Raw genomic sequence first — 72,089 nt, 5'->3', positions numbered from 1 at the left:
TATCATCCGGAAACCATCTGGTGGCCAGACCGACTGACGGACTGACCAACATGTGCTAAACAATATACCCCGAACAAGCCACATAAGAAATGCAGCATAACACTCTAAAAGTAAAAGACATCTGTGCAATGATATCTTTTCTTCAAATGGTAAGATGAACAAACAAGAGGGCCTGAAAGGCCCAAAGTCGTTCACCTGAGATAACAAGATATTATTTGGACAAATATTGTTACCAAAATTTATGAAGATCGGAAAATAAATGTGACCTCTCGAGTGTTAACAATGATTTATTATAGCAATATAAGGAAAAATGCCCCACCCCCTGGCAGCCATGTTTTTCAACCAATTGTAACCATTTTGGAAATGATCCAAGATATCATTGAGACTTATAGTCTGGCCAAATTTTGTGAAGATTGGAATATAGACATGGCATCCACAGAGTTAACAAGGCAATTGTTGACGGCTCACGAGGGCCATAAAGCGATTACAAAAGCTCACCATGAGCATGTTGTGCGCTTACACTCAATGCATTTTTCTCACAAGCTTTGCCATTGACCTTTATAGTATGCATGGCTTTGTTATTATTTATTGCTATCATGTACCTGCAATATTGTGTGTATGTTTACAATACACAAAGCATATGACATAAATAGACTAATTGAGCTTGTAATAATCTGATTACTATAGCCAGGTCAATATAGGACTTAAAAAACATTAAACATTGTTATCCTGATTTCATGAAGACTTGAGATATTTATGCACATAGAGTTTCAAGATATTATTGCTGCAAATTTGTTAAGCTTTATAACATCTAACTGGCCACAACTCATAAACAGAGGGTCTAATATACAAAAATGTTCGTCAGGGTCTGTAGATTTCAGAACAAGATGTCGTTTTTCTGGAAAGTGCTGGAGGGCTTAGAAATCCAAGATGGCGTCCAAGATGGCCGCCGTTTTATGATTCAATTACTAATAAAGATGAATTGAATTCGTCTATTGAACACCTATATGTACTGACTTTAATATATGTTAGAAGTAATCCATTGATATAGGGCTTCTACCAAACAGATCACCAAGATCACCAAAGGTCATGGTCAAGGTCATTTCATGGTCAAAATGGAAAAATAAACGAAAATTTGAGTATTGACATATCATTTTCTTTTTTAAATTGAATGCTTTACATTTGCTGTTATAACTAACGTCTTTATTATATAGCCACATTTACAAGCTTCATTCTTAACAAAAGTAAATGCCTAAAATTGTGTTGGTAACCATGGTAACCAAGACTACATACGCTATGTGGCCATTTTCCTGGTTTGTGGAAAGTCATTTGGCACAACATATCACTATAGCCTTGAACAACAGCCTCACCACCTTGTTTCACTATTATTAAGTCACATAAAACTGCCCTACCCAACAGCGGCCATGTTTTTAAAAGGACAAGGGTTATTTTCAAACAATGCTGATATATCATTTGAAAAAAAGGTTCTATGCAAGTCTCATAATGAATGTGCAAAACATCAGACTTCTAGAGTGTCACAAGGTTTGACTATACCCATGTTATAACAGCTGCTACCCCCCTCCCGCAGACAGCCATGTTTTTAACGAACAAAAGTCGTTTCCAAACACTCTGCTGATATATCATCAAAACACATGTTCTGGGTACGCTTCATGAAGAGTGTGTAACACATGTTTCTTCTAGAGTTTTCACAAGCCCTTTTTTTTTAATTCTGACGTAGTGACGTTGTCCGAAATATCATTGCGACAAATGTGCTGTAAAAGTTTCGTGAAAGTTGAGCAATCCATGTGTGCTCTGAAGTGTTAATATGGTACATGATAACGAACAGACAAGGCACACAATATTGTCACAAAAGGTCTTCGTGAGCAATGTGTACTCAGATAAGATAAAATCATTGTGCACACATCAGCAGTGAAAACAAACAGCTTGGCGAAGAAATCAGAACATGCTATCAGTAGAAATCACTTGATGGGGATAATTGTCTTTACATTTGTGCAGAGTTAAGATTTCCCACACTTAATGATAATACCCTTGTTTTTGGAGAGCTTTTCAAACAAACTTCTCACAGGCGGCCAAATTGTTTTACCGCCGAGGATAAGTTTTATGACTTTTATCACATTTTTTTTGTCTGACTCAGGAATTAATTTCAAGCGAGGATGTATTTGGACACAACTTAAAATATAATTCGGGTGAAATAACAGCAAAATTTGCCGAACAGCGCCAACAAGCAGAAGCACACTTTTGGATCTACCTTTAATCCAATTCCAAACACACTTGGAAAAAAATGATTTAGATGAACATGTTACTGAAAAAAAAAAGCATTGTAATCGGTAGAATAACGAACAATTTGCTATAATTAATTGCATAGATAGAATTATACAAGCGATTGCGCTAGAAGCCTTAAGAGTTAATCGATTAAGTACACACGCAAAAATAAGTAAACATATATATCGAACCAAGCGCTTTTGAACAGACACATTTTTTTTTCTTCAAACCAAATTCGTTTCAATGAAATAAAATACACTTTGTTTTATAAGTACTAATTATAATTTAGCTAAACTCTTTTTTCAAACGTACTACGTATATTTAAGCATGCATTCTGTACTGTGACACGCGTATCATCGAAGTTGCAAACTGTTACCTATTTCGGCTTGAATCAGCATGCAAGCTACGACTTATTTTAGCTTGGGTTATCAAGCAGTAGAGGGCTATAAGTAAGCTATCTTCACCCTCGAATATAAACGAGTTCACTCGCATAAAGCTTTACTATTCGAATACAGTATTACTATGGGGAAAGAAACACACACGACAGAATTGCAGATTATTATGTTCATGTATATATGGCTTTTTCAGATTGAAGTCGAAGATCTGGACAAAATTTTGCAACAATTTAATTTGTCAACCAAGTTTTACAAGCAATGCAGTTAACCGCCCTATAATAATTTTTAAACTGAGCACTTTTAGATTACAAGATAAACGCGTCCACTCGAACAAATGTAGCTGATAATTTGCTCCGATTAGTGCAGATTAACTGAGGACTCTCCATATCACGTATGATAAATAGCTTCTCATCTTTGTTTACTTGTCAGGATTACGGTATCCACCGATGGTTTTGATCTTAAAGTGAGTAAGAATTATCTGTAAGTATCGACTGTTTGGGAACAATATCTTGTTGAGAACATGGATGTGTTGAATCTTGCAGAAGTGAAACACTTTGTAGCATCTATTGACATCAATGTCAAGCATCTTTATACTTGGAGATTAATCTCCCAATATTAGAATTGTGCCTTATTCATGATTTAATTACATGTGCTGATATATATGTATGCAGTGTCTCATTTAAAACAAATATGCACAGTTTTTGCAAGCATAATATTAGAAGTACACAGGTTATCAGATAATTTGCAAGTAGAATTTTACAAGGTTTATTAAAAAACATGTTAAGGTTAAAAGTGGCAATATGCATTATTTCATTTATGTTAAATTAAAGTCAATATATCTGCCCATTAAACTCTTAACAATTGTTCCATGATTTGGAATTATAGGTTAAAACTAATTAAGTGTAAACTTCATGATCGTTATACGTGATGCATTTTACGTACATAAACTACAGCTTTGTCACAAACATGACTTAACATACCCACTCACCACTTTGAAACAGCAAACAAAATTGTGTCTTCAACATCATACACTTCATGTAAATGCCATATTTCAAGTTTCAATTCTATCTTTCTTGAGAAATATGGAAAAAGATCACATTACAAACGGAGAAAATTGTATACGTTTGCCATAATAGGCTTACTATCAAGGCTAAATAACTCAAGAACGTGTGGATCACTGCTCATGAAAACATGTCTTGCACATCTTCACTTTATAGGGGAATAAATATTCCAAGTTTCGATTCAATAGCTTGACAAATGAAGTCGCTCAACAAACTTTAAACATTTGCTTTGGACAAACAACCAAACCAATCAACCGACCAACCAATTGACCGACCGCCCAACAGCGTGACTCCTACATAACTCCCTGTCAAACTTCGGTGTATAATTATGTCAATCTGTTTTTTTTATATATAATTAGCAATTAAAAGCCCACATACAGATCTATGAAATTGACACAAGATATGTTCAACGTACCGCTTATAACACTTTTTAATAGTGTTATTTGTGTTTTTGTTGTTATACATCAACCACTATTTTTTTCATAATTTTGTTGTTCTAAATGCTTTTCAGTAGATAAAAGTGGCCTGGTATACGTAAACAATTAAAACATGAAACCCGGTTGACGACGACCCCTATTGGTTCATACGAGCTTGACACAAGATTGTCACTGCACAGTTTATATTTTGTCTCTGATATATATAATGTAGTGATACTAATGTGAGCATGTAATATACAAAATGTGTATTATTGCTTTAAACAGGAAAATTGTGAATCGAATTACGTGTCAATGTTTTCGAACAGTTTGAATAACAGGCATGAAGGGGGTTAATATCGCCTGTCTGAAAAATGGAAGAGGGTTTGTTTCGCTATGAAAGGGTGTTTCTTCCGTTTATGCAAATTGTGAAAGGGGGTTTCTTCCGCTTTACTATTTTTAGGGAAGGGTGTTTATTCCGAAGGGGGTTTATTCCGGGATTCGTTTTGACAACACCCAACACTTAATCCAGTTTTGTCTGGATTTTCTGTTGCACCAGTATATAGTACAATAACTGTTTATATAGTGACTTATGTATACGTCCGTAACGATAAATATACAGTGTGTGTTTGATTTGCGATTAATTTTGAGGAAATGTCGAATTCCAAATCATTCGCTATATCATTCTGTCTAAATTTTACCACGGAACATTAAACGGAAATTTAATGCACGCAGGCTTTCCATGCGTTTGACGTGACGTTGCTCATGTAGGGAATAATTTGCGCGCGCTTTTCTCGAGAGAAAAGATTAAAACACACTGTACATTTACAGTTTGTTTCAAGAATGTGATAACGTCGAGTAAAAATTAAATAGGGAAGAGTGTTTCGGGTAACAAATTTAACAAGGGCTGTTTGTAAAACATGCATTCCCCCCATATGGGCTCTTCGTTGTAGTGACAGCCATTGTGTGAGTATGTTTTTGTCACTGTGACCTTGACCTCTGACCTAGTGACCTGAAAATCAATAGGGGTCATCTGCCAGTCATGATCAATGTACCTATGAAGTTTCATGATCCTAGTCATAAGCGTTCTTGACTTATCATCCAGAAACCATTTTACTATTTCGGGTCACTGTGACCTTGACCTTTGACCTAGTGATCTGAAAATCAATAGAGGTCATCTGCGAGTCATGATCAATCTACCTATCAAGTTTCATGATCCTAGGCCTAAGCGTTCCTTAGTTATCATCCGGATACCATTTTACTATTACGGGTCACCGTGACCTTGACCTTTGACCTAGTGACCTCAAAATCGTTAGGGGTCATCTGCAAGTCATGATCAATGTACCTATGAAGTTTCATGATCCTAGGCATAAGCGTTCTTGAGTTATCATCCGTAAACCATTTTTACTCTTTCGGGTCACCATGCCCTTGAACTTTTACCTAGTGACCTCAAAATCAATAGGGGTCATCTGCCAGTCATGAATAATGTACCTATGAAGTTTCATGATCGTAGCCATTAGCGTTCTTGAGTTATCATCCGGAAACCATTTTACTATTTCGGGTCACTGTTACCTTGACCTTTGACCTAGTGACCTGAAAATAATTAGGGGTCAAATGCGAGTCATGATCAATCTACCTATCAAGTTTCATGATCCTAGGCATAAGCGTATTGAGTTATCATCCGAAAACCATTTTACTATTTTGGGCCACTGTGACCTTGACCTTTGACCTAGTGACCTGAAAATCTATAGCGGTCATTTTCGAGTCATGATCAATCTACCTATAAGTTTCATGATCCTAGGCCTAAGCGTTCTTGAGTTATCATCCGGAAACCATTTTACTATTTTGGGTCACCGTGACCTTGACCTTTGACCTAGTGACCTCAAAATCAATAGGGATCATCTGCGAGTCATGCTCAATGTACCTATAAAGTTTCATGATCCTAGGCCCAAGCGTTCTTGAGTTATCATCTGGAAACCACCTGGTGGACGGACCGAACGACAGACCGACATGTGCAAAGCAATATACCCCCTCTTCTTCGAAGGGGGGCATGAAAAACAATTGACACCACTACCATCATTCTTTGTATTTGAGAGCTGGTCTTGCACGTTTGAGACTTGCCTTGATCAGGACAACAACATCATGATCAAAATCACTACCATCAAAATCATTAATGCCAGCAGTGAGTGGGTCTTGGAAATATTACTGCTACACTTAACAAGAGTTGGCAGAAGACAGTGCTTGACAGTATAACCTAAGCAATCATGGGGAAATAGTTCACATTCAATAAGGTCAAGTAGTGTTTTTCCCAGGAGGGCAAAGGGGCATGTCGCATTACTTCCAAAAAAGGCATTTTAGCGCACAGTTTAGGCAAAAAAGGGCAAAAACGTTCCCTGAATACCTGAATTATGGGGAAACATGTAATCGCATCTGAAGCAGTTGTGGAAAATATAACATATAAACAAGCACATTAAATGGTAATTGATGCATTTAACTTACTATGATTTATATTAATATATTGACCTTGCAATGTACAATTAAGTTCCATGCTTCTCGAAATAAAATACGCTTTTTAACAAAATACACTTTAAGAAGTGCATTTATTCTGCGCTTTCTCCAAAAAAGTGTATTTTTTCTGCGTCTTTCGTTTTAAAAGTACACTTAAGTGCATTAAAGTGTATTTTTCGAAATTAGAGCGCGTTTTTTCATAATCTTTTGAATTGCCAAGTGTATTTTTTCTGTACTTTTATATGATTGAGTGCGTCTTTTCAATGGAAGTGTATTTTTAACTATATCTTTTCCAAGACAGTGTGTCTTTTCAATTTAAGCGTATTTAAGTGTATTAATAAGTGTATCTTTTCTGGGTCTGAACATATTTTATACTTTTCATACATTATATATTAGTAGTAAAAATTTTGTAGTATTTACAAAAACAACACAAATACAAGTGTTATGTATGACATTATAAAATGTTTATTGATTATTTGAAAACATCAAGAAAATAATACTATTCATAATAAATTTTTTAACAACAATGCTTAACAGCTTTAAAAAGCACAAGTTCAACTAAATCAGGCTGTGGGTCACTTATTAAAAATATTGAACATGTCAAAAATATTATGTGGGCTTCTGGCAAGCCCACATAATATTTTTGACACTTTCAATATTTTTAATATTTAAATTATATTTTCTCAAATTTCTTATACTGATATTTAACCCAAATAAAATTAATATCTACCACATTGTCTACTAAACACATTTTTTAAAGGCAATTAAAATAATATTTATAATAGAATTATAATTTTCTAACACCTTTCAGTATGTCAAATTGAAATATTCACAAATAAATATAATATGCTAAGGGTTATGTGCATGTATTGTAATTTGTGATTTCATAAACAATAAACAGATTGTCATTTCTCAGTAATGATATTCAATTTAAGGTCACAAAGAGAAGAATTGTTATCAGTGATGTGTATTATTCCATAAATATTTTGGTGTTGAAATTTGCCTTTATCAGTAGATATATCTCAAGCTGACACAACAGATAAAAGATCAGCTCTCCCCCAATTAAATCAACAAGAGTTCCGCGGTCGGAGATGACCGCATTGAAGCCGGATTTTTGATTTAAATGACAGGAAAGTACCTTTCGTGTTTTTGTCAATGCAATACTTAAATTACTGAAATATTGTTCAAAGGTCAAAATGAAATGTAAGTACTTTTCAAGGCATGAGCAAACCTTGTGTTATGTTTTGAATGCATGCATATACAGTGGTGATCTTCTAGTACTGGCCAACCTGTATGTCAAGTTTGAAGACTCTAGGTACAAGCATACCAAAGTTATAACATGGAATAAGAACTTTAACATTTTAACCTACCAAAGTTATAAGAACTTTAACATTTTTACATTCAAGGTCACAGTGACCTTGACCTTAGAATGAATGACCTTGAAATGACCAGTGGTCATCTAAGTGTGCTTGCAAACCTTCATGTCAAGTTTGAAGACTCTATGTCCAAGCATACCAAAGTTATAACAATTTTAACATTTTAACATTTAAGGTCACAGTGACCTTGACCTTCAAATGAATGACATTGAAATGACCAGTGGTCATCTTCTAGTACTGGCCAATCTTTATTTCAAGTTTGAAGACTCTAGGTACAAGCATACCAAAGTTATAACATGAAATAAGAACTTTAACATTTTTACATTCAAGGTCACAGTGACCTTGACCTTCAAATGAATGACCTTGAAATGTCCAGTGGTTACTTACTAGTTCTGGCCAACCTTCATGTCAAGTTTCAAGACTCTAGGTCCAAGCATACCAAAGTTATAACAACTTTAACATTTTTACATTCAAGGTCACAGTGACCTTGACCTTCAAATGAATGACCTTGAAATGTCCAGTGGTTACTTACTAGTTCTGGCCAACCTTCATGTCAAGTTTCAAGACTCTAGGTCCAAGCATACCAAAGTTATAACAACTTTAACATTTTTATATTGAAGGTCACAGTGACCTTCACCTTCAAATGAATGACCTTGAAATGACCAGTGGTCATCTGTTAATCCTGGCCAACCTTCATGTCAAGTTTGAAGACTCTAGGTCCAAGCATACCAAAGTTATACCATGAAATAAGAACTTTAACATTTTTACATTCAAGGTCACAGTGACCTTGACCTTCAAATAAATGACCTTGAAATGACCAGTGGTTACTAACTAGTTATGGCCAACCTTCATGTCAAGTTTCAAGACTCTAGGTCCAAGCATACCAAAGTTATAACAACTTTAACATTTTTTATATTGAAGGTCACAGTGACCTTGACCTTCAAATGAATGACCTTGAAATGACCAGTGGTCATCTGTTAATCCTGGCCAACCTTCATGTCAAGTTTGAAGACTCTAGGTCCAAGCATACCAAAGTTATACCATAAAATAAGAACTTTATCATTTTCGAGCACGCCGCCACCCCGCCCGCCCGCCCGCCCCCCCCGCCCGCCCGACAACATCAATCTATAAGCCGAGATTTTTTCGAAAAAAATCCGGCTAAATATGCATCATAAACACTAATCTCTTATCAGTGATGCAGCAATGCCTAACAAAGGGGTGCATATCATCTGCATACTTTTGATTGGTTGATAGTTTTTGTTTTGAAAACAACCCTTGTCAAAAAATAACCCACTTTCATACCAAAACACACTTAAACCAACATAAAACTGTGTTTTTTCTGAGTTTTTCTTAGCGGAAGTTGGTTTTTGCTAATAAAAGTGAGTTTTATGTGCGCTAAACTGTGCTTAACTGAGTTTAAATTTGGTTATTTTAAGAAGATGTGTGTTTAAGCGAGTTTTTTTCTGTAAGAAGTCGGTTTTTTGTGTGTCAAAAGTGAGCCTTTTTATTTATGAGTTGGTTTATGTGTGTTTAAGTGTGTCTTTTTGTTTTATAAGCGAGTCTTTTACAACAGAAGTTGGTCTTTTTTTTAAACAGAAGTGGGTTTAAGCGAGTTTAACTTGGTCTTTTTGTAAATAAGTTGAGAGCTGCAACGAGGCTTAAAGACTCACTTTAACACACTTTTCAACAAGTTGGTCTTTTGTTTATTAATATAACTCATCAATTAAACAATAATTCTTCAACTGGGTCTTTGTTTAATGTTTATAGCCATAAATAAAACAAGTCAATTGTAAAGGGGCTTTTTTTACAGCTTGTTTGCCATTGTCCCTATTGTACATTTGTGTGCTCCCCAATATTTTAGGGAATATTGGATGAAAATGGCTCTTTCAGAACATGACAGGTTCACAGATGGACAACAAGTATCACTGACAAAAACTATAACAATGGTCAAGCTTAGTTTTATACATGAAAATGAAAAAGTTTGTGTTTCACTTTGATTTTTTTCTTTATGTTTGTTTTTATTATAAACAATATCTTATGATTGTTTTATGTCTTAATTTTTTTTTTTTTTTAAACAATCTCATATGATTGTTTATATTTGTTTAAAACAGTATTTACTTGTTAAATCTGCATATTTAAATAATTATGGTATTGGAAACATTATTTTGGAAATAATCTATTTATTTGTGTACATAAGTTATGCAAGATTTTGATATTTGCATATGATACCATCATATCCATTTTCTTAATTTGCAATAAAATAATAAAATGCCAAACATGACCTGTGTTACATATACTGTCAACAAAATAACAAGACAATACCTAAAAACACCCTTATTTCACACCACTAACAATAAACAGATAACAATCTGTCAGGCATTCAGAGCTAAACAGGGTACTGATTATCTAGGGGTAGATAAGGCTACTGATGGGGTTTGCCTAGAGATAAGGCTGTGTGGAATAAGATATAAGGCTTTTGATTGGCTATTGCACTGAGGAAGTTACCTTTTTGAAAACAACAACTTTTGAAAAATAAGCTGGTGTCAGCAATTGAATATTGAGCTAAATTTAATTCAGCAACATTAATATAAAGAAGTGAAAGACTTATAATGGTAGTGTAAAATGTCTTGAAATTCTGTCAGCATGAAGTATTGTGTGATGAAAACAATGTGTTTTTTACTGCAATGTGGAAATCAATAATAAGCTGGTTGGAAAGGAGGTTGAACTGCCTGTTGTTGTTTTTGGAATACTGAAGAACAGTTTTAACAGGTTTGTATTGTCATTTCTTTACCCCTTTTTTTATTTAGTTTATTAAATTAATTATGATCATAATCATATTTATGTATTGTCTCTGGGAAATGTAAATGAATAAGTTATTGTATTGCAATTTAAAGGATAAACAACACATTTTGAAGCAAAAATAGATAAACTTACACATGAAAAAGTGTAAATGTTGTGTACAGTGAATAATTATGGTTGTGTTTCATGGTTATTGTCATCTAAAATTTTATTTATATCTATTTCTGGTTATTACTGAACGGATTTCTTTCCCTCATACCAGTGCCTTCCCCAGGATTTTTTTTAGGCGCCCCGGGGCCGATCGGGGGTGGAATCGTTAGGGGTATCCCCTCCCGGCGTTGATTTTTTTTAAATTTAACGTGTCAATTCACGTTCTGTGGTGCGTTATAACTTAAAGAAAAACAGCGTCAAAAGACGTCATTTGGTGCGCTATGACTCTTCAAAAAAATCCCCCAGTCATTTAAAAATATATTTTTTTTATATTGTTTAATTGCTTTAAAACTTTTCCGCACAGATAGTAAAATCCCGACTCGAACGATTCCCCAATACATCCGTTTCAACCCGACTCTATTACTGTATACTTACTATTTTTCAAGTTTCTATTTATTACCCGATAATCCCATTTATTCCGTTTTTATCAATCTCTTTCTGGTAAATATTTACGATAAAAGCTTTAAGTTATTTCTTTAACACAAACCTTGCCATTTTTTAAGTGACTATTTATAGATTTGATGAAATATTGCCTCTGAATATGCGTCAATCCCCTGACCTGTTGTGTGCTTGTTAAAACGCTCAATACACGCCATTTGTATGCAATAGACGCGACGTTGTACATGCTGCATAATTTTCGCGCTCTTTTTAATTGAGAAAAAGATTCGACACAAAATAAATTTGCACTGCTAATTTGAAGCAAAAATATTTAACGTTGCGGTTACATTTACATTTGGAAGTGTGTTTCGGATTAAAAACGTGTTAACATCGACTTACGGGAATGGGTTTTGGATTACAAATTAAATTATTCCCATTTGAGATTTCAACAAATATTAACCGTTGCGTTACAAATTCAACGATAATTTGTTTAAACACTTTACGAGTCGAAAAAATGTTTTGACGGAATTATGCATGAAATTCACGTTGTCCACGAGGATCACGGCCGGTTGCCATCATCAGTCTTCTAACTATCGATTATCGGACGAAACATTTACAAGTGTGCGTAATTAATTCAACGAAAATTTGTTAAAGCACATTACGTGTCGAATAAATGTCAGAAAAACGAGGTTAATCAGTTCTATAAATGGACATGTTGAAATATACATGTACTGGAGTTAAATAAATTGTTATCACATAATTGTAACCGGGAGTCATTTGCACAACTTACTCGCTATAATAATTAATTGTTTACCACTTGCAATTAATTTCTCGCATTAATTATGAGTCATAGGTAACACTTGTTTACAGTAAAAAGGTGTGATGATGATGCCCTAAACCGTATTTAATGTTTTGTACTGTACTAATTACCGGTTTATATTACTCAAATGGTACAACTTCTTACTAATCAAGCTGCGATAAACTCTTACTTCATGCCCGACGTCAATCAAAAATAATGGTCGATAGTTAACCCCGCCCTCATAAGCATTCGCGTAACCGATTGGACGATGAACTTCACAGTTTGACGACTGGAAAGTTACCAGATACATTAATGACCGTGTAATGTGGCTAGAATAATCGATACGCGCGTCATGCTATTCTCTTATCAGTGGATTATCCATTACCCCATGTGGTGTTTATGGCGATTACTTGTGAAAGTAGGTACCGTGTGCTCTTTTAAAACAGGGAATATTGATACACTGATAGGGAAACCTTGATTTTTTTGGACAATCTCCACTTTCTTTTACTGAAGAATACACTGATCGGAAAATTTCAAGCGCCCCGGGGACTCTGATTTCGAAATTCAAGCGCCCCGGCAAGGGGCGCTTAAATGGCCTGGGGAAGACCCTGCCTCATACTTAATTAGAACTTATATACAGTACAGGCAACGTGTACTTTGACAAAAACGCGTGTCCGCGGTGTTCAATTTACCCGATGGGTGACATTTCGCGGGGGGGCGGACACGCTACTGACCGCGGTGTTCGGTGAACACCTGAAATCGCCGCAATTGCACGCTATCATTAACTGGAACACCCGTGATCACCGCAATGCCGCGCGGCCATTGATACATGTATTACCTGTCTGCGATGGTCATTCAAGAGTTTTAAATTTACATGTACATGTACAATGTACAAATGAACATAATAAACTTCATGTATGTGCAAATTTATGCGTACTTAAAGTGATATTATGGGCAACTAACAGTATTTGCAATATACAATGTAGGTGTGTATCGTAACCGTTGTTTATTTTTTGTGTTTTCGCTCGATATACACTTGTATTTGTTAATGCAGCATCAACATAATTAAACAATATCCCGAAAAGAAAAATAATCCATTTGAATATCAACCGTACTTTCGTTTTGACAACTTACGACAGAAATGAATCGATGTACGATGCGAGTCTAAATGTAGTTTTCTAGCAGATTCTTTCATACGACACAATGACACTCTTTGGTTTTACGGATCATTTCAGCGTAGAAGGATGGGTGAGTCATGTAACATATCGAAAATAATATATATTTTTTATAAACAACCGGTAACAAGATGAGTTGTAGATAATTTCAGATACCACATTCATTATAACTTATTGTTTTCACCCGTTTCTTTTCAGCTCAATTCAACAGTAACAAAATGCCCATCACTTTAAATTCGGACAGCACGTAAAGTCGGAAACGTAAATAAAGCGCTTAGATCATCAAGTCTATTAACTGGTATGGTGTTAAGCAATTCAATCGCCGTTTTTTAACAACACATATCGAGTTATAAAGAAAGTGAGTATTAAATAATGTATTTATTTGCATCTGCCTGTACTGTCTGAAATAACGTACTGCATCAGTATGCTACGAAATTTAGAAATTGTCAACTGTCGATTGCAACGACTGCAATCGTAAACTGTTGGTTTTTTCTATTCATATTATACACATGTATTTTAACAGATTATATTTTGTGTCTTTCAGGTTTCTTCCATTTCAGCACTGGACTCGTTTGTTGAAATAACATTCTTTAAGATCTTTGAAAGAAGTTCAAAATTAGTAAATATATCGCACAAATTAGCGCCCCGAGTCGATTGTGACGTACATATTTTCCTACAATAACCGAAGCATTCGTCTTTGCATTAGGATCGAAGTTAGTGTTCGTGTGTCGTATGAATAGATATCGTTGCAGGAATTCAAATAAACCGTTAAACTAAGTTTAGATTCACATCGTACATGTATGGTTTACATGCTAGCGAATTCGGCTGTACAGCCGTTTTAAAATTCAGAATTAAATATCTGGCTTATTTCGCATTTTTCGACACTTTCTTCCTAACTTTTATTTTAATTTATATTTAAATATATATATAATAAGTTTATTACACATTTTATATAAATTCATAAATATTTGACAACAACGTATATACCCGCTTTAAATGAAAGGGATCAATAATTTACGTTTATATTTAATTATTTTATTTTTAGCGAACACGATGAACACCGCGGTAGATATAATGGGTCCGCGGTGATTCGCGGTGTCCACCTTATTGAAAACGGCCCCCGCGAATATTTGATCTGAACACCCATCGCGGGGGTCGTTTGGTAAGCGAACACCGTAAAATGAACACCGCGACGAGTGGCGTTTGTCAAAGTACAAGTTGCCTGTACTGTATTTTAATTTTGAAGGTTAAACTCTTGCCACAAGGCAAAATTGACATCGATGGGAAGATCCTTTGGAAAGAATGTGCATCAACCTGCCTGATGTATGGACTTTTAAACCTGGTTTTTACCCTGCACAAGCTGGCAAACTTGAGGGGAACAAGAGTGGGAAAACCTCGCCCTATCCTTGACCAAGAAAGCTCGATTTGTTGAGAGGTAAACTATACAGGTTATTGCATTTACAATGCCACCAGACCACACAGCCAAATGAGACCACGCATCTTGGTACATTTTCAAACTGCATTTTCTACCAAACGCAATTTCTTTTAATAATTGCATGATGAAAAGTCACATGTGATCACGGGATTAAAATTTCAAAAATAAACAAACAAAAACAACAAGCAAATAACTTAAATTTATTTTTATTAAAGCAACAAGATTACCATAACAGCAATATTTCATAGTTAAGTGGAACGAAAACATAACCAATCAACATGTTTGAAGAATGCCTTGCCCTTTTGAAAGTGATATGGTATTAATCCTTTGCAGATCAACTGGCATAAGAGATGCTCAAGAGGAGAAGGACACAAGCAGCATCAATGGTACAACTACGTGTCGCTCCAGCGCCCGCTTTCCAGGTCTCTACCAGCTGCTTTCCAGGTCCCTCCACCCGCCAAGATCAGGTCTAATTCCCTGCACTGGCTGCTTTCCAGGTCCCCTAGCAGTCAAGGTCTCTCCAGTAGCTGCTGTGCAGGTCCCAACACCGTATGCCGTCAAGGTCCCTCCATAAGCTGAAATCCAGGTTCCTCATTCCACTGCGGTGCAGGTACCTCCAACAGCTGAGATCCAGGTCTCTGCAGCAGCTGCGGTCTAAATACTCCACCCGCAGTGGTCCATTGCGATCAACCTTTTGCTTTAAAATCTTCCATAAATGTCTATTATTTTATAATGTATTGTAAACATAATCTGTTTGTATAAATTTGCGGTGTACTATTTTTGTCATATAAACATAATTTTCGTACACATTGTGTTTTTTTCCTTTTTAACCACATGGGGCTTATAATGAACTGTTGTAATTGCTTCACAAAAACCATTTTTTCTAGAACATATCAGTCCAAAATTATTTTTTTTCACACTGCAAAATCCCACAAAAGGCTCACAAAAACCTACTTTCTTAAAAAAACTCACTAAAACACTGTTAAAACCCACAAAAATCAACTTACCCAAACCCACAAATTTCTTTTGTTTTTTTCACAGATAAAATACTGTTAATAACTAGGTTTAAAGCGAGTTAAAAGCATGTTATCACTGTGAAAAAAAATAACAAAGGCGTGCTTTCAGCTCACTTATCGCTCACTTAAAAACCGTGTTTAGCCTGCTTATAGCTAACATAAAAAACACACTTTTTACCCACTTAAAACCAACTCCACAGACAGAAGTTGGTCTAAGCATGTTTAAAAAACCTCAAAAAACCAACTTGTAGAAAATCATACTCACTTTAAACCCACTTAAGATGGTTAAAAAACCCACTATGTTGGTTTAAAGCGAGTTAAACCAAGATTTAACTCAGAAAAAACCAAGTCGGTAAGCTAAAAAACCCAGTCGGTAAGCTAAAAGCGTGTCTGAAAAACCCGCTTTTAGCACAGTGCAAATACCGCAGAGTTAAACACAGATGCCTGAAAAAAACTCACTTTAAACCCACTTAAGACGGTTAAAAAACCACTATGTTGGCTTTTAGCGAGTTAAACCAAGATTCAACTCAGATAAAACCAAGTCGGTAAGCAAAAAGTGTGTTTAAAAGACTCGCTTTTAGCTCGGTGCCAATACCGCAGGGTTAAACCCAGTTTAAAACTGGGTTATAACCGGATTTTGCTCACTTTTTTGACAAGGGAAGCCACTTTTGATTGGTTTAGGGCACAGGAAGTAAATTTGTTTAAACAAGCAGGTGTCAGCAACTGATAATGAGCTACATTTTTAGACATGATTTAGCAAATTAAGATTTTAAATTGTACTTGTAGTGTCAAATGTCTTGAAATACTGTCAGCATGAAGTATTGTGTGATGAAAACAAAGTGTATTTACTACAATGCAGTAAATCAAAGGAGGTCCAAAGTGGCTGGATACTGAAGAACAGTTGTAACAGGTTTGTATTTTTATTTCTGCATCCCTTTTTTAATTAAGTTCATTGAATTAATTATGATCATTATCATGTTTATGTATTGTCTCTGGTATAAGGATAAGTAAATGCATTGTAATTTTAAGGAAAACTAACACCAATTGAAACAAAAATAGATAAATATACAAATTAAAAAGTGTTAATGTTGTGTACAGTGAATTATTATGGCTGTGTTTTATGGTTATTGTCATCTTAAACTTTATTTATAGCTAAGTCTGGTCATTACTGAATGGACTTCTTTCCCTCATATTTCAATGAGAACTTTATTTTGATTTTAAAGGTAAAACTCTTGCCCCAAGGAAAGAATGTGCATTATCACCTGCTAAAAAAGGAAGAAACAGGGGGATACTGACTGATGTATGGACTTTAACACCAGGTTTTTACCCTTCAAGAGTTGGCCAATTAGAGTGAAGCAGGAGAGTGGGCTGTGCTTGACTAAGAAAAGCTGGATTTGTTGAGAGGTAAAACTATACAGGTTATTGCATTTAAAATGCATCACACTTCCAGCCAGTCCAGACAGCCAAATGAGACCACGCATCTTAGTTCATTTTCAAACTGTATTGTCTACAAAACGCTATTTCTTTGATGATAAGAGTTTAGTCACATGTGATCACAGGATTAAAAAATTGCAAAAATAAACAAACAAAAACAACAAGCAAACAAACTTGCATTGATTTAAATTTCTAATTATAATCGCAACAAGATTACCATTTCAGCAATATTTCATAGTTAATTGAAACAAAAACCTTACAATTTAACAAGTATGAAGAATGCCTCGCCCTTTTGATAGTGTGTGATATCATGTTTATCTTTTGCAGATCAATACGCATTCAAGATCCTTAAGAAGAGACTGACACAAGCAACATCAGTGGTAGATGTCACTCCAGCCCCTGCTTTTCCAGTCTCGCCTGCTGCTTTCCAGGTCCCTCCAGCTGCCAAGATCAGGTCTAGGCACTGGCTGCCATCCAGGTCCCCCTGGCGGTTGCAGTCGTGTTCTCAAATGGCTGCTGTACTGGACTACTGGTCCCACCACCATATTCGGTCAAGGTCTCTCCAAATGCTGAAGTCCAGGTTCCTCCGGCCACTGCGGTTCAGGTACCCCCAACAGCTGTGACCTAGTTCTCTGCAGCAGCTGCGATCTAAATATATTGACCCACTGCGGAACACTGCAGTTAATCATTTTTGCCATACAATCTTCCACAAATGCCTCATTTTATAATGAAGTGTACAATTCTTATGTTCATATTTGTTTGTGTTATAAAGATGATTTTCCTGCACATTGTGTTTTTTCCCTTAAAACTGCATGGGGCTATTACTTTTTTTACTGAAACATATCAGCACAAAATTGTAAAAGACTTTAATATACTTTAATACAAAAAAGTGTTTAAACCCACAGGAAACCACCTTGCCAAAAACCCACAAAAACTTACTGAGCAGGTTATTGTTTGCCAAAACCTAGCGAGTGTGCGTTTCATTGTCCATATGCTTATAAATTTAATAATTAGAATGAATTATCTTTAATGTATTTTTTTTAGATATATAAACTCAAGAAACTTACATAATTTTTGCGCCACATTACAAGTTTATTTGAATTTGTGTCACTCCTAAGATTTTCCCACGGCCTCCGAATGTCTCTCTTACCCTCTGAAAGTGTTTGTGTTTAGAAATTATTTATAACGTTATTTTTAATAAATAAATCTATTTCAGACTATAAAATACTGTTCTAGCTGTTGATATGTCCCCTTTATAGTTAAAACTGAGATAACTTGTGAGTAAATAGTTGTAAATGGTTGTATATATTTCCAAGTTTGGAAAGTTATGTAGATCTCAAATGTGCTTTCATGTCCATAGTGCTTATATATTTAATAATAAGAACGAATTATCTTTGATGTCATTTTAGGTTTTTTCATATAAACTCGAAAAACTTACATAATTTGTGCGCCACATTACAAGTTTGGCAAGAAAAAATCTTTAACAATATTAAAAACCATGTGAGGATTGAGAAAGATTTAAAAAAAACTATTTTGCTATTTGACAATTTGGTAAGCCTACATGTATGTCTTTGTCTTTCAACATATTTTATTTGCCATTGTTATTTATTGTGATATTGTTTGAAAAAATTGTATATTGACATGTTTTTTTTCAATGCATTCTTTGTATGGAACAATGTAAACCAAAAAGTATAGGGACAGGGGGAAGCAGTTGCAGAGGAAAGCGGAAAAGCTTTTAAGCACCCATAGAATGGCCTTAACTACTTGTTTATTTTAAAATGATTTATGTGAATAAATGTGTTTATTTCAAAGTTTATTTGCTGTTGTTCTCTCAGATCATATTTAAACCGGCCACTTTTCATATCCAAATGAATGTTTTTTTAATAGACATTTTCAAAGATACACTTAAGTGCACTTTATACACTAAAAATACACTTGAGCGTTTTTTTTTCTTCAAAAAATACACTAGAGCGTATTAAAAAAAAATACACTTGAGCGTATTTTTTTCCCCAAATTTTTCAAAAAATACACTAGAGCGTATTTTTTTCACAAAATACACAAGAGCGTATTTAAGTGTATTTTTTCATGTTTTCCTAAGTAAATTAAAACGCTTAAAATACGCTTCAAGTGTACTTTTTGGGGAACAAAAAAAAACGGTAAGCGAATTAATACACTTAAATACACTTAAGCGTATTAATTCACTTAAAAACACTAAAGTACACTTTAAAATACACACAAAAGTGCATTTATACACTCAAAAAGTGTATTATTTGAACAGAAAAATGCACTTGTTTAGTTAAATGCGCTTTAAAGCGAATGTTATTGGCACCATATTTTTTTCAGCAAAAAATACGGTGCCAATAACATGCGCTTTAATGCGCATTAAAAGCGCATTTAATGCGCATTAAATGCGCATTTAGTGCACTTTTTCGAGAAGGTAGTCAAGAGGCTAGCCGTACGGCTCTGTACCTATAGCCTTTCCTATGGAGATTGTCTAGCAGTACGGCTTATAAAGTATTGTGTTTATTACAAAGAACTTACAAATGTATTTGCTAGCTGATAAAAGTTTCATGAACAGTAAAACAGATGCTATGTTTTCTCTTAGTCTTAGTAAATGTACACCCTGTTTAAAACATAGACAATAGTACAAATATATCATTTTAGCCATTACCTTAAAACAAGAGCTTGTCACAGTAGTGCCAAATCCCCGCCGTAATGTGTTTGCTTACACGACAACATTTGTTTTAGAGAGTAGAATAATATTTGAAAAAACAAATAAAGGGAGATAATTCATTATGCTCCGGACAAAAATTTACCTTGAAATTAAATAAAGGGATATAATTCAAACACTAAGGTAGATAGAGTAATGGTTCTTAGTCACTGCACGTCTCCTACTTGCCAACTGTTTAAGTTTGAAGTTTCAAGTAAATCCCTTTAGTAGATTTAGAGTTATGCTCCGGACAAAAAAATACTTTAAAATCATATAAAAGGGGAGATAATTCAAAAACTAAGGTAGATAGAGTTGTGGTTCTTGGTCACTGAACTTCTCCTAGTTGCCATCTGTTTATATTTCAAGTTTCAAGTAAATCCCTTCAGTAGATTTAGAGTTATGCTCCGGACAAAAAAATACTTTAAAATCATATAAAAGGGGAGATAATTCAAAAACTAAGGTAGATAGAGTTATGGTTCTTGGTCACTGCACTTCTCCTAGTTGCCATCTGTTTATATAAGTTTAAAGTAAATCCCTTTAATAGATTTGGAGTTATGCTCCGGACAAAGTTTCAGCCCGACGGACAGACGGACAGGACCAATTACTATATCCCCTCCGAATTTTTTTTTCGGCGGGGATAATAAAGCAGCAGCTACATGGTGACATTTAAATGTCCTCATTGGACACTGACATGTGGATGCTTGTACCGCGCCATTGTCTTCTGGTTCAAGGTAAATCTACGACAAATAAACAAAAGATTATGACAAAGACGCCATAACAGAACGTAGACTTTGCAGGGAAACTCTTCACATAAACAAAGCATTACAGTATAAAGCAGATAAAATTCAATAGAGATAAATATGAATCATTGCGAAAACGAGTACGATTGACATTTTACTTTAGTATAGTAATTCGGATATAAATCTGCCACTAACCGTTGTACTGACAGCCTGTACGTTGACACGTATAAACCGCAGTTAGTCCATAAAGAACTGCAAAACTATGTCACTTTCAACCGCAGCTTCACTCGTCTGGTTTAATTTAACATGTTCTTCAGCGTAGTTAGACAAGTATATTATTGATAATGCCATGCCAAGACCTATCAATATATTAAAGGGATCTTTTCACGCTTGAGTAAATTGACAAAATTGAAAAAAGTTGTTTCAGATTCGTAAGTTTTCATTTTAGTTATGATATTTGTGAGGAAACAGTAATACTGAACATTAACCATGCTCTAATATAGCCATTATATGCATCTTTTGACGATTTTATAACCTAAAATTATAAAGCGTTGCAACGCGAAACGATTGAATAATTTGGAGAGTTCTGTTTTTGTCGTTAAATTTTGTGAAACTACGAAGATTGCTTATATAAGGTATAAAATACGGCACAAATGTGTACTCGGCGGAATAGCTCAGTAGGCTAAAGCGTTTTTACTTCAGGACTCAGGCAGGACTCCAGGGGTCACTGGTTCGAAACCTGCTCCGGGCAATGTTCTTTTCCTTTTTTTATTTTTTTTCTTGATTTTTTACTGGAGCTTTTATGATCCAATGTTTACATTTATCAATTAAAGCATATAATGAATAAGTTAAAAAAATGCCAAAATCTGTGAAAAGGCCCCTTTTATAGGTCTTTGCGACATGTCGATATTTTTGTTTGTACCCGAAAGTTGGAGATCTCGTGAAATAACGGTGGTCAAATGAAGAGACTTACATACCCTATTTATATTTTCAGGTTTAGCATTTGCAATATGTACACTGAATACAAAATAATATGAAACAAATAAGGACATTGAGCGCAATATCAAGATTTTTTTATTTGTCCATTATAGAACGGTATTACAGAAATAATACATGTTTGTTTCCGTCTATTCTCACTAAGATCGTTTTTTGTATACAGAGTAAACAGTATGACCTATCACTAAAGGTGATACAAACATACCCTGCAATACCTAATTCACAAATATATAAAAACATGTTTTATTGTGACTATAAACTTTATAATGTGAAAAGTGATATTTCATTTGTATGTGACATTTTAAGATGCTATCCTGCTTTTAATGATATGCAAGGCGCCTACTTGGCTACTGAACACCTGAGAGCAATAAAACGCAAACATAAAATATCCCTCTGAAATAAACCCACCTATCCAAAATGAATTTACATAATTGATGTGGTATGTGACATCCAAAGTATATGACAGATTTGTTAATTGTGTATCATATTAACACCAACAAATGTTATTTTTTAATTCACCACATGCCATGGCAGTTAAGTTTCTATTGGGCTTAAAAGAGATTATAGCTGATATGGTTAAGAAATCTCAATTTTTTATATCATTATTAATGTAAATTTAGTTACCACATGAATATCATGTTTCGTCGTATAATAAATACCCTGCTTTTGAATTTGTTAATTCTATCTATCAATTGAATTGCATAGAATGAAAATGAAATACATAACGAAATATTAAGAAAAAGCAAGTGTTGAAATACAGAGGATTTTAAAACCCCTTTCCATAAATTCCTTAAACAAGCTTAATGTGCAATAATTAGGTAGAGTAATTCTAACTTTGCATACAGGACTTGAACACTGAAAAGGAAAATAAACAAACCAGAGCTGTACCAAGGACATCTTTGTGACCTTGACAGTACCACCAACTTTGCTTTAAGACAAACTTGCCCATCAAGCTTTTGATTACTGCCAAGTTAGCATACATGTAAAATTTTAGTAAGTCCATTTTTGCTGGACAACTTTATGCTTTGGAATTAGTCTGATGTTTCTTTATTTCAGCCATGTCTCAAACGAGTGAATAAAAAGGAATATGAAATACACGTACAATAAACTATAATGCTGACAAGTTGACATGAACACGTTATTATTATGCAAATGACATAAACTCGTTACTTAGCGAAAATTGCATGTTAAAAGGACTTTTTTAAAATTAGCAATAACTCATGATATATCTGACATCAAAATATATCATTTCTGCAAACCTGAAAATAAAAGGCTGTAATTATAGTTAGGAAGATATGCCTTATGCGTGACTATAAGTTTTGCCAAGCTGTATGCATCATGATGCTCAAATATGACAACTGACATCTCAGTGTTACCTTAACCTTTAAGGGACCATGAAAGAGGTTTCTACATGTAACTGTTAAACATATTTAGCAAGTTATTTAAGAAGTGCATAATTACTATTGAAGTATCAGTCTGGATTGACCTTCGACCTGTAAGTGTGCCCTTGACCTTTAAGTAAGGTAGACAGGTGTTACATGTTAAACACCGTCTCATAATGATGGTCTTTTGTAATTATTAATTAATACACACACACACACTCACACACACACACATTAATGTGCACTCATACACTCAACCATTTTTACAGCTACAGCGTTGTTTCTGAAGCTGTCTAAAATAAAAAAGAAAAGAAAGATAATCACAGACATTACCCACGTAAACCATCCAATGCTTTGTCAGAGGCTTTGCAAACCTGCCATGGTTAAGTTCATGTGCAAATAATTCAGGAACATTTACATAACTGTGATTGAAAATTGTGTCATTTACATCTACACTTAATAGTTGGCTTCACAGACATATTATACAGACAAACCGCCTGACTACCACACAGAAAAACGCCGTCTCTACAGGGCAATAACGAGAAATAATTTATTCAATTCTTTGTTAAACATTTTTAGAGCACTGTGTGCTTGTGTATGTTGTTTAGGAGTTTTATGGAGTCTTTTCTCTGTATCATGTACAAACAAATAAAATTGTAAATACAAAAAACACTAATGTTAAGTTAAACAGGTTTAAAAATATTGAAAGTGTCACCAACTGTTCCTGAGCTGTAAGATATTTGTCCCAACATTTTATAAACCTCGGTTTACCCCTTTAATAAGGAAACTGTATTTACAGGGTCGCCAAATGATGAAGAAAAAACTTAGAGAACAGAAAATTGCTAGTAACACAGTCATTTGATACATTGTAATTACAGAAATTTCAGTACAATTCACGAGGCTTTCACATAGAGGTATTTCAATTTAAAAATGTATAATACTTTGCAATCATTGGAGGTTGGAATTGGGAATTAAAAAAAAATCAATTGGGAAAACAAAAACAGATTTACATTGGGAATGGAGACGATATTCAGACCCACGACGGCAAAAAAGGCCTGTATAACAACTGATTATAATTTATCCAAAACACTGTATTATGTGAATTGGGAATAAGACATCAAACTGGGAATGGACATCATTTTGGTGATTTTCTCAAACAAAACTATTCATTTCATGATCTACATATACTTTTGTAATATATTATCTATAATCTAAGCTTAATAAGAAATTTTCCATGACTTTTCATTAACAGTGATTGAATTTTTATCATTTTAAGTGTATTTTTAAACCGTGTCCATGCGCGGCATGGACACAGTTTCATTTCATGAGGATTTTTTTTTTAAATTAATAAAAAATCCAGTTTTGAAGTAAAATCAATTTAAATGATGCTACTATATATGCAAGTATATGTTTTAATTATAATTTGTAAAACTAGATAAATACAACAGATAAAACTGCATATTATGCACTTTTGATAAAACACAATTTATTCCCAAATTGATGTCTTATTCCCAATTCACATAATACAGTGTTCCAAAGTCTCTTGTTAAACATTATTTAGTGGGAGTCCTTAATTTACAGCGTTTGTCAGCCAACTGCAGTTTTCAAGTCATTTTCTACAGATACCAATAATTTAATGCTTTTTATGTCTTTGGAAGTTTCACTTAGAGAAATTAGCATAACAAACAAATACATAATACAAGATAAACGGAGATGGGAATTATAAAATGTTTTGATCTTTTCTCACCAGCAGCCAAGAGCTAACCCTTTCAATAATTAATGCCCTGATATATCCCACTGATAAAAGTCAAACCAACCTAGAGCATGTATATAAGATGTAAGTTGTGGTTACGTATAATGGATATTTAAAATGAGACATTTTAAGGTAGTTTCGTAACTTTAATTATATGCATGGCGTCTACCTGGCTACTGAACACCTGAACTCAATCATAAAAAGCAATCATAAATAATATGTAACACCTAAAAAAAAACATTAAGAACAAGATGTGTTCGTGAAACAAAATGTCCCCCTATATGATGTTTGACCTCGAAGGATGACCTTGACCCCTATATGATATTTGATCTTGAAGGATGACCTTGACCTTGACCCTTCACCACTCAAAATGTGCAGCTCCATGAGATACACATGCATTTCAAATATAAAATTGCTAGCTTCAATATTGCAGAAGTGACATTACATGAGCAATTTTGACCCATATATTTGACCTTGAAGGATGACCTTGACCTTGACCTTTTACCACTTAAAATGTGCAGCTCCATGAGATACACATGCATGCCAAATATCAAGTTGCTATCTTCAATATTGCAAAAGTATTCATAAAATAAGCGATTTTGGCCACATATTTTTGACATCTGACCTTGAAGGATGACCTTGACCTTGACCTTTCACCACTCAAAATGTGCAGCTCCACGAGATACACATACATGCCAAATATCAAGTTGCTATCTTGAATATTGAAATACTGCAAAAGTGTACATTAAATGAGCGATTTTGACCCATATATTTGACCTTTGACCTTGAAGGATGACCTTGACCTTTCACCACTCAAAATGTGCAGCTCCATGAGATACATATGCATGCCAAATATCAAGTTGCTATCTTCAATATTGCAAAAGTTATTGCAAATGTTAAAGTTGGCGCAAACCAACCAACCAACCAACCAACCAACCAACAGACCAACAGACAGGGCAAAAACAATATGTCCCCCACTACTATAGTGGGGGACATAAAAAGCCCCAGCATTACGATGTTTCAGTTGGTTTGAGTCATATAAACTGTATCATCACTCCTGGTTATAGTATCATGTTCCAATTGACAATGTTTTCTATTTGATATCTTTTACAAAACCGCTGTTTTATGATTACTGATGTGATATTGAAAAGGTTGCTTTTATCATGATTAATGTGAATCAACTTACCATGGGAATATCCATTTACTTTGTATGATTAATAACCTGTTTTGAAATATGTTGTTTTCATCTATTAAAGCCACACAGCTTGAAATGAAATTCATGTTAATCAATACATATAGATGCAATTTGAAAGTGTGCAAAATTGCCATAAAATCTATAGCCTAGTTAGCAAGTAATTTTTTTTATTATTTTAAAACCGAAAGTAGGATTTCTATATGTTTACGTCGATTTTGACAAACGCGATTATTTTTCAGTTTTAGAGCGCACAAAATATGGATTTCTACCTTGTTACCACCAGATGTATTCTAATTGGCATTGATAAAATTAAATCTATGGCCTAGTTAGCAAGTAATATATTATTTTTTCAACATTTACCGCTTTTAAAACCGAAAGTAGGATTTCTAGACGTATAAGTCCTTTTCGACAAACGCAATTATGTTTAAGTTTTAAAGCGCAAACAAAGAGGGATTTCTACCTTGTAACCACCAGATATATTCTTATTGGCATAATATGTTTCTTATTTATACTTAAATTTACTTTGCCAAGTATTTCATTTCAAGGTGTGTGGCTTTAAACGCTTAACATCATATAAATATATTACAGGAACTAATATTCATTATTCAATACCAACAGATGTTCATTGTTTAACTGTCAGTGTAACAACACATCAATAAATTCCTTGAAAAAAACATGATTTGCAGGATAATAATGTACTCTCAACATAACCATCTAAAACATTGTGTATGTATTGTTTGTATACTGAAAGGGATAGTATATAAAGAAAGCATTTCCAAAGACTGAGTTGTGCAATGGACCTAAATTTTCGCGACACTGGCACATCAAGATTTATATATATACCCAGTTACAGTTAACTGCTCACGCGATACCAACACAGATTCTTTTGTGTTTGTTGTTTCTGACAGGAGTATTCACTCGGCATATTGCCGAGGCACTTGGCCATAATTCACGGTGGGACGCCGCGTCTGTTTCTGCCGCAGCATCGATCCACCGAATCACACCGCTTCTTAACACACGGCCAATCACAGAGAAAAAATATTTACAAACATTTATTGCATACTATAACAAATATTAAATTATTTCCTGATTAACAAATATTAGAAACAGATACAGACAATACGCTGATATGTTTACTTCTACGCGATTGTGTTAACATTTCGTCAGGTTCTCTGCATTCTTCATACAATTAACAATGGATGTCATCTGTCAAAACAATGATTTTGCAGGTCAGTTAAACTATATCGAAGAAACTTACACAGTTTAATTTCGGAAACAAGACTTGCTTTAAATATAAAAAAACAATATCTACATGTATTTGCATTATTAGAGTTGCTAAAATACACAGTTAATACAAATATAACAAGAGCTGTCAGAAGACAGCACGCTCAACTATTCGAGTGCCTGACAGTATAATGTAAATCATCATGGGGGAAATTGTTCATATTCAATATAAAGGTCAAGGTAATATAGTCATATTCTAAGTGGAAGAGGACCATAATTGAAACATATTGATCGCTTATGTGTTCAGGTATATTTTCCACAATCTATTGAACATTTGTAGACATAAAACAAATTAATATGATTTTATTTCAAGTCTGATACCAATAGCTTGGGTGGGATGGTTGGACGGTCCTTTAAAATATAAAATAAATGTTTGTGTTTTTTTGTTTTGTTCTCTACCGGTGAAACTGGAGGGGACCTATGGTTTGCGCTCTGTCTGTCAGTCTGTGTGTCCGTCACACTTTTCTGGATCCTGCGATAACTTTAAAAGTTCTTCATATTTTTTCATGAAACTTGCAACATGGATAGATTGCAATATGGAGATTATGCATGTCATTTCAATTTGTTCCTACGTCAAGAATTCTGGTTGCTATGGCAACAAATATTAAAAAAAATACTGACAATGGTGGAGTTTCACCGGTAAGGGACAATATTGCTTGGCAATCTCTTGTTTACCATGTTTAAAAAAATCTTTTTGGGTGTGGGGGGTGTGGAGGTTGGGAGGATAGAGAGGGTGGTATAATGTGGGTGGATGGTCATTTTTTTAAGATGATCTTACAAAAATAAGGAAAAAAAAAAGAATTTTTTTTTTTTCGAAGGGGAGCTTCTGGGGTGGGGTATTGGGGATATTTGGATGGAGTCCATTGTGATATGTCAGGTAAGTGTTGTTTTGTCAAAGTATGAATCAAATCTGATCATAAATAAAGAAGTTATGGCAATTTAAGCAAAAAAAATAATTTGACCTTGAGAGTCATGGTCATTCAAAGGTCAAGGTCAAATTCAACTTGCCAGGTACAGTACCCTCATGATAGTAAGAAAGTATTTGAAGTTTGAAAACAATAGTATCAATACTTTAGAAGTAAAGTGGATCTAAACACAAAATTTAACAAAATATTCAAAGTTACTAAAAAAAATAAGGGCCATAATTCCGTCAAAAAGCCAACCAGAGTTATGAAACTTGCCCTGTACATTCCCCTATGATAGTTAGCGATTTTTCCAAGTCTGAAAGCAATAGCTATGATACTATAGGAGTAAATTGGACCAAAACAAAAAGCTTAACCAAAAGGGGCCATAATTCTGTCAAAATGCCAGTGGGAGTAACATAACTATGCCTACACAGTCCCCTTATTATAGTTAGTAAGTGTTGCAATTATGAAAGCAATAGCTTTGATACTTTGGAATAAAGTGAACCCTAGAACACAAAACTTACACAAATTTTCAATTTTCTACATATAAAAAAGGAACATAATTTTTACAAAATGCTTCATACAGTTGTCTGCTCTTCTTTTTAGATTGGGATCATGTTGGTAAAGAGGTATGCAAAATATGAAAGAAATATGTCAAAGGACGTACAAAATATTTGAGGTGGTATGCAAACTTAAACATAGATTTATCAATAATATGAATACACTAAGTGAAAAAAGGGCCATCATTCTTACAAAATGCTTGATACAGTTGTCTGCTCTTGTTTATAGATTGGGGTTATGTTGGTAAACAAGTATGCAGTCTTTCCGAAATACCGTCGGTTCTGAGATTTTTCCGATAATAATTTGGAAAATCGGGAAATGATTCTAATATTGCCGGACCTCGTGTCCGGTAATAAAATTGTGGCGAAATTTGGAATCCGATAAGCTTTTTCCAGAAAAGTTTCAAGGCAAAAGTAAGGAATTTACCGAGTTATTTATGAATACTCCAATCATGAAAAACATTTTTTATTGGATGCAATTCTTGAATGACATAAGTGCATATACGGTATCCGAAGATTTTTGCTGCGTCGTCAATGCAAATTACACATTACATCATCACTATATGAGTAGATTCGCAAAGGGAGAGAATCGATACCATATACTTTTGGTTCCCGTTATATCCGATTAATTCGTAAGCAAGCAGGGCATTAACACAGGCCATTGTGATCTTCCCGCGATCTGTCAACACCTACACAGGAGTTCGAAGGGATGTGACAATATCTACACAGGAGTTCGAAGGAAAAGATCCAGAGTATCCAGATATATACGTGGTGATTTTGTTTTAATTTTATTGTTTAATATCTTAAAACGTTTCGATTAAAATTTGGTGAAAGAGCCAAACCAAACTCTCATGATGATCATGATGAACAAACTAAGCACTGCAGATGTTACAGCTTATAACCATTCAGCAGCTGTATACAAATGGCTGTTCAGATTCGATGGTCTTATGTAAAATTAAATATTTAATGAGGTTTTTACATAACAAACTCACACCTACATACAGGACCAATAAAGTTTTCTACCATAATTTAAAAAGATCATCCAAATAATTCACTCAAAAGCATTGGGATTGACTTTAAGACTAGTATAATATTATAAGGTATGCTAGCCTACAACAGCTTAGCAAAAAAGATTAAGTAGTATATGCTCATGATACAGGGAGATGGTCTTCCTCGATTTACTTATTAGCGCCCACCCAAGGCTATGCCTGATGGGTACCTAACGAAAGAAGATTAGTCAGAGGAGGTGTCTTCAGTAGAGGATTCAGATATTCAGGATGAAGAGACAAATGATAAAGAAATCTTGGCAATTCTGAATGATTAAATGCATGATTTGTATATTAATCTGATAATATTACAATATTGTTAAAAACGTCATCTTTGTCTTTCGTCGTCATTTTTTAATTTTTGGGCCTGAAATAATCAGTCTGGGCCGGGAATGGCTGCATGATCATAGGACCTCATTGCCGGCAATAAATTATAATTTTGGGAAGGACTGAGTATGCAAAATAAAAAAGCAATATGTCAAGGGACATAGGAAATATTTGGGGTTGTACGCAAACTTTAATATAGATTTATCAATAATATGCATATTCTAAGTGACAAAGGGCCATAATTCTTACAAAATGCTTGAAACAATTGTCTGCTCTTGTTTATGGGTTGGGGTCATGTTGGTCAAGAAGCATGCAAAATATAATTGCAATATGTCCAGGATCATAGGAAATATTTGAGGTGGTATGCAATGTTAAACATAGATTTATCAATAATATGCATATTCTAAAAATAAAAAGCGCCATAATTCTTACAAAATACTTGATACAGTTGTCTGCTCTTGTTTATAAGTTGGGGTCATGTTGGTTAAGAAGTATGCAAAACATAAAAGCAATATGTCAAGGGACATAGAAACTATTTGAGGTGGTACACAAATAATAGAAATTTAATTATAATGACGGTCAGTCTTCTCCGAAAATTTGAAATCCACAAAATTACGTGTCAACAAATTAATTGTTTTTTATTAAACCACGAAATTTCATACTGGCGAATTTCTATACGTTTACAGTATGTGTTGCTGTCAACCCATATCATACAGAACAAAATATGTAACAGACACTAATCCCCCATAGCACAGTCAAATTAAATCTAATAAAAGTTATAACCAAACAATTCTTCATAATATACTTAATACTTGAGCAAAAATACTACAAAGATACATAATTTTATGAAGCACATAAATGTATTTCTCAACACAGGAAAAAAAGACAAACAAACATAATTATGCAAAAATTGATTGCTCAAAAAATGCCTCTCTTTATGACCACTTACACAGTTTTTTTATTATCGGCGGGAACAAGAAAAAATATCGAGATAACGAGAGTTCAAGATATCCGATTAGGCGTTTTGTAAAATACCATAAAAGCAGAAAGTGTTGTCCCTGATTAGCCTGTGTGGACTGCACAAGGTGACCTGGGACGACACCTTAAGCATATGCATTTAACCCTGTTTTCCCAGAGCAAGGCTCAAATAAGACTACAATCCAATACTAAATTGTAACCTACAATCCAATACTAAATTGTAACCTACAATCCAATACTAAATTGTAACCTACAATCCAATACTAAATTGTAACCTACAATCCAATACTAAATTGTAACTCAAGCAAACACTTTTAATAAAGATTCAGCATCATTGAGCATGCCATCACAGAGAGCAACTAGGGTAATGTACCTCAATCAATTTAAACAATGTATTATTTCATTTAACATTTATTCTCAGACAACCTTACTTTGAATACAATGTGATAATCAAGTATTTGTTCTTAAATACTGAACTTAATACAATATTGGTCTGTTTACAAGCAAATCTACTGTGTATGTTATATACCTGAGTGCATGATACCTGTTCATTTATTATATTTAACTGAGTTTCACAGCTAAAACAACTCATATATTCTTCAGTGAAGTTTATAATTAATGGATCATAATGTCTAACTTTGCAATGATAAACTTTTAACTCTGTATATTTAAGTACACTTTTAAGTGTTGTTTAACAATGCTTTAAAATTCAATACTTAAATTTCAAGCATGTTTTATTGATTAATACGCCAGACTGCCGTCACAAACAATAACATAATACTTTCCTATTAAAAACATCGCAACACCATTTTGAAAGGTTTCCTAAAATTGGTTTATAGTTTACCCACTACTTTTAAAGGGGTCATCAATTAAGGTAAACATAATATGATTTTTCTGTTTTAGTGAACATTATCAATGTTTGGATCATTAGTTAAAATGAAAAAAAAAACACTGTCAATTTAATTGCATAGTGTTTCCCCATGTTAACTATGTGTAATGGGCATTAAAACGAATTTAATAGCTTAGTATCATGTCTATGAATAGTCATGCTCGAGTCTAACAGTGATAAAAATACCAATAAAGTAATACCTTATATAAAAATATCTAATAAATATTCCACAAATCTTAAATCAAGGTCTGAATAATTTAAACATAACATATTTGCAAAATATACAGCCATATATTATGTTTATGGTTGCTATGGCATTTTAAATACATTGACCTATATTTTTTATCATCAAATTTTCAACAATCTCATCAAAGGTTTCTTGGATAAATGCAAAAAAATAAACATGTTGTCAGTTTCATAAACACAATAAAACCAAATAGCAAGCATAACTTGGGGAAATTACTACAGCACGTCAATCAAATAAATATTAGAAAAATACATTTTCTATCAAATAGTTTCCACTTTAATTGTACTGAGACACGAAAATATTTTATTTATTACCAAATTTCACATAATCATGAGACTAAGCAATGATAAATGTCACACCTTGAAGAAATTGAGGCGCAAAAAAAGAAGAAGACATTCTTCAACAATTCACTATCTAGTCTTATTTAACATCTTCAATCGAAATATTAGATGGTCTGATTACACGCCTGGCTTCACGCCCAAACATAACATCCAAGGTATCTATTTACAATCCCATTTTAATCCCGACATAAACTCCCCACCCTGCAGAAAAAAATTAAATTTCAATAAATTCTCGAATCCTTCGAAAAAACTTTTTCGAACCACTAAAAACTTTTTGCTAAAAACAGTCCCCACGTAACTTTTGTATATTATTTCTTTTAATTATTTAATGTTATACAACCTTTTGAGTACCAGCAGGTGATATAAATAGGTGAAACTGGTATACATTACGATGATAAGACAGACGACTTTTAAAAAATGTTTTGGTTGGTTGCACCAATGCCCATGTTAGCAGTGTTTCATTGCAGCAGCTATGGGTGCTAAAGCCCATTCACGGAGCTTGTGGAGCACTGTTGAGCCAGTCGCATACCTTAGACGGATACTTCGCAGTTCAGTGTCATTTATAATAAATAAGCATTGTTGATGGATGCCACATACCAAATCTTATGACACTCTGCGCTGATATCAAATTATGCCCGCCATTTAAGGATCATAGGTCAGCAATGAAATAAATACAATAATTTTACTATCTATATAGAACACATAACCGCATACTGCATACCAAAATACAGTATCAAGCAGGGCTCACTCTGGGCTCAAATTTTAGGGAGAAGTCACCACTCTGGACACTGATTTAGGGAGAAGTGACCACTCTGGACACTGATTTAGAGAGAAGTGACCACTCTGGACACTGATTTAGGGAGAAGTGACCACTCTGGAAACTGATTTAGGGAGAAGTGACCACTCTGGACACTGATTTAGGGAGAAGTGACCACTCTGGACACTGATTTAGGGAGAAGTGACCACTCTGGACACTGATTTAGGGAGAAGTGACCACTCTGGACACTGATTTAGGGAGAAGTGCAGGGGTGTCAATTTTCCGGATTATTCCGGAAATCCGGATTTGAGCCGTCCAGGGCTGATTTTGAGGTGAATTTAAATCCGATTAGTTTGTTTAAGGCGGGTGGGGGTAGGGACAAAATTCTTTTAGTGCGGGATCATTTCCGAACGAATATTGTTATAGCATCGTCGGCATTCCGGACATTTGCGCTTGGTACCGATTTTATTTATTGATTTCTGATTGGTAAGCGGCTGGCACTGACATGAGCAGGCACTGGCAAAGTAAAGCACTGCAATATCATATTTTAAAACAATATGTTAATCAAATTATATATTGACTGCGTATTTGCTAGGTTACTGGTTACTGGTTTTCATTTTCTGCAGTCAAACGATATGCATATTTAATTACATTTGCAAATGATGTATCGCGACATGTTTTCGGACAGTCGTTTTCGGATACGCTGGTTTGTTAAGTACATTTCGAAGTTCTTAATATCATTTGTTTAGAATGACAAATACACCTGCGGTGTTATGGGTGGTTTGGTTTATAATATTTCGCATTGTACTCACCAGAAATTGCACCTACAGTACAGCAAAAGCGGCACAAACAAAATCTGCGGCTACACCACGGCCAGATTATTAGTACGCGGCGGCCGAATCGTGTGTTGACGCGGCGTATCGCCGTGGCACTCGGCATCGATCAGCGCATCGACGCTGAGTCTCTATTTACCTCGCGTACTTTCGCGGAGTAAATCCGCCGCATACGTACGCGGCGGATCGAGTGAAAAGATATCCACCAACATGTACATACATGTATGTGTAGCGTAGAATTAATTACGCGCAACTGTTAATGTTTCGTTCGCTTATCATTATTAAATTTGTAATCCGAAACACACTTCCGAATTTTAATGCTAACGCGACCTTTGGCAAATTCTAGTGTCAAATAAACAGTGCTAAAATATCCTTTGTTTCATAAAAAGCGCGCGAAAATTATGCAGACATGTAGAACGTCGTTTAGAAAGTTTGGGTGTATTTTATGTTGTATAAATACATGAACATCACGTCAGGCGTAAATTGTGTGTTCAGTGGAAAAACGCCCTGATTAGACTTTATTTCATCATCTCTATAAATAGTAACAAATGCCAAAATGTATGATACTAAAGGAAATATCGAGAATGTTTGTGTATCGTAAATATTTACCAGCATTTGCTTCAAAATTGGAATATACGAGATTATCGGTTAATTAGTAGCGATATTAACTGTATAATATGATCAAAATAGAACTTGTTTATATACGCATATTCAAACAATAGTTTTAATAAGCTGATAATTAACAAAACAACAAATACTTCGTCACCGTCTTGATTATCGACGTGGCTTCAAACTGCTTATTTTCTCAGCATAAATATAATAGCAAAATCAACATGCAATTAATTTATAAATCCATCATATGCTGGAGCCTTGGCCACTTGTATGTGCGAAAACATATTTACGCGACCTTGTTTATGTGTGAAATACATACACTATGGGCGGGAAACAAACTTAATTGGCCAGACACATTAACTATGCTTACATGTATATGCTAATACAATCCGCGCACAATAAATTTATTATGATTTTAATTATTATTATAATTGTTCTTTCAAAATTTGTTAACTACATGTAACTAATAATTTTTAAAAGATGTTTTATTTCATGATGCCATCGACTCGGCATCATGTCGCGGGGGCATCATGTCGCGGATCGCGGCATGCCTCGGCGGACAGATGCGAAGTTTCGCGGCGAAATGCGACTTACTGACGCGGCTTCAACGACTGACGCAGCATCGACTCGATTCACCTTGCCGCCGCGGATCGCGAAATACGTTTGTTCCGCTTTGGCTGTACTGTAGAAAGACTATAAAAAAAGAACAATAACCTAGGGCTCGGGGGATTGGGCCCTCTCTTCCCTTTATCCTACGGCTTAATTTTCCGGATTTCAAATTTGGGCCAATTGACACCCCTGGAAGTGACCACTCTGGAAACTGATTTAGGGAGAAGTGACCACTCTGGACACTGATTTAGAGAGAAGTGACCACTCTGGACACTGATTTAGGGAGAAGTGACCACTCTGGAAACTGATTTAGGGAGAAGTGACCACTCTGGACACTGATTTAGGGAGAAGTGACCACTCTGGACACTGATTTAGGGAGAAGTGAGGAGACTCTAGGGAAAGGTGGAGAGACTCGGACACAAGGGTTTGCATGTAGGGCGTTACAACACACATATATGTGTAGCACATTATTGAAGTATACCACTGTAGTACACATAATTATATTTCTTTTGTGTATCTTAATTTTTCCAGCTCTTCTTATTAACCAAGTAATAATAGACACCACAGATAAATAACTTACCGTATACGTGCGCTTATAAGACGCCCTCGCTTATAAGACGCACCCCGATTTCGGACTTTATAATCGGTGGATTTAAGACTGACCCTAATAAATAAGGTGTCATCGCCATAAGGGGGTCGTCTGAATGAACGTGTTTATTTAACAATTGACAGTTGCAAACTGGTAACTATTTTCAGACGATACCCTTATTACCATTTATGTCTTAATTGACAATTAACAGCGTCGAAAAAAGACGATCAGGTGATACAAATTTGTAAAGAAGCACTTGTAATCGCGTGTCCATTTAACAATTAACAGTTTCAAGCTGTGAACTGATTTTGCTGTTATTTTAAGCATGTTTGGCATCGTGTCGCCGCTTACACACGTATACTATTATGTCCAATTTATATGACATTAAACGACGTCGCGCGCAGACAATCGGGTGATACAAACTTTTCAAGTATAACCATGGACAATATAACGCCTTACGACCCCAAAATAACAAAATTCAAATAAAAAGTAGTAGACAAACAAAATCAATAACGATACATTTTATTTCAAGTAAATCGGTAACTGAACATAGCGTTCCGATACACGGTACGGGCAAATACAGACTTTAGAGAAAATGCAAATGGCTGCCGCGATTATTCAAAACAATTGACAAGTGTCCAACTTGGCCAGCGTAAGCCCAGTAAACTCTATATTTTGAAAAATTTCCCTTATTTTCACAAGTATCTCGCTTATAAGACGCGACTCCCACTTTAACTTATTAATTTGAGTCTTAAAAATGCGTCTTATAAGTGCACGTATACGGTAAATTTTACTAGCTCTATATTCAATCCATTTTGATGTAAATATCATAGTATACAGACTAAAGTATTTCAAAGATAATATGTTTATGTAGCAGTAGATAACATAAGCTTAATAAAACTGTATGACCAAATAAATATTTATGTTTGAAAAATGACATTTAGCATATGCTTTCTTAATAATTTGTTTTTAACACAACAAGTCAGTTGTTAATAGATTGCAGCGGCTGTTTTCATAAAATACATGTTAAAATTTGTGAAATTGGGTAAAAATTGTGAGATGGTGATCCAATGACACTCTACAAGAAGATTATGACCAAAATGCATCTGCAAGCCAAGTTAATATGATAAGGCAAAGTGGAAATTATTGCTCATATTGATGTTTGGCAAGAATTGAAAAATAATGATAACAATAGAGTATGCAGAAATTTGCCAGTACTATAATTATTACATGGGTAGGTGATAGCACATTGAGAGCACTTTGAGAGCACATTGATATACAGTCCAACCTGCCAATAAAGACCACGCAATGGATTTGATCATTGTAATCTTTGTTCACAGCGAGTCTTTATTCGCAGGCTGGATTGAAACTTTGCAAAAATGCTAGTATAGGCTTTTAACAGGTACCTTATCTATGTATGTGCTCTATTGTTTAAATGTGTGAAAACTAATAAATTTGTAATGTAATAAAGGATTGAAAACACAGTTTTGTGATTAGCGTCCATAAACCACGTATGAACTAACTCATTCTCTGACGCGTAATCCGACTCACGCTCAAGGTTTTTACTTTCAGAGTTAAAGTTCCCCTCAAACTTGTCCAATATCTCTCGTTTTCGCTTCAGAATGTTCTGGATTTCAGTTTTGACTACACCAAGATCACTAGACCGACGTGTGAACTGGTAAGATGTTAATCACATGACTATCACAGCATCATCATGTGGCCATGGTTTTGTACAAACAAATAAAAAATAAGAAAATTTAGACAATAATCAATATTTTTTTATTTGTCCATTATAGAACGTTATTACAGAAATAATGCATGTTTGATTCTGTCTTTTCTCACTAAGATTGTTTTTTGTGTGTAGAGTAAACAGACTAGAGCTATCACTAAAGCTGATAAAAACATACCCTGCAATACCAAATACATAAATATAGACAAACATGTTACATTGTGACTATAAATTATGTGAAAAGTGATATAACATTTGTATGTGACATTTTAAGATCCTATCCTGTTTTTAATGATATGCAAGGCGCCTACCTGGCTACTGAACACCTGAGAGCAATAAAACGCAAACATAAAATATGCTATCCCTCTGAAATAAACCCACCTATCCAAAACGAGGTAACATAATTGATGTGGTATGTGATATCAAAATTATATTACAGACGTTGTCCATTGTATCATATTAACACCAAACACTGTTATTTCTGTAATGGCATCACATGACATGGCAGTTAAGTTTCTATTTGGTTGAAAAGAGATTATAGCTGATATGGTTACGAAATGTTTTTTTAATTATTATTATAAATGTGAATCTAGTTACCACAGGAATATCATATTTCTTTTTATGATAAATACCCTGCTTTGGAATGTGAAAATTTCATCTATCAATTGAATCACATAGAATGAAAATGAAATGCATAACAAAATATTAAGAACAAAAGCAAGTGTAATACAGCGGATAAAACCCCTTTCCATAAATTCCTTAAAACAAGCTATGTGCAATAATTAAGTAGACTAATTTTTAATTTGCATACAGGACTTGAACACTGAACCAGAGCTGTACCAAGCCATCTTTGTGACAGTTACAGTAATACTATCCTTGTTTGAAGACAATCTGGCTCATCACGATTTTATGATTGCCAAGTAAGCATAAATGTAAAACTGTATTACGTCCATTTTTGGTGGACAACTTAATGCTTTGGATTATAGCCAAACACCTTGCCTCTGACTTTGAAATGAAATACATGCTTATCAGTACAAAAAGATGCAATTTGAAAGTGTGCAAAATTGTCATTAAATCTATAGCCTAGTTAGCAAGTAATTTATTATTTTTCAAACGGTACCGCTTTTAAAACCAAAAGTAGGATTTCTAGACATATACGTCCATTCATTTCAACAAACGCGATTATTTTTAAGTTTTAAAGAGCACACAAGACGGCTTTCTACCTTGTAACCACTAGATATGTTCTAATTGGCATAGATAACATCAAATCGATAGCCATGTTAGCAAGTAATTTATAATTTTTCAAACGGTACTGCTTTTAAAACCGAAAGTAGGATTTCTAGATGTATACGTCCATTTCGACAAACGCGATTATGTTTAAGTTTTAAAGCGCAAAAAGATGGATTTCTACCTTGTAACCACCAGATATATTCTAATTGGCAAAATGTACATAACATATGTTTCTTATGTATAAATGTATGTATGTCCAACCTGCCCGAGCGACCGCCTGTGAATAGCGACCAGTTGTCAATAACGACCACATTGATTTCCCCCGGAACGATTTCACTATATTCTGTACCTGCGAATAACGCCCACCTGCCAACAACGACCAGCGACCGCAATTATACATTCCCAAAGTCGAATTTGATAGCTAACAACGACCACGTCAATAACCAGCGACCACCATTTTACATTCCCAAAAGTCGAGTGACTAACAAAATCATTTTAATTATCATAATATAACGTTTCATAACGAATAATTTAGATTTGACAAAACAGCATACACAAACTTATTAATACAATGACAATATATTTTTTGAAGGATTTTCTATTAATTTTGTACGTTGTCATCGGTTTGCAAAAAAAAAAATCTTGTATTCCTTGAAAGAGGCTTACAACGACCACTTCAATCATAACAATTAACGATTTCACAACTGTCAATAAAACAATGACCGCCATAATGCTGTGATAGTCACGTGATAAACATCTTACCAGTGCACTGGTCGGTCGCTATGGAGATATTGGCAAGTGACAGTTTACTCGATAGCTGTTTCTTTTGTTTATTTAACACACATTGCTTTAAATTGGTAGCCACCTGCTTCTTTTATGCATTTGGCAGTTTGACGAAGGTGTAAGAAGTTGCCTTTTTTATTTTATTGGCTCGCGATTATTTATATACTAATTGTCGAAAATACCTAACGTTTGGGGCTTATATCAACTTATAAAGGAAATTTACGGTTTCTTTACAATTACGATGCAAATTGTACACATACAATTTAAATTCATTCCTTTCTTAAATTTCTTGGTGATACGACGCGTATAGATGATAGATAAGTAAATTGTCAGTAAAAGTTAACCATTATGGCATCCAAGCGTTAGTTCGTTTGTTAGTTTATGTTTGGAAATTGAAATAATACATGTAAATATAAAACACAATTGTGATTTCAATCCTTTTTTACATTACACATGCTTTAGAATTCACACATTTAAACAATAGAGCACATACATCATACGGTACCTGTTAAAAGCCTACTAGCATATTTTGCAAAGTTTCAATCGACCCTGCGAATAAAGACCACCTGTGAACAAAGACCACAACGACCAAATCCCTCGAGTGGTCGTTATTGGCAGGTTGGACTGTACTTAAATTTACTATGCAAAATAAGGTGTGTGGCTTTAAGTCTGACGTTTCCTCATTTCAGCCATTTCTCAAACAAGTGAATACAAAAAAAAGAAATATGATATCAATGTACAATAAAATATAAAGCTGATGGCAATAACAACAAGTTGACATGAACATGCGATAAAAATGCAAATCACATAAACTGGTTACTTAGCTGAAATTTCATGTGGATTAAATGACTTTTGTTAAAGTGGCAATAACACATGATCTATATGACATCAAACTACATGTATATCATTTCTACAAACCTGACAAAGATACTCTGTTTTTATTATTAGGGGAAGTTTAGCTGGCCTTCAAAGTCCCGAACTGAAAGTGGGAGTCTCATGTATTGGAAACTTTCTTTAAATAAATGAATTTCCCTCAAAATACAAATTTGTAGCAGTATCCCGGCCATTAATTTGATGAAATAAAAAGCAAGATGATCAATTATATAATCTAGAGGAAGCCAGGGAAGTTCTCATACAAGTATTACATTTCCCTTCACAAAACTCAGGTTTTGTTCCCACAGATAAAGATATAAAAATGTAATACAAGCTTAGACAATTATCTTCCTAATGCACTTAAAATTGTTGAGTTTTATATGTTGTTCCAACTGGTTATTTTTCATTCACAACTACAATCTCTCAACTGTTACTATGCTCCTCCCACTGAAAGCACCAAGTAATGACTCTGACCAGGGTCTTTGTTTTCATTTACATGTATTATTACTCATATAAATATTAATGAGTATATGTCGCGATTATATTTTATATTGATGTAAACTGCATTTCTCTAGGACTTTAATAGCTGAGAACAAGTCCAAAAGCTTTTAGGTCCTTACTTTTTTTAAATAAAAAAATCATACTAAATGCTGAACCTAGTATAAAATTCTTCTTCATAATAATATGTGAAACGCAGGTGATTTCCTTACCAAATTGAATTACTTAATTTGATATGAACACATCTTTGTGAAATATCCAGAACATGCCAGCCACCATACAGGAACAAGGTGCTTATTTTTATGATGTAAATGTTAACCCCTACACCATTAACTAAATACATTTTATTATTCCTAAGTAAATTAATTATCTAATTATGATGCAAAATGCAATATTTGAGGGAACACCATGATAACATACATATTACCCTGTATGGAAGGTGCAACAACAATGAATGCGACAGGGGACACGTTTGCAACTTGAACATAAATTTCGTCCTGCGCATGCACATTTTCTATAACTTTGTGTTCACGGCAAATGTAGGACGCAAAGGTAAAAATCACTTAATTAAAAAACGATTTCAATTGTCACAAAGATACACTCATCATTAAAAAAAAAGGTTGTACATATTGGACAAAGTTTCAATCGAGTTCTCTAATTTCTTACTTTGTCATTTAATTGTGATCTAGACCTTTAACATTAGGACTTGCTAAATGTGTGCCTTTAACAATAGCAGGGCCCTTGCTACACTTTTTAGGAATTAGGTCCGGGGCCCTTAGAGGGGGAATTTTCCGTAATTTTGGCGAAAAGGGAAATTTTAGAAGATCTTTTCACCAACCATTCAACACTTAAAATTACTATTGTTTAATGTAATTTACATAAATATACATGTAATCAAAGGTTAATAGCACAATACCAGCTGGCACAATAGGTATAAAGGAAGAGGGAGGGGGGATTTTTAGCAGAAATAGGGGGAAAAAGTATACTGTTTTAAGGGAAGAATGGGGCTAAATTGTGGTCCCTAAAACAGCCAATCAATTAGGGCCCTGAATAGCACAATTATTTCAAGATCCTAAATTGGCGCAATACTATGTTATGAACTTTGACTTTGTTTCATGAAGTAGAGTTATACCTTTAAGATGACCTAGTAGCCTGGTTCTTGCTTATGACACTCCGTCTCATAAATCTGATAACTTTTTGCAGCCAAGTAATATGAAAATGTATCCATGCTGGACAAATTTATACTCCAGACAAAGTGCAAAATTTTAATTTTCTTATTTTGACCTTTGACCCAGGTTTGTGACCTTGACCTTAAACCTGGTTCTTACATGTGTCATTCTTATGCTGACCTCTTATGGCAACATACATGTAACAATCTATATAAGCATATGTTGTAAGGTTCTCTAGCTATTAGGTGCTGTGTTTGTGTAATATTCCCCTGTGACCTTAACCTCCTAATGGTTCACTTTTTGTCACTTCTTGAGTAGCCAGCATAATATGTTGGAGGAGAGTAGGTAAAATAGAAGTTAATTTCAGGATCTATACATATTGTGCAGAGCATACAGAGACTAAAGACAATAATTCAACAAAAATTGGGCTTAGTCTTAAGTCTGTATTTTACCATTTCAGGGAAAATATTTTTTATAAAGGGAAAAAACAAGGCCAATAATGTGACTGATAATCAAACAATATTCACTTTAATTTGTTGGAAATCACAACAAGTTTTTCAAAAAAGTGTCATTATTGCGATATTAAATTAAGCACATAAACAAACAGAGTAAGGCAAGAAAGACTTTTAAAATTAGTATCTTGAGAAATTAAATTTGCCCTGTATGACATTATGGAAATGAGTGTTTCTTGCTAACAGACTAGAGTTTTACATTAAACAGTAAACATGGATCAAAAATGCTCTGAAATACATTTTTTTCAAATATACACCAAAATGAATCATTCCTATACAGTGTGTTCATAAAGTGGTATATATATCACATCTGAAATGTGACATATTAATATGTTATCTTGCATTTAACAAAACGCAATGCGCTTTCAAGGCTACCAAACACCTGGGCTAGACTTAAAGCAAACATGAAATACATAACACCTCACAAATTGTGTGGGTAAATAGAATTACCATAATCATGCCTGTTAAAATGTTCATCATAATGTAAATACATTGTTCATAAACAGCTTTATGCAACTGGGTGGAAGTAACACACAAAACATACGCTGTGGTTAAATGGTCATTGACTGACCGTTTTTAATATGTAACAAAAGTTCCAAAACATATAACAATATATACACCAATATAAATAACGTATGACAAAAGGAGATCAAACAATAATGTAATTTGGTAAAATGTGGAGGTTTCTTTAGAAAATGGCATTCATTAGATATGTAAAGTACATGGATTTCTTTAGAAAAGACCTCAATGGCGTGCTCTGTAAGGCTTCTTTTGACAATGCAGTCAATTAGAAGCCCAACATACAAAAAGTTGTTGCAAAATAACTCGTTAAAATAAAACAATTTATTTCCTGCATGCATGTGCCGCTTTGTGAGGAGATTGGGGAGGTGGTGGGTAAAACGAATTTTTTCCATTGTTCCTTTGTTTAGCCGCTTGCCTTCTAGAACACTAACAATGAACTGGTTTGATCCGGTTCTAACCTTGTTTACAGGGAAAATAGCCGAGCGTATCCGATTGTTCTGTAGATAGGCTACAGTCTATCTGATTGCCGTTCCTTTCACCCAACGCATAAAAAACACTGATACGGTATTTCGTATAGTTTGTCTTTATGCAACTGGGTGGAAGTAACACACAAAACATACGCTGTGGTTAAATGGTCATTGACTGACCGTTTTTAATATGTAACAAAAGTTCCAAAACATATAACAATATATACACCAATATAAATAACGTATGACAAAAGGAGATCAAACAATAATGTAATTTGGTAAAATGTGGAGGTTTCTTTAGAAAATGGCCAAAAAGATAGCTTGCTATCTTCCCCCACAATTTAAAACGGTAATGGAGAGGTCCCACCTGTTTGGCACGACTTACATGTAGGAATACAATAATAAACTCATACTTTGGCATCTTGTGAACAAAATGGGAACTGAATGGCTCAAGTATAACAAGTATGTAAGAAATAACGCATTTTTCAACAGAATCACAAAATATTCTGACTAGAATAAAACATGTAACGTGGAAATGCATCAAAGACTATTTAAAGCAAGACAAAGTAAATAATGTCAGTAACGTCAATAAATTAACAAAATCTACACTAACCATATATATGTGTAATTATCAGTACACATTGGCTTGATAAAGTAGAAACTGTGATACAAGCAAACAAACAAACATAAGACGCTACATTACAGTGGCGCATTAAATGAAAATGATGGAATCAACAAAATGTATATACAATGAATTGTTTGCTCAATTCGATACAATGTAGTTGAACACATCTAGAATGTGAAAAAAAAAATATACGACTTAGTTGTTTTTCGATAGCCAGCCCAGGCAGGTATCGAATAGATTGTAATTACGAAGTATTGGCAAACATATAGCGCGTGAAGAAAAATAGCATTTGGAAAATTTTTGTCGTTGACAGCCCAAGCAGGCAACGAAAATGTTTCCGATACAAAGAGTGAGTATCTTTCACAGTACTTAACACATACAATGACATTCATATTGGAAAAAACACAACAAAGTTATAGAAATGCCACAAGTAAAAATGGTACATGATATATATATACATATATACAGGTAACTGGTAAATCTGGGATTTTTGTACCAGGACAAGGCTAATCTCAATTGTTAAGGTTTTAATTAATGTCAGATGGCACGTCTGTTCAAAGCAACCAGCCCAAGCAGGTTGCTTGATAGAGAGTGCTGTTATCATTAAGGTATATTATGCAATGCTCTTTGTCTGCGGGATAAGACTGGTCAATTATCTGTAATTCTGATGTACTTCTGGAAAGCGTTACTATGCCAACGACCTAAATGTCTTATCTTAGCATCTGAGTACCCTCTTTGAGCACAGTCAGTAGCTTTACCTATACGAAAGCTGTGTGATTTGTACCGTTTGCTGTCCAAGCCACAAAATCTTAAACACGAAGATAGCTGTTTATCGAAAATTCTCCTAGGGACAGGTAAACCAGAAGTTAAAGTAAAAATAGGCCCCGGATATTGACCACGAACTGATATGTAGTCCTTCAGGGCATGAACTGCAGATTGTTTTGTATGGCCATGTGAAAAGTTGATTGTGTGTGGTTTGCCATTATTATGCTTAAACCTGTGGTAAGTAACCGATACTGAAGAAGGTGCTGTAATGGAATCAAACTGAATGTCCACTAACTGTAAAATGAAAGACTTTGTAGATGGCTTGCAGCTTGCAATCTCGCTGCAACGAGCAAAAGCATGAAATGCAAATAGAAACATGGCAGCAAATAGTTTTTCATGGTAGTGAGTTTCGCAAGTATGCTTTAGAGCAAATATTAATTTATCTAAAAGATCAATAGTGATAGGTAAGCGCAAGTCGTAAGATGGTGACAAGCGTTGCGCACCTTTAATTAAGGACGATATAAGGAAATGACAAGTGGGGTCTGTCACGTTTTGCAGCTTATGTGCATAGCTTATGCCTGAAAGGTAAGTGGTAATGGATTTCACGGACATAGGTTTTTGGTGAAGGAAAGCCACAAACAGGGCTAGAGTCGTGACAGAAAGGGGCAAAGAGATAGTAGAAATGGAAAAAACTTGACAAAACTCATGAAATAGCCGCCAACCGCGCTTGTATGTCTCCATAGTTGAAGGTGCAAGAGAAGCATTTAGCAAATGTTCAAACCCTTGCACAATACCTCTGGCTTGAGATGTGGAGCTATGACTGTAGGATGTGGGTTGCAGAAGGGCGCTAACGCTTTGAACCGTTGAATCTGAAATCGAGAAAGACTGTCTGCGATACTGTTGTCTTTTCCCCTAACATGACGGGCTCGGAAGATGATGTTTAGGTCGAGACATTGCAAAACCAGCTTTCTGAGCAGGTACATTATACAGCTTATTTTCGAGGTTTGCTTGTTTATGATTGACACTAATGCTTCATTATCAGTGTTGAAAACCACTGTGTGATTCCGCCAAAGGGACCCCCATGTGAATACCGCAATGACAATAGGATATAATTCAAGGAAGGTAATATTTGCTTTATGCCAGCTTTCTGGAAAAGGCCCGTAAAACCAATTGTTCTTGTAAATTGCTCCGTAACCTTTTGATCCAGATGCGTCTGTATACAAGCCAAGACTATCGCTGGAGAGTCTTTTTTCATTGATGAAAAAAGAGGTCCCATTGAAATGTGTGAGGAACCTTAACCACACCATCATGTCATGTTTTGCCGGAGACCTTAACTTGACCCTGTAATGTAACTTTTTAACACCAATAGACAAATCTATCAGGCGTCGTAAGAAAGCCCTCCCAGGTGTGACGACTGAACAGGCAAAATTTAGTAGCCCTATGATGGATAAGAGTTCACGGAGTGTACAGGTATTTCTTGATCTTAAGTCGCACAGAAGCCTAGCTGTTTTTGCAAGTTTGTCTTTAGGTAGACGGGCCTGCATTTGAATTGAATCTAATGTTATGCCTAGGAAAGTCATGACAGGTGATGGAGAAAATGTTTTCTCTGCATTCAAGGGCACCTTAATCAACGCACACATTTGGCAGAAAGAGTCTAGGGCCTCTTTAGCTTCATGAAAGGTTGGTGCAAGAAAAAGGAAATCATCAAGAATCTTGACGATGTGACGAATACCGAACTTGTTAATGGCTATCCACTTCAATGCAGAGCTAAAAGTCTCAAAAATCCTACAGCTTGACGAAGCTCCCATTGGGAGGCATTTGTCATAGTAGTATTTGTTATCCCATCTAAAGCCTAGAAGACCGTAGTCAGATGGATGTACAGGGATAATGCGGAATGCTGAACAGATGTCTGTTTTGGCCATGTATGAATTTCTACCAAGGGATTTGATTATTTTTATAGCGTCATCTACATTTTCATAAGAAACTTCTGTGAAATCTGGCGGGATTTGGCCATTTACTGACGTTCCAGTGTGACGAGGGTATGACAGGTGGTGAATCATTCTAAAATCGCCAGATTCCTTTTTTGGAACAACTCCAATTGGCGATACTTTAAATTCGGCAAAGGGTTGTTTGTCATACGGGCCATTTATTCGTTCTGCTTGCACTTCCTTGGCTAATTTTCTAGAAATTATCTCAGGATGCTCTTTTGCGGATTTAAGATTTGGGCTATCAGAGCTAGTTCTATCGCCACAGAAATTAAGTTTAAACCCAGACTTAAAACCTTCCACGAGATATTTTTTGTCGTCAGCATCATAACCATCTAGAAGGGTATGTAATATTTGCCAATTGACAGGAGTGGGTAAAGGATCGTTACTTATTATTTGACCTGTTTTGTTGGTTAGACCTGTTTTGGTTGTTAGAACTGTTCTGGTTGTCTGACCTGTTTTGGTTGTTTGACCTGATTTGATGTGCTTGACCTGGGTTTGATTTGAACCTGGACTGATCGGCTCCTGAAGTTCTATTCCAGCATTTAAACTGGGGATGATTGCCGGAGCATGTTCTGCATCTGTGGGAGAAACTGCAGCCGTTGCATGTTTCTCCCCTATTAAACCGGTTACAGGTTTTACTGGATTGGCCCGTTTGTGGGCCGGTTGACCGAAAGGGCTGCCTCTGATTCAACGCTTTGATGTAAAGCTCGTGGTGAATGGAGTCCCAAGGGAAGGGGTGGTTTTGACGTAACTGACGAAAGTTTGAATCGTAGAAATGCCAGTTTCCACGGGCTTTGGCAATAGCGCGTACAGTGTTGCAGTACTGCGCTAGTTGTTCGGCAGAGTCTGGATATTTTTGCCTATACACTGAAGAAAAAACGGCAAAAGTATCTGTCCACTGCTCGATGTTTAAAAATTTTCGTGAGGTCATAGGGGTCAGGGACTGTATACCTTCACTAGAAATTGTTATGTTAAAAGTGTCAGCAGACTTACTGAAAGCAGTGGAAAAATCCACAAATTCATTAGCCCAAATTTTTTCTTTGACCTTGAGGGGAACTGAAGCGTAAAGAGGTATGGACGGTGACGTTTGAAGGGATATAGAATTATTCAAAATTGATGGGATCCCAGAAATACCAGTACCTGTGAAAGTGCTATGTTCTGTTTGCACAATGTTGTAGTTTGGAAGATTGTTCCAGTGTCCCTCATGTTGGATTGATTGAATCCCACGATCATTCAGATGCTGTTCTTGATCAGTCGTTGGAGTGGATGTCTGGGGCATGTTTTTCCCCAAAATTTCAGAGATCTTCCGCTCCACTAAGCTCTCCAGTGTACTGGAAATATTGTCCACTATCTGTCTTGTCATTTGTGTGTGTACATCGACACCAGGCTGGGATTGGTTGCCGATGATTTGGCTTGTTAAACGAGAATCGCCCTCATTTACAGCCTGGGATTGGTTCCCGGACAGTCCAGGCGTGTCTAAAACCGGTCTTCTTGCTGCCCTATTTCGGGTATTTTCAGTTATTGCCAAAATGGCAGGGTCATTCGTGTTTACACTGGTTGTGGCGGTATGTGAGGCCGTTGTTTTCGCCCTTTTCTTGGTCATTGTCGGTGGAACATCGCTGTTCTTCCGTTTCTTCGGAGGCATGTTGGAGCTGAAATGAGTTCGAAGCAAACGTTAGCAAGTTCGCCCTTTTTATAACTGAATATCCCTGAACTACACTCTTGACATGATTTATCTCGCAATGACTTAAATTTATATAGCAAAGTTAAGCCATAATATTATCATACCATGGAATTGATGTATAAACAAGTAAGTTACAGTGCACCTAAATGTGTTAAAATAAATCCATCCACAATTCACATCCAATCAAATGTGACACGCACATTTAACCAAATGTGACCGCGCTAAAGCCTACAGGCTCGCAGACAGTGGGATATACTACACAAATTAGCTCAATAAATCCATCCACAATTCACATTCAATAAAATGCGACAAGCACACTCAACCAAATGTGACCGCGTTAAAGCCTACTGGCTCGCAGACAGTGGGATATACTACACACAAATTAGTTAAATAAAACGTCCACAATTCACATTCAATTAAACGTGACAGGCACGCTCGATCAAATGTGACCGCGTTAAAGCCCACAGGCTCGCAGACAGTGGGAGGTATGACAAATACAAACAACCACAATTCACACAAATAATGTGACCGCGTTTAAGGCAAATGGCTCGCAGACAGTGGTAATAAACCTTAAAAACCCACCACAATTCACCAAAATGTGACCGCGATAAAGCCTAATGGCTCGCAGACAGTGGGGGTATGTTAAAACAAAAAAGAGAGCCCAATCACATTCACATTACAAATCAGACCCGTATGCAGCCGACTGGCTGCATAAAGCGAGGTATATCAAATATAATCATAATAAAAACAACCATACAACATACATGAAAACAATACACCTGACTGCATTTAAAGGCTAGCAGTCACAAACACTGGGTATACTATATAAGCTGACACTGGCTACATATGTAGCAACATATCAAATAAAAACTGTATTAAATGTACACCTGGTTCGAAATCAGTTTTTAGTTACAATGGAATTATCTGATTCATCAATTATGTAATATAAATGCTTATTTCGATCGTATTATCGTATACTGCTTTTAGTGACCAATAACCAACATTCTGGACATTTGCGATCAGCATTGACTTTGATTTCATTACATATTGGAGAAGTGAAAAGCAGATATATTAAAACTATACTCCCCTAGAATACTTTATGTAGAATTCTTCACAGCTCTCATAACTGCATGCCGCAACGACCTGTAGAAGCGATATTGACCAAATTGGGTAAGGTGGACCCCGTCTGCTGCAAATATCTGTGTCTGAGCACCGAAGAGACGTCTGTGACTCCAGAATGTAATAGATGGATGAGATTCCAGTAATGTCTTTAGAATTGAGTTTGCGTGGCGTCGTTTTGCCTCGTATTCCTCTACGCTTACATTCCGAGGCCTCAAACGTGTGAACAATTCACATATAACAACCTTCTTTACACTGTAGTCCTTCAAGAGCAGGATGCCAATCTCCTCTAATGTACTCGCCACAGTTAATGGCAATATCCCGGAGTTTGTGCCGATCCCACAATCAATGTCGTTCTCACCGAGCTGAATTACAACAACTTGTGGCTTGTGAATTGTAAGGAAATTGTCAAATCGTCGCTTAAACTTGTCAGTGCTTACGTGTCTCTGGTTATTTCCGCAAACGCACAGCCCACCTAGGCCCATATGTATCACCTCGCATTCCGTCAGGTCGTAGTTGGCAGGCAGGGAATGATGCCGAAAGCTCTCATGTATTCTACGGATGAAACTATGCCCTAAAATCGCTACAGACATTCTTTGTTGTTTTCCCTCCATTTTGAAACAAAGGAAATCGTCCGGTGCACTTACTGAAAACTGTAAATTTGTCAAAACTTGGTAATTTGTAGTATAGTTTTCAATAGTATTCCATGCCGTGCACAAATTGACAAATAAATATCACTTTCCAATCAATAATGTTCCAAAAATAAACGTATAAATTCAAATAAAACGAATTTTTTCCATTGTTCCTTTGTTTAGCCGCTTGCCTTCTAGAACACTAACAATGAACTGGTTTGATCCGGTTCTAACCTTGTTTACAGGGAAAATAGCCGAGCGTATCCGATTGTTCTGTAGATAGGCTACAGTCTATCTGATTGCCGTTCCTTTCACCCAACGCATAAAAAACACTGATACGGTATTTCGTATAGTTTGTCTTTATGCACTTGTTGAAATGCTTTTGACATGTCATTATTTCAATTTAATACTGCACATGTAGCATCATATGTCACCAAAACTGCTAAATAAACAACAGGTGTGTTGCTTATATTACACATATTCACAATCAACAAAGAAATCTAGACATGGCTTCTATTGAAGCACGTAATGTGAGCAGGATGTACCAAAACAATTGGTTAAAACAAGAACTGTAGGCGCTTGCACCTGTATGACAGTTGAGTAAACCGAGCTCTCTTGCGTGATGAATCAAAATGTTTTGTAATGTTTAACATATCATTTGGTACCCACACAAAAAGATATGTAAAAAATCAGTACAAATAGATGATATTGAATATTCCTATTTGGTTTAACTATTGATTCATTAAATGACCCCACTCTAGTTCAACAAAATATGTGCATTATGTTAAATATTATATACATATATATGTCAGAGACACATATGGACTGTCAGTTGTAGTGGCAGCCATTGTATGAATACGTTTTTTGGCACTATGACCTTGAACTTTGACCTAGTGACCTGAAAATCAAGAGGGGTCATCTGCTAGTCAAGATCAATGTTCCTATGAAGTTTCATGATCCTAGGCGTAAGCATTCTTGATTTATCATCCAGAAACCATTATACTATTTCGAGTCACTTTGACCTTGACCTTTGACCTAAAAATCAATAGGGGTCATCTGCCAGTCATGATCAATGTTCCTATATGAAGTTTCATGATCCTAGGCGTAAGCATTCTTGAGTTATCTGGAAACCGTTTTATTGTTTTGAGTCACTGTGATCTTGACCTTTGACCTAGTGACCTGAAAATCAATAGAGATCATCTGCCAGTCATGACCAATGTACATATGAAGTTTCATGATCATAGGCCTAAGCGTTCTTGAGTTATCATCCGGAAACCATCTGGTGGACGGACCGACGGACTGAGTGACGGACCGACATGAGCAAAACAACATATTCCCCCTTCTTCGAAGAGGGGCATAATTATACTTCCAAAATATTGTCACATAAGTATTTCAAGCATACAGCAGGAACGTTGAAGGTGCATAAACACTAATATTTACAGCAGTATCATAGTATTTTGAAAGAATTGAGTAAATAACCTTAACTTCATTGACGTTGCCAATAATATTATAATGCTGTTCTATAGAGAGTGCAAATGGTATAATTTGTCAAGAGTGGCTCACCTGAGATAAAAAGAAATGACCTGTTTTTTGCAGCCCAAGATATCAATGAAACAAATGTTCTAACCAAGTTTCATGAAGAATGAACAACAAATGGCCCCCTGGCGGCCATGTTTTTTTTAACAGAGCTGAACCATTTTAAACTCTTCCAAGATATGTCCAAATTTCATGAAGATAATGTCTTCTAGACTGTTCTCATGTTTTCACTATATACATATAAAGAAAACTGCCCCACTGCCTGGTGCCCATGTTTTTCCACTTATCACAACTATTTTCAAACTCGTCCGAGACATCCACATTACTAATGTCTTGACAAACTTTTATGATGATTAAGCAAAAAATGTGACTTCTAGAGTGGTCACAATCTTTTTTACTATATAAATATAAGGAAATAGACCCCCCTCTCGCGGCCATGTTTTTTTTATAGATGCAAACCATTTTCAAACTCAACTGTCGTATCCAGGTGTGGTAGTGTGGTCTCACTTACTTACGCAAGTGATCTGGTCACGGGATGGTTACGAGTTATGTAACTTTGTGAGCACTTATGTAATGCGGAAATATTAATTCCAGAATCGCTTATTTCCGGTCAGGATAACACTGCTGACTACCCGGCTACAAAAAGTCCACATATTTATGCGGAAAATGTTTGGACAATTGTATGCAGAGTATTGGAATAGTCAATTTCCACACCTTTTTCGCAGTTTTTCGAGAATTAAACAAAAAAGCGAGGTGAAGTATGCGGACATTTGTATGTGGAATAATGTTTAAAAATGGGGACATTTGTTTGCGGAAACCATAGATATATGCGGACATTTATATGTGGAAACAGCAAATATATGTGGACATTTTTATGAGGAAAAATTCGGACAATTATATGTGGAAAAAATGCGGACAATTATATGCGGACAATTTTCCGCATGCAATTACAGCCTAGAGATACCAGGGGGGTAGTTTATAGTAAGAGTTCAACAATTAATTGTTGAGTTTAAATTTAAACAAGAGGGCCAAGATGGCCCTAGTTCGCTCACCTGAAAGGAGTCGGTTCATTCAATCTTAACCAAATGTCAAACTTGACCTAGATATTGTCCAGACAAACATCCTGGTCAAGTTTCATCATTATTTCATCTGCGAGTCATGATCAATGTACCTATAAAGTTTCATGGTCCTAGGCATAAGCATTCTTGAGTTAACATCCGGAAACCATTTTCTAAGTTTAGTTACCGTGACCTTGACAGCCATTGTGTGAATACGTTTTTTGGCAATGTGACGTTGACCTTTGACCTAGTGACCTGATAATCAATAGGGGTCATCTGCAAGTCATGATCAATATACCTATAAAGTTTCATGAACCTAGGCATAAGCGTTCTTGAGTTATCATCCAGAAACCATTTTACTATTTCAGGTCACCATGACCTTGACCTAGTGACCTGAAAATCAATAGGGGTCATCTGCGAGTCATGATCGTTTTACTAATGAAGTTTCATGATCCTAGGCATAAGCGTTCTTGAGTTATCTTTCAGAAACCATTTTACTATTTCAGGTCACCGTGACCTTGACCTTTGACCTAGTGACCTAAAAATCAATAGGGTTCATCTCCGAGTTATGATCAATGTACCTATGAAGTTTCATGATCCTAGGCTTAAGTGTTCGTGAGTAATCATCTGGAAACCATTTTACTATTTCGGGTCACCGTGACCTTGACCTTCGACCTAGTGACCTGAAAAGCAAAAGGGGTCATGATCAATGTACCTATGAAGTTTAATGATCCTAGGCCTTAGCGTTCTTGAGTTATCATCCGAAACCATTTTACTATTTCGGGTCATCGTGACCTTGACCTTTGACCTAGTGATCTGATAATCTATAGGGGTCATCTGCGAATCATGATCAATATACCTACGAAGTTTCATGATCCTAGGCCTCAGCGTTCTTGAGTTATCTTCCAGAAACCATTTTACTATTTCAGGTCACTGTGACCTTGACCTTTGACCTAGTTACCTGAAAATCAATAAGGTTCATCTACGAGTTATGATCAATGTACCTATGAAGTTTCATGATCCTAGGCCTAAGCGTTCTTGAGTTATCATCCTGAAACCATTTTACTATTTCGGGTCATCTTGACCTTGACCTTTGACCTTTGACCTAGTGACCTGAAAATCAATATTGCTTATCTGCGAGTCATGATCACTGTATCTATGAAGTTTTATGATCCAAGGCATAAGTGCTCTTTTTTGGTGCTTGAAGGAACATTTTAGTCACTCTGACCCTGTTGATCAGAAAGTCAATGTATTTTTTAATGTCAATGATATATAGTCAATATGCTAGTTTCAACTATGTTAACCCATGTTTAAGTGACGGATATGATATAAAAAAACTGGTGGTTTTACAACAAGCGGGCATATGTGACTTCAATCCAAAACACATGAAATAGATAGTTACAGGCTTTGATGACACAGTGAAATGACTGATGGCAAATTGCGCTCTTAAAATGTGACCCATTTGACTTCAGAGTATATTATTTCTGCAGACCTGAACAAGATATGCTGTGAGACAATTTAGTTTGTCATATATACGTACACGATCGCTGAAATGATGAATACAGGGACAAAAATTGACCTAGTCAAACCTAGTTATTTTATACATTCCAATTATGGAAATTGAAATAAACTTAACAAAGACTGTCCACTTACTTAATCCAATTCATACTGCACATTGTGTTTCATCATTGTCAGCTAAACTGTATAAATTTACATTATTAATATAAAATTACACTTATTTGTATTCACAAATTTATCCGCTCCTTAAAGACATATTTAGATCAGGATGTACTTGATCAAATATCACATTATACAAATCTGCACCTGTAGAGGCGAAACAAAATACCCAAATATTTTCGTGACATAAAGTACATTTTGAGAATGCTGTAAAGATGAATTACTAACATAAAACAACTCAGTTAACCGCCATTTGTAACACTGTCAGCCTAGGCTGGTCAAAGTCATGGCAAAAAAGAGTTAATGATAACATGATTTTTTTATGAACCATTGTGTTAGTTAATTAACAGCTCATGAACTCCAAATGACACCAAAAAGGTTAATACAAGTAGTTTTGTTCAGGGATTTCAGAAGACGCAGAAGCCTGCGTTTTGACGCTAGCAAATAAAAAATGACTTGTTTTTGACGCAACCCTCTTTTCTGCCATGCATCATTTTGATGCATCGAAAATTTGACCTGTACGTCAGTCAGTTATCGAGTTCCATGATAATAAATCCCACTGTGCTCTTAATTGAAATTAATGTTTCTGTATTTGAAACTCGGTCTTTAAGCGAGGGAATACCCCGGGCGTTGTTTATCTTATCTCATCTCCTCCAATACACATGTCACCTTCTAAATAGTGCGTGCGCACTAACTGGGTAATTAGCAGCAGCGATTACATGAAAATTGATTGACCATCCCATAGTTGCAGTTTTTTTTGCAAACTTGTAGACGGCACGGTTAAAGTAAGTCGGCAAAAGTAATTAAAGAAAAAACAAAATTGATCAAAGGTCTATTAATTACATAGATCCACTAGTAAGTCCAGCGAGTTTTGTCAGTTTGTTAATCCAGCAATAATTACGAGTAACACCCATCTTATATAAACTGGCATCACAGTTCATTTTTTATACTAACATATTTTGGACATGTGTAGACTATTCGGATAAATAGTAATACTAGATGTTCCATGCATTTTGATTGTGTTTTGTTAGAAAAGCTATCAAAGGGAGGATGATAATATAATGACGATAAATATGTGATGAAAAGGTGCTACCGGTACATACCTTAAATTGCTTAAATGTGTTAAAAGACTTAAATGTTTTAAAAGGAAGTAGATTTTAATGTACCAATTCATTAAAATATGTTGTGTTCTTATCATCGTATTGTTATTTAATAAAGCAATATAACTTTTTAAGATATTATGTTACTCTTAGAGCATATTTTGATCTACAAAATTGAATAATACAGACGAAAACACAATTAACGCGCTTCAAAATTGACCCCAGCATTTTTCAATTTGACTCCTCAAAATTTCAGTCCAGGGGTCATTGACTCCTGGTTTTTAAAATCTATTGAAATCCCTGTTTGTTATTCATGAACTTTTCATGAATCTGTGGTCCATTATAAGGCTAACAAGTTAAGTAATCACAGTTTCACATTTACATTTTACTACACACTAACTACACAAAGTAAAATAATAAACTTTACCATAATTTATAAAAATTTGGTTCATGGACTTTCAGTTTGTAAATAAAGAAATTCATTTATTGTATGATAAATCAATTAAAAAGGTGCATACATTTAATTTTATTATCATAAATTTGAACAAGGGCTGTTTGTAAAACATGCATGCCCCCCATATGGGCTGTCCGTTGTAATGGCAGCCATTGTGTGAATACGATTTTTGTCACTGTGACCTTGACCTTTGACCTTGTGACCTGAAAATCAATAGGGGTCATCTGCGAGTCACGATCAATGTACCTATGAAGTGTCATGATCCTAGGCAAAAGCGTTCTTGAGTTATCATCCGAAAATCATTTTACTATTTCGGGTCACAGTGACCTTGACCTTTGACCTAGTGACCTCAAAATCAATAGGGGTCATCTGCGACTCATGATCAATCTACCCATGAAGTTTCATGATCCTAGGCGTATGCGTTCTTGAGTTATCATCCGGAAACCATTTTACTATTTCGGGTCTCCGTGACCTTGACCTTTGACCTAGTGACCTCAAAATCAATAGGGGTCATCTGCGACTCATGATCAATCTACCCATGAAGTTTCATGATCCTAGGCGTATGCGTTCTTGAGTTATCATCCGGAAACCATTTTACTATTTCGGGTCTCCGTGACCTTGACCTTTGACCTAGTGACCTCAAAATCAATAGGGGTCATCTGCAAGTCATGATCAATCTACCAATGAAGTTTCATGATCCTAGGCGTATGCGTTCTTGAGTTATCATTCAAAAACCATTTTACTATTTCTGGTCACTGTGATTGTGACCTTTGACCTAGTGACCTCAAAATCAATAGGGGTCATCTGCGAGTCATGATCAATGTACCTATGAAGTTTCATGATCCTAGGCCCAAGCGTTCTTGAGTTATCGTCTGACAACCACCTAGTGGACGGACCGACAGACCGACCGACAGACGGACCAACCGACATGAGCAAAGCAATATACCCCCTCTTCTTCAAAGGGGGGCATAAAAAAATAGGTACTTATAGTTAATTTATGTAATGAGTACAAAAGTATCTACAATCTCTTGCACGACGGTTACATTACCTTCACCTCTGTGTTGGGCTCAGAACGGACTATTTTTATGAGAGCTCCTAATTCATGTGATGATCATTCCAATCGTTCATCATGATGGTTTTAATATACTAAACAATCTCTTGCACGACTGTAACATTTCATTCACATTTAAAGCAAACCATCTCATACCATAATATCTTATATCAGTCTTTATGCATTATGATAATATGGATATGGTTATTTGATGTTAACAAACCTACATTTTTGTGTCTCAGTGTCTTTAAGATATACAATTACCGTGTATATACCTACATATATTTGAATAAATCTTAAAAGGGCAATATATACAATATAAAAAGGTATTATTAGAGACAAAACCTACTTACCTGTTGGTACAAAGCTTTCAAAATCACTTACCATATAAATTCGTATTAATTTTAATGAATCTATCACTGGTTGATTCAATCAGTCAGCCTTATACACTACGTGACCCTTGATTTTTGCCTAATTTGCGAAGTCAAGGCGGGCATTTTGCTTTTTGGGTGGAAAATCACCGCGATTTCACGCGACTCGTCACTCCGACGTCGCGCGAGAGCAAGATAATCTTCGTTTTAAATCCCCTCAATGTTGTGGTGATTCGCTGCGATTCGCCGCAATTCGCCGTGATCGCAGTGACAACGATGACTCGCCAATTCATGCATAGAAACCGAATCGTATCGATAACTTTATACATGTACATAACGCTTCTAATGTTCACAAATATCCGATAATCCAACATCAAAAAAATAATCTTGAACATTTATGTTGGTAAATATGTTTGAGAATTTCATTAAACCAACCATATGACTATGCCATTTTTCAGAAGTGTAAAGAGTAACAATACAGCGCATAATGTGGGACACAGCTTTCATTGGACGAGCGTATTTAAATTTAGATTGATACAATACGATCTTACAAAAAATATATAATTCAAAACAAATATACCATAAGTATAAATGTTCCGTTAATTTCCCAAATGAGAATAAAAATTTATAATCCGAAACACACTTCCGATGTTTTAATGTTAACACGACATTTACAAATGCTTTCAATATAGTCATCATGTATATTTTCTGACAAAAGAGCGCGAAAATTATGCGGCAATGTACAAGGTCAAGGTGTACGAGTGTGCAAGTATTGATTTTTTATACAAACTGCGTAGCGCAGAGAACATTGAATTCTGTTGATTTTGGTTAAATGTTTCTTTGGTATTTTTAAAACAGTTATATCGCCAACAATTTGATATTTCTTTTAAAGTCAATTCAAATCAAACACGCCGTATCCGTATCCTTACTGATAGAAGTAAAACATAATACCTTGACTTGTATAGTTTTTTTGTTGTGAGAGACCATCTGAGTAAACGCCGAAAAATATATCCAAACTGTAATTTTTTGTCAATGCCCTTTGATCCATTATCGCACTTAATTGGCAGCGCCATCCTGTTGTTTCTGTGATTGTCACATCTTTTCACAGTTTGAACACGTACAAAGAGTGCCAATTGGACACTTGAACAAACACTATCACCCGCTGGACAGTACACACTAAATAATCAAATGTTGAGGGTTTTTTGTTTTTGGCGTGAAAACCCAGAGAAATGCATGTACATTATACATCATCATAAATATATTGAACTCTGCGAACGCTAAGTGCTACATTGATATACTCGTGTTTTTTTATGCAAAACAAACACAATGTTTAACGGCTTTAATATATAGGCAATGATGTAATAACAACAAATTATATACCACGATGTCATAATAACATGTACTTAAAAATAGAACAGTAATGTATTTCCGATTTCCGGCTTTTCAAGCATTGTGAATGTATGTACAACGCTCGGAAAGTAACGCGAGTAACACAAGTTCCGCATTGGAGCCTGAAGCAGAAAATAAATAAGTATAGCATATTTTAGTCCAGATAATTAGATGTAATCTACCGATTACATTTAACCTTTAAACGAAAGTGTTACTTAAACAATTTTCCGTGTCTTAAGGCACGAATATTTTGCTAAACACTATTAACAAAAGGGCTACACGTTATAATTCTTAATGAAATGCAAAAATAAGTATTGAAATAATTAATAACGTCAATAAACACACACGGTAAGATCAAAGTTTAAATAGAACACTTATATCATATTTCTCGTAAATTACCAAATTATTAGTTTCGTCGAAATCAAATACCATGTAGAGAAACAAGGTATTTATAACCGACCAATGACGAAACACTATGCAACTTTCAATTTACACAGTGCTACGCTACATGTATATTGCAACAATATGGAATTTGAACAGTGGTAGTGTATTCGGGCCTGGAATATAATTGATTGTAAGTTTTAATAAACATTCTGCTAATGTAATTAGTTAAATAATGTTTACATGTTATGTTAAATAATTATTGCATGATCATTCTTCTGCGCTGTTATATTAACTTGGAGCCGTTAAAGTTTCCGACATTACTTCATCACGTTCATGTCGGAACGGGAGTATTTTAGCTAATACGCCCATTGCATACCACAACAACAAAAGCTTTATTATTGCAATGTATAATGTAAGTGTATACATATATGTTACATGTACATGTAATGTAGTGTAACCCTTAATGTAAATCTCTTAAAAAGGTGAACCACGGCGGTTCGCGGTGATTTGCGGTGATTCGCGCTGATTGCGTAACAGCGAGATACATTGCGCGACGGTCGCCGAGACATCACCCAAATTTTCTTGTCGCTCGGAATCACCGCAATTTGTCACGTTGCATCGATTGCGGTGATGCGAGAATCGCGGCAAAAATCACGGGTCGCGTAGTGTATGTGCCGAAGGTGTTAATAAGTTTTTTCCAAAGGAGGGGATCTGGATCAGGGGCAGATCCAGGATTTCTGTTTAGGGGGTTGGGATATTAAAAGATTTGCTGGGAGTCCAGGGGGCGCTTAGGGGCCCCTGGTGGGTTCAAGGCAAAGCCCTGCTAAGGGGTTCAGGGGACGAAGCTCCATGATTTTATTGATTTTGAAGGCTTTGACAATCACCTCTCCAGCATGTCACGCCTTATGTACTTTCATGAAAGTACCTTCTTATATTGCCAAAAAGTGCAAAGCTTATATGTAATACGGATAAACCCGGACACAGAGAGTCTATAATTAAAACATTTAGCAATTGTCTGTGATAAGTGGTAAACGTGTACGAAAAAGAAAAAAAATGAGTTTAAATAGGTGATTTAGATCTAGTTAAGTATGAAACATCGAATAAATTTACTTTACTTTGGTGATTTTAGGGGGGATGGGCATACTCAGCGCCCGCCCCCCACCCCCCCTGGATCCGCCTATGATTACCAAACATGAATACGGGTACAAGTTTATTCTGAAATAACGCAGGTATCGTTGTCATATGGGTCACTGTAGTTATTTTTCATGCACTTCAAATCACAATTTTCTGCTTGAACAAAACAAAGCTTGGGCATACCTTAGATGATTAACATAGAATCAAAGTATATGGCCTTGTTTCAAAATGAGGCAATAGTCAAGTGGTATACTGTCAACTTGCCATTTAAAAACTCAAATGACATGGGTTGGTATTATATTTTTGTCTGCAAAATATATCAATATTGAAAACATGTCTTCATCATTAATGTATAGACTAACATTTGTTCATTAATGTATAGACTAACATTTGTACATGTATAAATATGAAATTATGTCTATTTTCAGGAAATACACTGCATGGATATTTATCGACAAAAACAACATTTAACATAAATAGAAAGGCATTTGTTCACAAGTAACAATCATTAAAGAAGTGTCAATTCAGACATGAGAAATTCAGTCCCCCTTGTACAATGTTGAAGAGTTCAAATGTGAACAAGAGCACCGTCTAGCTGGAGCAGACTGTTCATCTATTTTTATTTTTAAAGGTCACACAGAAGGGACCTATCTCAATACTTCAATCAAAAGGGGGAGGGGTGAGGGTGGAGAGGGATGTATAGCCTGGGTGTATGGTCATTTCTTTCAAAAAAGAGGGGGGATTCTTGGGTGAGATGGTTGGACAGTCATTCAAAAATAAAATAATAATAATAAGTATTTGTGTTTTTTTTAACAATGTTTAAAAAAAAGATTTTTTTTTTGTGGGAGGGGGGGTTCTGAGGTTGTGCCTGGGGTTGGTTTGGGGACCGTGTCCATTGTGGTATGTCAGGTAAGTGTTGTTTTGTCAAAGTATGAATCAAATCTGATCATTAATAAATAAGTTATGGCAATTTTAGTAAAATTTAAGAATTTGATAATAAGAGTCACTGTCAGTGTCCGACAAATCCATTGCCCGGAGCCCGGCTACCAAAATTTTTCATCGGGCTACTGATATTTTCCAGCTCTATAAATCTATAAGAGCGGTAGCCCGTTTTATTGACAGACATACGTAGAATAAACACGCTGACCATGTGTTTCTTCACTGTTTATTGCTTATAATCCGATAACAAAGTGCAATCAATTATCTAATCAGTCACCGATCACTTGCGGTAATGTCGTAAACAGTTAGAGTGTATTTTAATCATCCAATCAGAATCAACATTTGTCGTCTGCTAATAATATAATGAGAGCCCGTTGGATAGTTGGTGCACATGATGCAATATCATTTCGCAGTTTGGAATTCTTTGTTAACTGCAACAATGAGTAATAGCGACAACGTTTTTGATGTCGTTAAATATCCAAGGACGCCGAACATTAAATAAATCAAAACAATAGCGGATACTTTAAAACAGTAACGAAACCGAAAATGAATATTAATAACAACGGTGTGAATTACAATTACACTGTATCAGTTCCTTCATTATTGAAACAATTATTGTATTGTATACTGACTGCACGCAAGTGTCGTAACATACGGATGCAATACTTAAATTCGGACAGTACTTAAAGTCGGACACAAGTAAATAAATGATTTAATACTCTTGATTTCTTGAAACTCAGTATTTGTTGTTAAAAAGGGCAATTGCATTGATTAATTACACCATACCAGTCAATCGTATTGATCATCTAAACGCTTTATTTACGTTTCCAACTTAACGTGCTGTCTGAATTTAAGTACACAAACATGTGCACATACATGTAATATTTACATGTAGTATATGATTTTCTTTGATACATTTAAATTTAAGTACACGGTGCCTGTACTGTAACATTAATTAACGATATTGACTGTGTACATCAGACTACTTGCTGTATTATGTATATGTATCTTTACATATTATGTATATGTAAATGAAGAAATAAAATAAAGATGAAAACCTGCCTCTTATCATTTTGTAGGAAAATTTTATGGGCTACCAAATATTTTTATTGGTAGCCCAGTGGGCTACCTGAAAAATATGAAATTTGTCGGACATCTATCTATAAAAAAAAATCTTAGCCTGTTGAAGTTAAGATGGACGATGGGTCAATTCACTTTAAAGGGCCCTAAATCTGTCAAATCCACGGCCGAAATTTGGCCGCATTCCCCCACCCTGAAAAGTATACTTTTTCCCCTTTTGGGGGGAAAAATTCCCCCTAACAGGCTAAGATTTTTTTTTATAGATAGATGTGTCTCAGGATTATTATGTATCATTTCTATTTTAATTTAATCTTGCCAAACATACTAAATTATGAAAAAGGCAATGAATATAGTGCAAACATGTACAAATGTAATAATTAGAGAGTAAGTAAAAAATCCCCCAAAAAGGGAAACGCCGTGAAAATTACCCCTGCTATGGGTAACAACCTACGACCCGCTTCCCCTAAAATGGATTGAGGGCCCTGAACTTTGCAGTAATATCAGATAGTCACTTACAAATTGTCCTATAAATATATATATTGCTCCGGATTCATACAAAGATTGCTAATTTGACCAGAAAACACTAGTTGGACTGCCACTATCATGCTGACAAGCAAAACTTAGAAAGGAAACATACATGTTATCTGCAACATAACACATTGTTTAAATTGCAATAATCTTAAGGATGTTTCTTATTGATTCAGGGTTTTTTTTTAGAAAAAGGGGAAGACGCTGGACGCTGGGTAAAAGGGGAAAATCGAGCGCGAAATAGACATATATGGGGAAAAAATAAAAACTGTTCATTTCAATGTCTATAACTCACCTACAGACTTCAGGGTTTTTTTTTTAGAAAAAGAGGCATGTCTTTGACCTTTTTTTTTCTTAAACACATGAACATTATGATATTAAAGTCAAAGTCCTAAATAAAGTTGCAGGGGTAGCTCTAATAATGGGAAATGTTTTCAACTGGGGCCGGAGAACGTTGTCAATATTGTGATTTCAATTTCATGATGAATGGGTTGACGATCTAGATCTGCTACAGGGAAAGGTGCAGCAGCTGCGGATTGTCTACTTTCACTTTCATAATAATCCAACAGTATTAATCGATGTTGATTACATGTACCTCCGAATCCTGCTGGGTTTCAATGGTTTTTGATGATTCATTCTTAAAAAATGTGTCAACACAATTAATATTTTCCGAGTCCAAATGTTTTATTTTGTTTGTGTATGAACACCAATTGTGAGACTTTTTTCAGTTTTAACGTTTATATCTTGGCTTTCACATAACCCGGATGAAAATTTGACTGGTTTCCGGTAATTAATTGAGGAAACACCCTTCTCGCGCAAGACCGGTATCCAGTAAAAAAGTCACATGATTAATACGATGAGTTGCCCGGTTTCCATGACGTAATTTAAGAGCTATATATATAATCACTGGGATTCCCAGATTTGAGTGTTCGTTGGGAGAGAGAGCGAGATCGTTGTACATCGTACAAATTGGATAAGTGTCAACTTCCCAAAAGAAAAAAAACATTTATTTGAGGGTAAAATATTATATTTTGGTGAAAAATTATATTTTTGGAGGGGAAATGTTTTTTTAGGGGAAAAATTCTGGTAGGGGAAGACGCCGAATATCGGCGTCACTTTCTTAGTAAAAAAAAATCCTGATTGATTGTAAATATTTGTGTGACACGGAAGTTTTGCCTAACTGCTCAAGATTTATTTTTTTGTTGTTAAAAAAGATCAACCAAATAGAAATGTTATCAAATACATTGTGAGTAAATGACATGTGTTAACTTACACAAATTAGTTCTATGCACTGCAATTTAGTTTACCTTCTAGCACTTTAGCAATATATCAAAGGAAAATATAACGCTGCAATTTGAAAAACTCTGATATCAATGAGAACAGCTTATGAACGCAAAATCAAATGCATACATCACTGTATCGTTGTATTATGCAGCAAAAATATTCATGTGATTTAGTTGTTTTACGCAGCGAACACATTTACTTGATTTAGTTGTTTTACAACAAAGTTAGCATACTAGTATTACACATGAGCAATTTGAGTTGAAGCCTATGTTACTATTTTGTATACCAGACTATTGGTATATTTAATATTCTAGTCTGATAGGGATATAGATTAATCCAACCTCATGGCATATTCAAATTATTCAGTTATTTGTTTCAACATTTAACCATTGGAAATGGTAGTGATATATATTAGCAACGCAAGTCCAAGGGAGACCACTCAAAAATAAAAATTGTACCAAACTTTTACAAAAAATGGTACTTGAAATGACAGGCAACACACATTTGACAGCAGACAATGACAGATCACAAAAGCATATATCTAAGAACTTTACTTTCAGTTGAGCGTGCATTACATGTATGTGATTGGGCTGCATGCCACTGAGGATGTGACTGCTATTGATATATATGTAATCTTACCTGACCCGACTTTGCAGCTTGTGATTCTTGACTTGACAACTTTTCCAACTTGACAACTTTTCCAGGCATAGTCACTTCCACCTAAACAGTAGGTTGGTCAGCACAGGATTAGTGTTTGGCTTGAGTCCCACTGTTTCATCTACAACCACTTTCACCTCAACAGGAGGGAGGTTAGGACATGTCCAGTGTCTAGCTAGAATAATATTTCTGTAGCTTACTAGACAACTATTCCAACCACAGTCACTTTCACCTAGACAGTTTGGATGCAAGTACATGTCCAGTGTCTGACTCAAGTTTTCTGCTGCTCACTAAATAACTATCCCAACCACTGTCACTTCCACCTAAAAAGGAGGGAGCCAGTATAGTGTCAAGTGTTTAGCTTGAGTAACAGTTCTGCTGATCATTATATAACTGTTCCAACAACAGTCTCGTCCGCTTAGACAGGATGGAGTTCCGTGAATGTCCAGCCTCTGGCTCAACTTCTATTGCTCTTGCCTACAATGCTTGAGTCCCTTGCTAGCTAACGTGTCATCTGTACATCAACTGTGTATTTGAAACAGAAAAATAATTAGCTCATTAATTATTACCTAAAAAGGTAAACACAACTCTGTGAAAACATATTATTAATACCTTAATACCTGTTCAGGCATCAAACACCCTATCAGATTCTCAATGTGTGAAAAACATCTAATTGAAATCAACTTACCAACATAGCTACCTGATTTTTGGGGGGAGGGTGCAGGAAGAGTGTTTTAATCAGGGGATCCTTGTTCTTAATATAAACAATTATCACCATAATTAGCTCTCCACTGACTGGATTTAGAGCACTTGAAGATTCATTTTGCGTTTAGGTGTAAGATTGAATAACAGGTGTAAAATTTGGTTAGCAGATTAAAGTGTAACACGTGAATTTTCACAATTTTTTTCACAATTTTGCATACTCACCGCATGAAATGTCTTTTTATAGTTAAACCGCACATTAGTGTTAGTAGATACAAATTATACAACGGGAGTTCACATCATATTGTCCTCACATGGCTTACTGTGAGTTTAGTTCTTCATTATTAAAATATATGGTATGTTACTATTTGACTAACACACAGTTTTGTTTTGATGCATTCATATCACACTTTCATCGCCGCTTCATGCAAAATGGGTCTTATGGCATTTTGGAAAGCCTAGCTCATGCTCAGCCTGCACATTTGTGTAGTATGGTCAGAGGGGAAGCTATCTCCTATAAAATCACTCAAAGCTGTTATGGTCTCATTATGTATCTCCTGACCAGACTGCAAGATGGATAGACCCGATGGGCTATAGCTATGATGGGCGGGTATGGCATAAGACCCATTTTTGCATGATGCAGGTCTTTAAAACTCTTATTGCGTATGGTTAATGGCACATTTAAGCACAATGTTTTTCGATATAAAATTGAATTCAAAATAGCAAATATAGCAATCTGGAAAATTAGGGTAGCCTATTCAGGCGTTCAGGAACGATTTCAAGTGGTGCTGACCAAGTACAGCAAACATTTGTGGTAAGTTAATTAAACAATTTCCCTCTCATCGAGACACTACTATTTTAGTAGTGTTTGTTTTCTAATCTTCAAAGCAAAACTGTGTTTATCAATAGTCAATAAAGACTTCCTTTGGCGATTAAGTGTCCTAGTACAGACCCTGAAATTCTGCAAGATAGATTGTAACGCATAATTGTAACTGGGTCACAATTTGTGCCTATGTGTCATTTGAATATGCAGAGAGTAGTCCTTTCAAAAGATTTCTCTCAAATCAACCACTAAAATATTTGAATGTATTCAATCGTGTCTGCTGGTGCTGTGTATAAGTCATTTAAGGTGAAAAGCTGGGTAAAACAGCAATCGCTGAAAAAGCGCATTAGTGTTCTATACCGATGTTAAGGTCTGACAGAGACTGGTTGACACCATGTGAACTGTTAGGGTAACAAGTAAATGCATCAACAACAAAGTACAGTCAACAGTAGGGCTGTCACGATTCACCGGTATACCGGTATATCGCGGTGCATGTCGTGAAAAAAATCGCACCGCGGTACAGCGTTGCGCACCGGTTTTTTAATATTATATGAGCACAGATATAAATACATAACATAATTATTTTGATATAGATATCGTTTTGAAAACTGTAGAAGTGATTCAAAAGGGCTTAATAAATAATCCGTTAATATCCAGGTCAAGCAAGCGCTTCCACTTGTAGATGTTTTACTTTCACGTTTAAAATACGGCGATGTATGGGTCCAAACCTTTTTGGAATTTGGGACCGATTTCCTTTGCAAATAAGTTCATAATTATCAAAAAGATGTTTATTCTATTTCTTATTTTCTTTCTTTAGTATATCGATCGTTCAAAGCATGGCACTTCCGAATCATGTTATCTTAAGATTCTGAATAAGTCGAGGAAAAGTCAGAACGCTACGGATTTTCAATACTGGGCCCGCTGACTCCGCATTTTAAACATGTCCTTTAAGCGTTCGATTTACACAGATCGTAGTCACATCTATTGTAAACAACATGGCGGACATAAAAGACGCGAATAACAATAACAATGAGTTTAAAATTGTAAAAAACAAGAAAGCAAAAAGTGACATTTGGAAACATTTTGGCCTGAAACTCAATACAAAGATAAATCAATTAGTTGATAATGTTGCCGTCTGTAGCCACTGCAATCTGGACGTTAAAATGAGTGGTGGAGGTACCTCAAATCTGAGAACCCACATCGATCGCCGTCATCCGAATCTCAGCAGGGCTACTAAATCCAATACGTCAAAGGCAACAGATGAAGAGGATGAGACAAAACATGTGGTTAAAAAGCAAAAAACCCTTGATGGTATGTTTGGTTCTAAATATCCCTTTAATTCCGACAGAGCCATGTGCATCACTAGATCTATTGGCAAATATATAATTGATGACATACGACCAGTATCTGTTGTCGAAGGAACAGGGTTCAAAAAGATGATTATGACTTTGGATCCTCGGTACACAATCCCAGGTCGAACATACTTTTCCCAAACATTGATTCCAAATATGTATCAAGAGACAGCAGTCCGAGTTAAGTCTAGTCTCTCCAATGCCAAGACAGTTGCATTAACCACAGATGGATGGACCAGCCGAGCTCATATGTCATATATCACCGTCACATCTGCCCACATTACACCAGAGTGGAAACTTGAGAACTTTGTTCTTCAAACACGCAGTATGCCAGAGAGCCACACTGGTCTAAACATTGCAAATGTTGTGAGAGATGCCATATCAGAGTGGTGCATCACTACCCCCAACCCCCCACTAGTTTCTGACAATGCAGCAAATATGACAGTTGCGGCTAGGGAACTTGGCAGCCAACCACACATTGGTTGCTTCGCTCATACACTCAATCTTGGTGCGCAGAAAGCCCTGAAGATTACTTCCGTCTCAAGGATACTAGGGCGTGTTCGGAAACTTGTCGGGTATTTTCACCGTAGTACTACAGCAGCAGCAGTACTGTCAGCAAAAACCAATCTTTTAGGTGTGAAAAACTTAAAGTTGACCTGCGATGTTCCTACACGCTGGAACTCTGCCGCTGACATGTTGGAACGGTACCTCAAGTTGCAGCCTGCTGTTTATGCAACACTTTTGTCACCAGAAATAAGTCGCCACATAGACCATGAGACAAGCATGTTGAATGAAGCAGACACAAAACTGGCAGAGGACATAGTGAAATGCCTGTATCCGTTGAAGGCAATAACAGAAGCAGTCTGCACAGAGAGTATGCCAACAGTTTCAGCTATCATTCCGCTCATACAGAAAGTCCAACAGAATATGGCATTGATAGGCACAGACTCCCCTATGTCACGATCTATCAAGGAGGCCGTCCTAAGTGACTTGAACACTAGGTACCATAAAATGAAAACAACTTTATACTATATTTAAACCATTTTTATGTTAATTTCAAAATAATTTGGTTATTGCTTTACAATTAACAATTATCAAATTTTTATTTTGTGATAAATTAATAGAATGTAAACTGAAAAACTATAAATAAAAATTGATCAAATTAGTTATCAGTAAAAAGAGAATGATAATTTTAAAACATGTCTGCATGAATTGTGAGCAACCAGAAAAGTATTGTTATCATTCTGCAGGTACACCAGTGAGGAGCTTCAGAATTTCCTGTCTGAGTGCACTCTTCTGGATCCACGTTTCAAGACCACTTACTTGACACCAGAGGCTATGGAGAACACCTACCATCGCTTGGCGCTGTTGTTACAATCTGGGGATGGAAAGGTAGGGGTTACAAAGCTACAAAACAAAACATACTGCATTACTGCTTCTGCTTTTACTATTTCGCATGATAAATAGTGAAAATAATAATGCCGGATAAATGATAATATTGATTATAATATTAGAACACATTTTATAAAGGGAAGTCAGTATTAAGTAAAGTGATAAAACAGAGCAAAATATTTTTATCAGCATTGATGCATCAAAGAAATGTATACAACAAAAAGCTCTAGCAATGAAAAGAAAATCCGATTGTTTCAGGTACACGTTCAAGCTGACACCCAGGCTCCTACCCCTGGACAACATATTCCTCCACATCCTGTGCTTCCCGAGAGGCCAAATACCAGCCAATCACCATCTCCTACTGAGACATCTGATGAAGGTATAAACAACAAGTGCACTATGCAGCAGTTACAGTAAAATGTCAAATGTACTTTATTCAACCCAAAAATTTAAGGTGATTTTTTTATATATTAACCTGTTAACTTATGCCTGCTTTTATAAAGTAAAAAAAATGTTGCAAATCATACTTTATAATTTTAAGAACTGGTATATATTTGTTTATTATAACATTTCATATTTCAGAGAATGCAGCCAAATGTCAGCGGTCCTCAGACTCCTCAAAGAAAGTTGGTCTTGCAGCTATATTTGACTTTGAGAATGTTGAAGAGGCCACAGCCGCCAAGCCCATGTCCTTGCAGGAGAAAATCGAAGAAGAAATAAAACAATATAAGCTAATGAATCAGATAAGCATAGAAAGCAACGCATTAGACTGGTGGAAGAAAAACTGTATCCAGTTCCCATTACTTGCCTCTGTCGCAAAACAACGCCTGTGCATACCAGCAACATCTGTGCCAGCTGAACGCGTGTTCAGCTCAGCCGGTGATATTGTAACTGCCCAAAGGGCGTCCTTGGCTCCAGAATTGGTTGACATGTTGTTATTTTGTAAAAAGAACTGTGATTTGTGATAATTTCTGTCCATTTTCTTAGGTTATGTGATGATAACATATGGACAGTTTAAAGTTAAATCATCATTGTTCTTCATTATAATTTATAGCGTTATCTTAACATTCTAGTCATAAAAATGTGTTTTCAAAAGAGTGTTTTTTCGATAGAGAGTATGACTACTTCTATCAAGTTTATTACAGTTTCTTTTACAGTTTTATTGTTTTCTGATTATTGAGTTTAATAAAGTTTGTAAAACTTGTTATTCTGCTGTTTTCTTCACAGATACATATTCTGTAAAATACCGCGGTACGTACCGCGATACAGTGTTGCCGTACCACGATATACCGCGGTACGCTCACGGCGTATCGTGACAGCCCTAGTCAACAGTGCTGTGTTTATGATTACCTAATTCATGAGTAATAAGTATTCCTCGCAAATTTATTTTGTATTTATCTTCAACAATTATCTTATTGTATATTTTGAATTTGTTTATGGTGTCAACAAGATAAAAACAAGAGCACCGCCTTGCGGGTGCAGACCGCTCATCTATTTTCTTTTTAAAGGTGAAGGGACTCTCATTTTCAATCACAAAGGAGGGAGGAGTGGAGTGAAGAAGGGTGTATAGTGTGGGGTTGTGGACATTTATTACATTATCTTCCAAAAAAGCGAAAAAAAAAAAAAAAAAAAATCGGGGGGGGGGGGGGGGGGGGGGGGGGGGGGGTTTGGGTGCGATGGTTGGACGGTATTTCAAACATAACCGTTTTAAAAAAAAATGGGGGGGGGGGTATAGTGTGAGGGTGTGGTGATAATTTGTGAGATGATCTTAAAAAAAAAAAAAAAAAAAAAAATCAAAAAAAAAATTGGGGGGGGGGGGTGGGGGGGGGTATAGTGTGAGGGTGTGGTGGTCATTTGTGAGATGATCTTAAAAAAAAAGAAAAAAAAAAAAAAAATAGGGGGGGGGAGGGGGAGGGGGGGAGGGCACGGGGGATGGTTTGGGTGAAGTCTATTGTGGTATGTCAGGTAAGAGTAGTTTCATCAAAGTATCAATCAAATCTAATCATAAATAAAGAAGTTATGGCAATTTTAGCAAAATTTAATAATTTGACCTTGAGAGTCAAGGTCATTCAAAGGTCAAAGTAAAATTCAAGTTGCCAGGTACAGTAACCTCATGATAGCATGTAAGTATTTGAAGTTTGAAAGCAATAGCCTTGATACTTCGAGTGGATCGAAACACAAAATTTAACCATATATTAAAAGTTACTAAGTCAAAAAAGGGCCATAATTCCATAACAATGACAACCAGAGTTATGCAACTTGTCCTTTTACTGTACCCTTATGATAGTTTGTGAGTGTTCCAAGTATGAAAGCAATATCTATGATACTTTAGGGGTAAAGTGGACCAAAACATAAATCTTAACCAAATTTTCAATTTTCTAAGTATAAAGGGCCCATAATTCCGTCCAAATGCCAGTCAGAGCTACATAACTTTGCCTGCACCGTCCCCTTATGATAGTTCATAAATCTTGCAAGTATGAAAGCAATAGCTTTGATACTGTAGGAATAAAGTGGACCTAAACACAAAACTTAATCAAATTTTCAATT

At 35.5% G+C, this 72,089-nt stretch overlaps 2 protein-coding genes and 1 long non-coding RNA gene across 3 annotated transcripts; 2 read left to right on the top strand and 1 right to left on the bottom strand.

Annotated features, from left to right (window-relative positions):
• Positions 1–16,516: 16,516 nt before the first annotated feature.
• On the top strand, positions 16,517–19,098 carry LOC127841874 (uncharacterized). Its single transcript, XR_008031385.1, has 3 exons — positions 16,517–16,758; positions 17,072–17,252; positions 17,610–19,098. It is a non-coding gene; the product is annotated as an uncharacterized LOC127841874 (long non-coding RNA).
• A 27,579-nt stretch (positions 19,099–46,677) lies between these two features.
• On the bottom strand, positions 46,678–48,841 carry LOC127842358 (uncharacterized). Its single transcript, XM_052371819.1, has one exon. The coding sequence runs from the start codon at positions 48,839–48,841 to the stop codon at positions 47,579–47,581; it is 1,263 nt and encodes a 420-aa protein (XP_052227779.1). The 3' UTR covers positions 46,678–47,578.
• A 19,465-nt stretch (positions 48,842–68,306) lies between these two features.
• LOC127842355 (E3 SUMO-protein ligase ZBED1-like) lies at positions 68,307–70,614 on the top strand. The gene is made up of 4 exons (XM_052371816.1): positions 68,307–69,151; positions 69,401–69,542; positions 69,801–69,921; positions 70,125–70,614. The coding sequence occupies exons 1-4, from the start codon at positions 68,307–68,309 to the stop codon at positions 70,505–70,507; spliced, it is 1,491 nt and encodes a 496-aa protein (XP_052227776.1). The 3' UTR covers positions 70,508–70,614.
• The last annotated feature ends 1,475 nt before the right edge of the window (positions 70,615–72,089 follow it).

This window comes from Dreissena polymorpha, chromosome 8 (genome assembly GCF_020536995.1).
Source record: "Dreissena polymorpha isolate Duluth1 chromosome 8, UMN_Dpol_1.0, whole genome shotgun sequence".
NCBI lineage: Eukaryota > Metazoa > Mollusca > Bivalvia > Myida > Dreissenidae > Dreissena > Dreissena polymorpha.
This window is presented reverse-complemented; position numbering and strand designations above follow the sequence as displayed.

Bases quoted from the DNA above. Each gene is read 5' to 3' on its own strand.
- LOC127842358 (XM_052371819.1), bottom strand. From the start codon at position 48,841: ATGCCTCCGAAGAAACGGAAGAACAGCGATGTTCCACCGACAATGACC.
- LOC127842355 (XM_052371816.1), top strand. From the start codon at position 68,307: ATGTATCAAGAGACAGCAGTCCGAGTTAAGTCTAGTCTCTCCAATGCC. The intron at 69,152-69,400 runs GTACCATAAAAT...ATCATTCTGCAG, and splicing joins CTAAGTGACTTGAACACTAG to GTACACCAGTGAGGAGCTTC. The intron at 69,922-70,124 runs GTATAAACAACA...TTCATATTTCAG, and splicing joins TACTGAGACATCTGATGAAG to AGAATGCAGCCAAATGTCAG.